At 43.4% G+C, this 72,089-nt stretch overlaps 1 protein-coding gene across 2 annotated transcripts; it reads right to left on the bottom strand.

The window, feature by feature from the left end:
• Positions 1-20,118: 20,118 nt before the first annotated feature.
• CDK5RAP3 (CDK5 regulatory subunit associated protein 3) lies at positions 20,119-62,892 on the bottom strand. 2 transcript variants are annotated; one of them, XM_063458855.1, is made up of 14 exons: positions 62,815-62,892; positions 60,228-60,273; positions 52,331-52,462; positions 48,762-48,862; positions 41,731-41,779; positions 41,466-41,644; positions 40,372-40,508; positions 39,668-39,818; positions 39,487-39,588; positions 23,600-23,684; positions 22,076-22,164; positions 21,194-21,399; positions 20,842-21,013; positions 20,119-20,283 (listed from the first exon to the last, which is right to left on the bottom strand). In XM_063458855.1, the coding sequence occupies exons 1-14, from the start codon at positions 62,818-62,820 to the stop codon at positions 20,218-20,220; spliced, it is 1,521 nt and encodes a 506-aa protein (XP_063314925.1). In that variant the 5' UTR covers positions 62,821-62,892; the 3' UTR covers positions 20,119-20,217. The 2 variants fall into 2 exon arrangements, with proteins under 2 accessions (XP_063314925.1, XP_063314926.1); XM_063458856.1 differs by lacking the exon at positions 62,815-62,892 and adding an exon at positions 62,604-62,742.
• Positions 62,893-72,089: the final 9,197 nt, after the last annotated feature.

The raw sequence follows: 72,089 nt of genomic DNA, 5'->3' as shown, positions 1-72,089 counted from the left end.
CTTGATATTACACAGACCGAACATATACTATTTGAAACCTAATTAATCCACCGCTGTGGAGGTGTAAAGTCGTTTTGGACCCTGGAAGGAATTTTTACATTATCACTAATACCCATATGTATTTACTGTTGGGAATCATTAACTAAGCGCTGACACTCTTTTTTTTTTTTTTTTTTTTAATTCTTTATTTTTGTCGTGCAGGTGATTACAACGCATACATATACGCCACAACAGCGTGCTTGGATGGTTAAACGTAGGATTAGCAGTGGCATGAGAGGTTTGCACATTTTAGTTTTAAAATGAAAAAAGAAACAGGCTGTTTAACAATATTAGGTAAGATTTCAAATGTTGGGCTAGACAAGCTTGGGTTCGTAGCGCAGTACAAGCAAACAATAAAAATAAAAGATTAGAGTAAACAATAATAGAGAAACTGAGCTTAATAAACGTGTCCTGCTGGTGAAATATAACATAGAATACATTGCGCTGGTTATTTAGGCAGGCTAGTGCGGGTGGTTCAGTTAAACTAGACACCGGGGAGATGCAATATAAAAGGCAAGTAAGACACCGTGGAAACTAGTAAGTAATGCTGGGGTACATGCTAGGCAGCCAAATAATATTATGTCTAGGCGCATCACTTCTAGGGGCACAATAACCATAATTTAAAACCGTTAGCTGGAAGCTAAGAACATAGAGAGCAATACAGAGTCCTTTGAGTATGCAGCTGCCGCCTCTCTCTGAGCGAGGCTCGGAATATAGGTGCAGTTCCAGGATCATCCGGTACCTGCCAGCGGCATGAATAATGCAAGTGCATGCACCGTTGGTTGCACAGCTAGACATTCGTTGCATTCAAAAAGGTGTAGCAAAATTATAATGTCAAATCGATATTGTAAAACAAAGTGGGCACAATGTGATGCCAGCTGGTGTCAACTTGGATAACGCAAGATGATGTAGGGGAAGTCCAGGAGCCAAGCACATGTCGCCAGGGAAAGTTTGGCTGTTAAGCCCGTGGGGTGCCCATGAAGGTTCAGCCTATGCCCTTAGAGTGCCGGATACCACCCAGGTACGAATGAGTAAGAAACTGGGTTTCCTCGAAGCAACCCCACCAGGCCCAGTCTCTATCACAGTCCCGCACTTTTCTGGATCCCTCCCCGGCCGGTCGTAGATGAGCTCTTTGCCTTGCCAGTTCCCTGGTCTGTAACCTTGCTGTGTCGCGACGGTCTGATCCGTGCGTTCCCCCATGCAGGTTAGTGCCTTGCCGTTTAACATTTGCTGGGGTTGCCGTGTGGGCGGCAAGTCGCGTGCAGCGGTGCGTCTGGCTCTGAGGCCCAGAAACAGGACTAGTGCTGCCTGGGGAGAATGGCGCCTTTTCCTGTCTTGTATGGCTCAGTTTCGGTCGGGATGCTGCCCCATAGTTGCGGGTGAGATTTTCCCGCAGTCTGCGCCTGGTAGCTGGGCGGATCCATGCCTCCACATCCCTTATTGCCTGTCTGAAGAGTTGTCTCCATGCACTCAGCTTCTTCCAGAGGTAGGTACAGATCTGGTTATAAAATTCCGGGATATGCCTGGGCGGCTTGGTGAGTGCGTGTCTTGTCTGAGTCTGCCGCTGAGCCGCCATTTTGGGTAGGCCCTGACGTTTCTGGGTGCCTGAGGTTTTCGTCGCTTGGGTTCTCTGTGATATGGGGGTATTCGCCCCCGGCGAGGACCGGGATATCCCCCGCCGGTCCATAGAGGGGGATGGTAGGGCTGCCATGCTGTCTCGCTGGTGAGCGTGTCTCGGGTCGTGGGATCGGCCGCTTCCCCCGGACCACAGGTCCCGCTCTGGCTTAGGCCGCATGGCCGGTTTCAGCCTTTCTTCTGCGCTCCAGGGCCGGGTTGGCATCGTTGTGAAGCTTATGTCGTTCCGTGCCCTTTGCTGGTTGCCGTGTGTCGGTAGCGCTGTCGGATCGCTAAGTATCTCCGCTCTTCGATCTAATGTAGCAGGAGCTCTGAGATTATGCGGCCGGCCATCTTGGCTAGCAGGCCCCGCCGACACTCTTTTTTCATTTTGTATTTGTTGTGAAGATTTGGAGAAATATCTTCAACGTGTACAGCAGCTCTGTATCTATTGTTTATATTTGTATTTTTATTTTGGTTGCGCTCTTTTTCCTGTATTTTTATTTGCGGTGTAATGATACTGCACTCATATGAATATGCGCACTCTAATACCATTGTGACAATGATGCATGACATTTTGAATTGGCTGTTTTTACGTTTGCAATTGTAATAGTTATTCAGGGTTACAGGAAAGGAAATCATCTGTTAAACAGATTTATTTTGCATTCATTATTGGGTCTTGGATTAAACAGAATGAGGCCTATAATTCACAGAGGCTTGATGGTGCATCTTCCAATAATAGAAGATTCATCTTCTTGTATTTCGGTTCCTTCTGTACAGAGACTTTGCTTGCTTGTCTAATATGTATTCTATGCATGATATAGGTAGTGACTGCATCCCTAGTGGGGTTATTTACTAACCTGTTAATTGTCAGGAATTCACAGGGGATTAAAAATGTTAGACCAAAACATAACTGACTTGGAGCATTCTTGGAAGAACTCTGCTATTGTGGTCTAAAATGTTAAATTCACTTTAATTCCATTACAATTCACAGTTCAGTGAATAATCATGTGCGGTTTATTCACTAAACACCAAATTGCCAAAGTTAGGCAAAAAGTGCTGATTTGTAAACATTCACCAACTCGCTATGATTACAGTGTGGCTACTTGGGCCTAGACATGGGGGGAGAAAGATACACAAAAAGTGTTGAGGGAGAGATAGATAAACACAAAATACCTTGGGGGTGGGAGGGAAAGACATATAATGGGGTCTGGGGGGAGAACGAGAAACACAAAGGAGCTGTGGGGGACAAAGAGACACAAAAGCATTGGAAGGGAGAAAGAAACACAGAGAAGGACTGGTGAAGTAAGAGATACACAAAGGGGCTGGTGGGAGAAAGAAACACACAAAGGAACTAAGGGGAGAAAGAGACACAAATGGGCTGAGGAAATAATGAACACACGAAAAGACTGGGGTGAGGGGGTGGGGGGGGGGTCAAAAGAGACTCAAGAGGGCTGGGGGCATAAGAGACTCACAAAACAGACTGTGGGGAGAAAGAGTAACAGGTGGAGTAAAATACACAAGAGGTTGGTGGGAAGTAAGAGACACATAAAGGGGATGGTAGGAGTAAGAAACACACAAACGGACAGGAGAGAAGTAAGAGAGACAAAAAGAGCTGGGGTAGAAAGAGACACACAAAGGGACTGGGGGAGTAAGAAACACACAAAGGGGCTGGGGGAAGTAAAAGACACAGAAAGGGGCTGGAGGAGTAAGACACATACAAGGGGGTTGTAAGAAACACAAAAGGGGATAAGAAACTAAAGGGATGTAAAGAGTGTAATATACACTTAAGTAAGACACAAAAGATAGAAAAATACACTAAGGTTTTCAAGATATTCAAATGAGGGGATAAGAAACACAAAAGGGGTAAGAAATTCTAAAGTGGGGTTAAGAGACACACAAGTGAACTACCAAAGTTGTAGTTAAACTACCGAAAGCTGCAGCTGGGGCAGCTCATCAAGTAGCCCACACAATAATGGCCATCTGGTAGACATCTCTGTTCAGGGGACCAGCAGATCTTAAAGGAGTCTGGTCTTGCTGTGAAAGGGCTGCTGTTTGGCAGCAGGTTTAACAGGGGCCACTTCCTCCAAACTTACAGACAGAGAGCCATGTGGGGAGGGAGAGGAGGAGGCAGCAAGTAGAATAGGAAGAGAGCATCGACCAGCCGCAGACTCCCATCTTGGAAACAAGAAGCAGGAAGATGGACAACAATTTGTAAATTATTACTTATTTGAGTGTGTTTGTCAGTGTGTGTATATGTGTGTATCTGTGTGTTTTTGTAACTGTGTGGGCAGGGCCGGTGCAAGGATTTTTGCTGCCGTAGGCAAAAAATAATTTGCCACCCCATTCGCTCCAGACTTGCAGGGACAGGGACACTTTAGTATTGGGAATACATGTTTATATTCCTAACACTATAGTGTTCATTTAAAAGTATTGATTTTTTTAAAAATTAAAATAGTAATTTCTGTCCAAATGCAATCACTGATACATACCTACATACATACACTCATACACACACTCACTTACACTCAATGGTCCACACAATCATAATCAGTGGCCAATGCACACACAAATTCACTGACTCATGCAGACACACACACACACACACAGACTCAAGCAGACACACACTGACCCAAGCACACACACTAACTCAAGCAGACACACGCACACTGACTCAAGCGGACACACACACACTGACCCAAGCAGACACACGCACACTGACCCAAGCAGACACAGGCACATGCACACTGACTCAAGCAGACACAGACACACACATACTGACTCAAGCAGACACACGCACATTTACCCAAGCAGACATACACACACACAATGACCCAAGCACACACACTGATCAAAGCAGACACACACACACTGATTCAAGCAGACACACACATACTGACTGAAGCAGGCTAACACACCCTTTAAAACAAACAAACAAACACACACACACACACTATTAAGTCCCAGGCTTCTGGACTTCGCCTGGCTGGCTTGAGTCTCTCTCAGGCCCACCCCCACTATCCTCCCGCCCTCTTAACCCCGAGTACAGGGAAAGAGGCAGGAACGATCGTAATATGCGCCCGTGTGCTGTCGGCATATTAGGATGGGGTTGCAGGGCAGAGGTTGATGGCATCTGGTGCTAGTCTGCAGCTATGTAAGTGCTCCCGGTGCCATCAACCTGCGGCACGCAATATACATAATTAGTCCCACATAGAGGGGTGGCCCAAACAACAGTAAAGCTGCTGTGTGTGTGTGTCAGTGCGTATGTGTAACTGTGTGTCAGTGTGTATCTGTGTCAGCTTGTGTGTGGCAGTGTATATGTATATGTGCACACATCCCCAATTTCTAATAAAACACACAAACACACCCATGCATTACACCAACGCTGCATACAAACCCACTGCTGCACTAAAATACCAACACTACATGCAAACACACTTCTGCAATCAAAAGCCAACACTACATACAAGCAGGGGTGTATTTACCACGAGGCTGAAAAGGCATTTTCTGTGGGGGGGGGAGGGGCGGCATAAAAAGCGGCGGCACTTTCTGGGTGGGCGGCGAGCGAGCACTGATCCTCCTGTTCAGGTTCCTCGCGCACAGCGCAGGGATGCCGGAGTCAGAATATGACGGCCCAGCAGCCCCACCGGACCCCAGGGAATGCGAGAATTCACCCCAGCACTCCCAAAGGTAGAGAGGCTGGTGGGATTGAATTTTATAAAAAAAATGGAGTGTTTGTGTGTGTGTGTGTGTCTGTTAGTGTGTGTCTGTTTGTGTGTGTGTTATTATGTGTGTGTCTGTTAGTGTGTGTGTCTGTTAGTGAGTGTGTCTGTTAGTGAGTGTGTGTGCCTGTTAATGAATGTGTTAGTATGTGTGTGTCTGTTACTGAGCTTGTTAGTGTGTGTGTGTGTTAGTGAGTGTGTTAGTGTGTATGCATGTCTGTTAGTGAGTGTGTATGCGTGTATGTTAGTGAGAGTGTATGCGTGTCTGTTAGTGAGAGTGCATGCGTGTCTGTTAGTGAGTGTGTGTGTCTGTCAGTGAGTGTATGTGTGTGTGTGTGTGTCTGTTAGTGTGTGTTTGTCTGTTAGTGTGTGTTACTATGTGTCTGTTAGTGCGTGTGTGTGTGTCTGTTAGTGAGTGTGTGTCTGTTAGTGACTGTATATGTCTGTTAGTGAGTGTGTATGTTGTCTATCAGTGAGTGTGTATGTGTTTCTGTCAGTGAGTGTGTATGTCTATTAGCTAATGTATATGTGTCTGTCAGCGAGTGTGTATGTGTATTTAGAAGGTGGGGTGGGAGTTTTGTCATGCCAAGCTGGTAGCTTGTGCTCTGAAATTTAGGGAGACAGGGCTGCGGCCTGCAGAAGGGAGAGCTTGACTCAGAGAGTCGGGAGTGTGTTTGCCAGTGTGTGTATCTGTGTATGCGTGTCAGTGTTTGAGGATGTGTGTGTATCTGTGCATGTGTGTCAGTACTTAGGGATTTGTGTGTGCATGTATGAGGATCTGTGCATGTGTGTCAATCTATGTGCGCATGAGCCATGACGTCATGACCTTAAAGGGACCACGTCATCTAGGCGACCCAATGCTGTTTGGGGTCGCAGAGATGACGTGGACGTCATGTATAAATAGGGGCCTAAATTCTCGAGATTAAAATATAATTTTGCCTCTTTATAAATCGCTGTTAAGACCACACCTTAAATATGCTGTGCAATTTTGGGTACCTGTTCTAAAGAAAGATATCATGGCACTAGAAAAAGTGCAGAGACGAGCTACAAAATTGATAAAAGGAATGGAGCATTTTAGTTATGAAGAAAGGTTACAAAATTTAAATCTCTTTAGTTTGGAAAAACGGCGCCTGAGAGGAGGATGATAACATTATACAAATATATTCGGGGCCAGTACAAACCATTATCTGGAAATCTATTCATAAACAGGGCTATACATAGGACACGAGGTCACACATTAGGCTTGAAGAAAGGAGATTTCATCTAAGGCAAAGAAAAGGTTTTTTTACAGTAAGAGCAAGAAGAATATGGAATTCTCTGCCTGAAGAGGTGGTTTTGTCTATACAGATGTTTAAACTGCAATTAGAAAAATACTCGCAAAAACAAAACATACAGGGATATAATTTCTAATTAGTGGGGTAATAGCCGCTTGATCCAATGAGGCATCTGACTGCTATTTTGGGTCAAGAAGGAATATTTTCCTAGTTTGTTGCAAAATTGGAAGCGCTTCAGACTGGGTTTTCTGCCTTCTTTTGGATCAACAGCAAAAACATATGTGAGGAAGGCTGAACTTGATGGACGCAAGTCTTTTTTCAGCTATGTAACTTTGTAACTATGTACGGTAACTCTTTTGAGCCTATTTAAAGCTTGTTTTAACCTCCATCCATTGCCCTATCATTGTTTCTTTTTAGATCCTCGTTTAGTGCTCCTAGTGACTCCCTTGTGATTTCCTGTGTTTGACCTCGGCTTCGTATTTGACTTCTGGTATCCTGACCCAGGTTTATCTTGACTTTGTGTATTTCTGTATCCCTGACCTTGATTTGTTCTTGACCTTGATTCTCGCTTATTTAATACATTAAGTCTGGCCAGTCTTTCGGATCCTCCTTTTGTGGGTTTCATCTTTCCTGCGTGTTCGAGTACAACTCCTGTGACAATTAAGCGTTTTTTGTGTATAGATCACACCTCTAAAGCTTCACTTCTCAATTATCTGCCATTAAGCAGTTAATTCTGTTTCTGTCCATGCAGCCCTTGTCACACCTCCCATGGCTGTGACTGACACAGATTGCATTAGGAAAAAAAAAATGGTTCAATTTTCAGATTAAGTTTTTATACCCTGCTCTTTGGGTTGAACTTTAATCACAGACAAGAGGCTCCTGCAAGTTCTATCAAGATATTAACAGAACCGGAGATTAGACATTCTAAATTTAACAGGCTGTGCAATAAAGGAAAGTTAAACAATAAAGCTCAATTTACAGGAAGTGCTTAGGAAGGCTGTGCATGTTACTTGCATGGAGGTGTGATAAGGGCTGCATAAACAAAGTGAGTTAACTCCTAAATGGCACAGAAATGAGCAGAAAGACCACAGTGGCATGATCTATACACCAACACTGCTTCATAAAGATAAAGGTGTTTTGGTGACTATAGTGTCTCTTTAAATACATTCCTTGTAGGCATCTTTTATCTTCACATCTCTACAACAACATGCGCAGGGCATGACAAATGAGATTGTGACACCGATACTGACCTGTCTAAATTCCCCCGACAGTAACGTAGAGGCCTGAACCATATAAACTCATCAATAACGAGATGTTAATGGTAGAGTAGTTTAAGGGATATCATCCTGTCTGCCCGCATTTCCCACGCCCCCGCCCCCCCCCCCCCACCCTGTTAGTCTCTACATTGGCTTCCAATGAGATATAGGGCTCAATTTAAGATCCTGGTACTTGCTTACAAATCTCTACACAATGCTGCTCCGACGTACCTATCCTCACTAATACATAAATATGTCCCATCTAGGCCCCTACTCTCTGCTGAAGACCTACGTCTAACCTCTGTTCATACTCTTACCTCTAATTCTCACCTTAAAGACTTCTCTAGGGCTGTACCATTCCTATGAAACATTCTTCCCCTCTCTGTTAGACTTTCACCCAGTCTCCACTCCTTTAAATAAATCTTTGAAAAAGTACTTCTTCAGGAACAGCTTTCCCTCCCCGCACCCTGATTCCTCTCCTGCAACTGTCATCAAAACACTACACCTTCAGTGAATACTATCCTCACAACCTACCTTTCTACCCTACCATTACCTTTTGTGTCACTATACCCTACTCCCTCTAGCATGTAAGCTCATTGAGCAGTGCCCTCAACCCCTCTTTTCCTGTGTGTCCAACTTGTCTGGTTACAAATAAGTTTGTGTTAGTCCACCCATTGTAATTTGTTGGTGCTTTATAAATAATAATAATAATAATAATTATTATTATTATTATTATAAATAGAGAAATGATATGTGGCACAGCCAGTTTCTATTCTTTTATACACTGCCTGGACAAAAAAAAAAAGTTGCCATCTGGATTTAACTAAGCAAATAGGTAAGAGCCTCCTATTGGATAGTTACTGCATGGGCGATTATCTTTCAGCTGGCAACAAGTTATTTAGCCACAACTGATGCAATGAGTAGCTTCTCATTTCTTAAACAACCATGTGGAAAGAGACATCCCATGGTTGGGGAAAAGTTGTTAGTCTGTTTGAGAAGGGTCAAATCATTGGCATGCATCAAGCAGATAAAACATCTAAGGAGATTGTAGAAACTACTAAAATTGGGTTAAGAACTGTCCAACGCATTATTAAAAACTGGAAGGAAAATGGGGAACCATCATCTTCGAGGAAGAAATGTGGTTGTAAAAAATCCTGATTGATCATGATCGGCCATCACGTACACGTTTGGTGAAGTCAAATCGTAGAAAAACTGCAGTAGAACTCAGGCCTATGTTAAATAGTGAAAGCACAATGCGAAGGGAACTCAAGGAACTGGCACTGAACAGCTGTGTAGCCTTAAGAAAACCACTAATCAGTGAGGCTAATCGGAAAAAGTCTTCAATTCAATGCTAGGGAGCATAAAGATTGGACTCTGGAGCAATGGAAGGTCATGTGGTCTGATGAGTCCAGATTTACCCTTTCCAAGAGTGATGGGCGCATCAGGGTAAGAAGAGAGGCAGATGAAGTGATGCACCCATCATGCCTAATGCCTACTGTACAAGCCTGTGGGGGCTGTGCTATGATCTGGGATTGCTGCAGTTCATCAGGTCTAGGTTCAGCAACATTATGTGCCCAAAGAATGGGGTCAGCTGATTACCTGAATATACTGAATGACCAGGTTATTCCATCAATGGATTTTTTCTTCTCTGATGGCACGTGCATATTCCAAGATGACAATGCCAGGATTCATTGGGCTCAAATTGTGAAAGAGTGGTTCAGGGAGCATGAGACATCATTTTCACACATGGATTGGCCACCACAGAGTCAAGACCTTAACCCCATTGAGAATCTTTAGAATGTGCTGGAGAAGGCTTTGCGCAGTGGTCCGACTCTCCCATCATCAATACAAGATCTTGGTGAAAAATTAATGCAACACTGGGCGGAAATAAATCTTGTGACATTGCAGAAGCTTATCGAAACAATGCCACAGCGAATGCGTGCCGTAATCAAAGCTAAAGGCGGTCCAACTAAATATTAGAGTGTGGACCATTTTGGTGGCGACTATTTTTTTGGCCAGGCAGTGTATATGGTGAGGGCAGTTTAGTAACTAGGGCAGAAAGTACCCACTGCCACAGGTATTCATCAAAGTGTCAATAAATAAACAAAACTGAAAGACAAAAGTAATGGCTATCAGAAAATAAGAGGGAACAAGACAGAGTAATACGTGGAAGCTCGAAAACTGGAGGGAGTGGGGTTTCACCAAATCCCAAGGATTAACGTAGAAAAGATACAATTTATCCAGGAGCTTTTACAATAAAAAGAGGAGAATGCCTTATAGTTACACAATAAAATTCTAATTTCTAAAAATGAGGAAATTCTTAAAATGCAAATGTGTGTACTCAGGCAGACAAAGTTATACTCCGTATAAAATCACAGCATTATGTTTCATAGCAGCAAATAGTCCAAGTATAAATATATAAGTCCCAAATTGGATGAATAATATATACCAGTCTTTTAGAGTGTGTATCATAAACCACCTTTGATCTGCTGGATGAAATAGCAAGATCAACTGGGGTATTTATGAATTTATATACTTTCAATACAAGAAAGATCGAGTGCAAAAGTAGAAAATTAGTGATAATTCAAAAAAATAGATCCAAAATGTCAGTAAATAAACCAAAACATAAAAATGTAAATGGAAATAAAATAAGGGCTAATTAGTATTGCTGACTAACAGCCAAAATGCTTAGTCTCTCACCGAAAAAAATCTGGGCTGACAGCCTGAGAGTGATAATTGTGGCTGTAGCAATCAAAGATAAAAAATATATTGTGTTAAAGTCGTGACAGGATCCGTGTATAATCCGTGTAATGCCAATAAAAGATAAAAACTTGTAGGTGAAAAATAGAGTGTTATTTTATTTAATTAAAAAAGGTAAATCATCTAAATATAGGTGAATAAAATATTATAGAACTGCTCCAAAAAAGAAGAAAGCAAAATTGGCTAAATAACCTGACTGATGATACTGGATGGCTGTGGATGATATTCGTCTTCTACCAAGTGGGTGTTGCAGCAACCGGTGATGACGGCGTCCGCAGTCTTGGTTAGTCCACCTCCGACCTCACATCGATAGGTGAGCCATCTCGGTGATGTCAGGCAGAAACAGTAGATAGCCAACAGATGCTTTCTCCAAACAGGCCTTAGTTCTCAAACCTTTCCAATGTGGATTGTAGCCTTACGCGTTTCAAAGGGTATTGCCCAATTTCATCAGAGGCATCAAAGTGTGTATGGTCGGGAATTTAAGGGGAATTTCAAATTGTAGGATAAAATAGCCAAAATTGAAAAATTATCCAAGTCAGCCTTGGTTTCAGTATGCTTAGTTTGGACAAAAAAATTAAATTCCCAACAATTCTCATTTAAATCAATAAAATGTTTTGGTATTGTAATAATTACATTCTGCACTTGCTACAAAGGGCAACATAGTTTGGGGGAACAATGAAAAGGGTAATCAAGCAAAGGAAAATATCTTCCTTTCTTGTTTCTCTAGTAATATAGAGTACTAGCTCCAGAGATGCTATCAGGCCAAAAGTTATAACCTCTACATGTATGAACGTAGTGGGAACTGGATGAATTAAGCCTACCATCACCTACCCATAACCCCCCCAATAAAGACATACATCATCAATGTTGGATGAAACAGGCCACAGCATTTATTAACATATAAATACTGCATAACACATCAAATTTTATTATGAACTCCATAAATATAACAAGCAGATTAATAAATGAACACATGACAAATACATAGTGTCATACAGTATGTAACTTAATTAAAAATTGAGAGCAAAATAATAGGAATAGAGCCAAATGCTAGGTACACTAGAAGGAAGGGGGGTAACCCCAAATATAACGTAAAGGAGCAAAAGTGGTGTACCTAGGTAGTATAGATAGTAAACGCTAAATTCAAAAATACGTGTCTGGGTCTACAAAAGGAATAACTGTCAGACAAAGCATAACACTGAAAAAAAGAAATACATTTTATTATATGTAATTTTATTATAAATAAATATGGTGTCATATTTACTTATAATAAAATGGATTTCTTTTTTTCAGTTTTACGCTTTGTCTGACAGTTATTCCTTTTGTAGACCCAGACACTTATTTTTGAATTTAGAGTTTACTATCTATACTACCTAGGTACACCACTTTTGCTCCATAACTTAATTAAACGTCAATTAAACCGTCCTTGCCAATCTAATTGATCAACTGCGTATACTTACAACCACCCAAAGGCTCTCATCTTCCTCCTCGACCACAAAAAATCTCTTTTAACCTTTTCATGCTCACCACCAGCCGGCTTTTTTAGCGCAGTGGGGCATGTCCACATTGGTTTACCATAAGAGACAGGGGAGGTTGAGACCCGACCATTGTCCACACTATCACTCTTCCTGTCAAACCGTCTCCGAACATGATTGGCAAGGACACGACTCCGCCTGCTGTGAAGAAAAGCAAACCAGGGCGCAGCAAATAGGGCTGGTGGGAGGAAAGTTGTTGCTGGCCCGGATCCTAAGTGGCACTAAGGTTAGCTTAGTCCCCACCCATTCATACCACACGTAAACACTCTCACACACATATTATCCAATCACAGGTTATCCATTCCTACACTTATACATGTGCCCTTGTCTGCCAAGCTGCGCTATCTCCCTTGGGCCTGGTGCGGTGACACTGATATAACATTTTAGCATAACATTTTTCCCTATGAGCACACACAACCACAAGTACAGTATATTCATCTCTAAAATATACAATTAATTTTATGGAATTTGTGATCATCAACATAACTGTCATAACTATTTTTTTGTATTTTTTTTGTTTAATGTTTCAGTCTCTATTTGAATTTTTAGATATGAAACAACAATTACCAAAAGAGGGTAAAAGTGAAGTAATAACTTGGTATTTTAATCATTATACAAGATTTCAAGACAGTTAAAAAATGCAGGTGTATTAATTTGCACAAATTCTTTATAGTACGTATTGCATATTAGCTTAATATATATTTAAGAAAATGTTTTTGGTTTTTTTTTTTTTGTCTCATGCTCCTTTCTGTGTAAAGTTTAAGCTGCTGAAATATTTTATAGGAAAAAATTGAGCACAATTTTCATGTTTTTTCATTAATTTTGTCTCACGTATTCCTGTTCTATTAAACATATGGTCTTCAGAACTGGACACAGTATTTTGAAAGAAATCTCTAAGTGATACCACTGCCTTGCTAAGGTGCCTGTTCACATAAATAATAGTAATTCCTGCAGGAGATGGTGACTGCTAGCAAAGAAACAGGACAAATTCTGTATTCATCGAGATATTTACAAAGTCTGTTGGAGAGTTATAGCCTCCAGCTGTCCACCAATATAGCCACAGCAAGTGCTTGATAAACTCAAAGGCAGAACAATTTAAAACCAAAGTGCAAAAAATCAAGTTAAAGCAGTCTAGCTGTGACTGTAGATGATTTGGAGAGTTTTTCTCAAAGCAGCTATTTTGGCGTAAGTTTTAAAGTTCATTTTTTTACAAGTCAGTTTTTGTAAAGCCACGAGCAGTTCTTCCATTAATTACAGCCATAGCAACTGCTAGGAAAAATAGATCCAGAAATATAGGCAGTCTATATCTGTCCACCAAGACAACCATTGCAAATGTCCGATGGGTTAGGTACAGTAACTGCTTGTCATAGCAGACCTTTAACCAAAACAGCAACATATATATGTAAGTAAACATATATATATATATATATATATATATATCAAAATATAGACCAGCAACTATTTATTTTATTTATTTATTACTGGCATTTATAAAGCACCAATGTATTCCGCAGCGCTGTACAATTAGACAAAAAGCCCGTACAATATAAACAAACCAATACAAAAGGAAGAGGGCCCTGCCCGAGAGTTTACAGCCTAAATTATAGAATCTTCTATCAGGCCCTTCGAGAGTCAGTGGAGATCCGGGTTGTTGAGACAAGGTTCTGAAAGTATGGGCTCAGACAGACCCTGCAACAGCTGACAGAGATGAACAGTTTTACAGAAAGACAACTAGTGGATTTGCCAACATAGGAAGGCTGCTTAACGGACAATACGAACATTAAGAAACAGAAAGCAGACTGCATCTGCAACCAGGAAGAACTCCGCTGCTAGGAGAGTCAGACATAAAACACTGTTAGATATATACACACACAGACAAGAGACAGACAAGTATGGAGCCTGAGTGAATAGGGGGAAGTTGGGAGGGGCAGTGGGCACCACATTCAGTCTGCATCTCCGTTTTGTTCTCTGACATATTTATTGTTCCCTCTATGTCTATGTGACTGACAAGGGCTGACATGCCAACAATCCCCCAATAGGAGAGGTGCCAGCTGTCAGCCTGGGTCAGCAGACACTGGTGACAGCACTGTTACCGCTACAGAGAGTGCCTGGTTTCATAGAGACCACGAATGAACAACGTGAGAACAGCCAGAGAGGGCCCCGAATTTGAGTAAAGATTACCCCAAATATGAACTGAGGGGGCAATGAAACCGTGAAACAGAAGCCAAGCTCTCACTCATGCATCAGGACAGGATAAAGGAATAGCAGAGCTTAGCAATTGCAGGACAGTATCATCCAGGACTGTCTCACCCCTCTCTCCAGCCATGTGTATACTGCCCTTTGTACATCCTTCTCTCTGCTACACTCTGCAATTTATCTTTGTTGTGTGCGTAGTGAGGTGTGTAGAGTGCAGGGATAGCAAAGTGAAAAGTCAGGAGGAAAAAGTAGATTTAACAATGTCAAAGCACAGGATATATGGGATAGAGAGTGTGCAGTGAGGGCTAATAGAGAGTGTGGAGCACAGTGCTAGCAAAGAGAAAGCACAGTGTGCAGTGATAGCAGAGAAAACAAAAAGATAAAATGTGCTGGTTGCAATAATAGATTGCAGGGAGCAGAGTTAGCACTTCTAGAACACAAAGAGATGTGTTCCAGTTTAGACTGTAGGATGCAGAGTTAGCAGAGTGAGAAAACAGGGGGTGTGTGCAGTGTTATTAAAGGGACACTATAGTCACCAGAGCAACTACAGCTTATTGCATTTGTTCTGGTGAGTAGAATCATTCCCTTCAGGATATTTGCTGTAAACACGGTCTTTTCAGAGAAAATGCAGTGTTTACCTTACAGCCTAGTGATAACTCCACTGGCCACTCCTTAGATGGCTGCTAAAGCTGCTTCCTGGGGCAATCCAGCCTAGTGTGCAGCACTGCCATTCAGTGTCTCCACCCTATGCATGCAGACACTGAACTTTCCTTAGAGATGCATTGATTCAATTCATCTCTATGAAGAGATGCTGATTGGTCAGGACTGTGTTTGACTTGTGCTAACTCTGCCCCTGATCTGCCTCCTTGACAGTCTTGGCCAATCCTATGAGTAAGCAATGTGATTGGCTCAGACCACCACTTCTGATGATGTCAGCAGACAGAGGCAGTTCATAGCCAACAGGGGCATAAGTAGCAACTGCAGACTTGAATACAAATAAGATTTTACTATATTTAGGGTGTCAAAAGGGGCCCGGGGAGCTAGTTGGTGGTTTTAACACTATAGGGTCAGGAATATATGTTTGTTTGCTCATGTTTGCTACTTTAAGGTTAGAAGTGTGAGAACACAGGGAGTAGTGTTAGCCGGATTAGAGCAGAAGATGAAGTGTCATTGGAATGATGTTACAAAGGCATTCTTTAAATAAATATGTCTATTGGTGTATAGTGATAGATTGGTATTATAAACTTGGGTCTAGGTTTTGGGAGGTGCAAGATAGCGTGTTAACAGATGTAAAAATAAGCACAATGCAGCATTTTTTGATGGACCGAGAGGTGTTGTGCTGGATGATACAGAGGTGCAGGATGCAGTTTTAGATAATAGAGAGGTGCATGGTGCAGTGCTAGATGATAGAGAGGTGGACAGTGCAGTGCTTGATGATAAAGGTGCAGGGTGCAGTGCTAGATGATAGAGAGGTGCAGGATGCAGTGTTAGATGATAGAGAGGTGCCGGGTTCAGTGCTAGATGATAGAGAGGTGCAGGGTGTGTTAGAACCAGAAAAAAAATCATCCAGAAAGTAGTTGTCACTTGCATATACAATAAAAATAACTTTTATTCGCAAATCAATTTATTTTCACAAATAACCCTGCTCATTAATGTGGTTTCCTTAGCATCAAAAGAAACTGCAAAAACTGGGACTACCCACAGAACGCTTAGCTCTCAGAGACCATCTCGGGACTCATGACACCACGGAACACGCATGGAGCAAGTTTGTCACAGCTGGACCCAGCCAACATTCCGAAATTTACTCCCCATCCATCCCAGTGAGCTAAACCAGCAATAAGTTTTAGTCTCTAAGGCAGTAGTTTCAAAACCAGTCCTCAAGGCACGCCTACCAGTCCAGGATTTAGGGATTACCCAGTTACGTCAAGGTGTTTTTCTTAAAAAAAAACACCACCACCTTAGACACAACTGGGTTTGGAAACCTCTACTTTGAGTTGGGCTTAATTTTCTGTTCTCTGCAGTAACTTTTTCTAGCTAAGTTAAGCCAGTCACTGGAGCCACTCACTTATTTAGACACTTGCAATTCCTATTATACTGGCGTTTCAATGCTTCTCCTTTACCCCCGTCCCCCAACCATTGTCAGTTGTCAACTTTACCTAGTTTACCAAGCATTCTTCTGAGAAGGGGCTGCAACCCTTAGTGGGCATGGTACAACAGTGAATGGACATTGAGTTTTTATTTTGCCCCTGTACCCACTGAGGAAACTCTAGGTACCTATTGAATTAGGCCACACTATTATTTTTCATATAAAAAAACTCATGCTGCCTGCAGTCTTTTATCTGACTATGTGCTCCATTTACAGGGTTTATGCTTTGTTTTTTTTTTCTGTTGATCTCTGATTGCTATGTCTTGTCTAATTTGCATGCAGTATGACAATAATAAAGAATTTTTAAATTTTGTTTTAAAAGAGCCAAACTGGAAAAAAATACCAATACCTTGGAAATAGCTATGTTTCGAATCCAGCTATTTTACCATAACATTGGGATTTAATTTTGAATTGCAGACAAATCACACTTTAGTAAACAACTCTGTATACAGTGTTGCGGCATCCATAAAAACAAGAGGAGACAAACATTTTCTATTCCTTGGGTAGTGTGGGGTATAAAACCAGGTTTTAGTTGGCAAGACTTGTACTGAACTTTTAATGAATAATATTTTCATGAACTGATGTTAATCACTCAAGTTTAGGAGGCCCCATGCCTGAACTAGTTATCAATGCTTGAACAGAACCAGATACCAACAGAACCAAGCAACTCAGGTTTTCTGAGGACACCAGCTTGTTTTTTACTTCCACTCCCTAGAGTAAAGGATAAGAGGGGATTCTCTATTTTTTGTGAGAGTTCGGTGAACCCCACACTCCTATATTTTATTTAGTCCTGTCAGTGCAGTTGGCTAGTTTGGTGCTTTGGTGATCGTGGGATTTATAGAGTTAATTAATGAAGTTGGATAACAAGATAAAGTTCTTTACTGAACCGATACGGCACCCTTTAAATTTTTTTGCAGTTATTGGATGGTTTTCCTGATACAGCAGTTCACAGACAATAAAACTGCATATATTTCCAGAGTAGAGATTTCACTCAGGCGTTAAGGTAGTTTTGCTCTGGCAACAGAATAGCAGAAAAGCCAATAATTAATCACGCTGGCTTTTTTATTGCCATTCTCTAGCAGTGATATGGAACCCAGAGAGAAGAGTAGAATGTCGACTGATAAGATGAAAGGGAAGGGTACCGCACTGTGTAGGAAAGACAAACGTCTGAAAGGTGTGGCATTGAGAATGAAAAACTACACGAAAGTGAAAACTGGTGGAAATTCAAAGTGCGAATACTGTTGCAATTTGCCTATTTTAGTCTGAATTTTGCAACTAGATTTCAGTTCACTACAATTTTGTGTTTAGTGAATAAACCCTTTAGTGAATAACCTTGATAGACTGAGAACTGGCAGAAAAAATATACAAGCAGAGGCGTGCAGGAAAGGGGCTGGATAAATTGTAAATAGCACGAAGAAACAAGCATGTGGTGTTATTGCAATCACAGAGAGGGTGCTGTGTGGTTCTGGCAGAGTGACACATTAACCCAGTACAGACAAATACACAATCCACGCAATACACAAGGCACACGCAGAACACGATGATAAGGGGTCTCTACTGTGTGCCGCAGATCAGCTAATTGAGTGAGGAACTCACCAGACGTTTAATTAAGGGACAGGGGGACCCTGTGTCACACAGGAGCAGATGGACCAAGTCCTAATTGGTAATTATATTGCGTACGCCAGCTGAAAAAGCACTGCATCCTGTGCAGAGGGACACAAGGATTGTCAGACACAACTGACAACCTCCAGGAAACACAACACAGGGGCATGTTGGGTAATAAGAATACAAACTGAAATATGATGGGACTGGAGAAACAATGGACCCATACACAAATATTCGGAACACAGTCTTAAAAGGTGTCTAAATTATGGAAAGGACTCTTGGAGTCCATGGTAACAGAATGAGTTTGTCTAATCCATAATAAAAAAAGGAATGGCTAAAATCAAATATTGTTTAGATCAAGTTGAGCTTATCCAATATCCATAATCAAACATCGGTGGTTTTGCAGGAGCACAGGGGCTGTAACTGGCTTTCACTAATCTGCCATAAATATTCGAAGTGACTTACCAATTTATGTGTACATCTGTCTTCATGGTCTGTGTGCTATTCAGTGATGACATAAATATGTTTAATGTAACTTTGACAAGGGTGGAGGGAAAAAACAGAATAAGAATCAGAATTAGTGCCAGGAAACTGCAGCACTCCCACTGTTGTTGGAGTACAAATCTCATCATCCACAGCCAGAGGATGGTACCAATAATGACTAATGCAGCATCAGACACAATTAAACAAGCTCATTTAAAAGCACATTATGAGGCTATAATTAGGCGTAGTGGTGAGTCTGTCCCTTGGTAAAAGGTAAATTAATATATTAATTTTAATAATTCATCTTCAGCCTTGAATGTTCCACATAAATCAACTATCCACTGCAAGAAACAATGAGTTTTCCTTAGTCCACTGAGTGCCAGAAGTAGAAACATAGAATGTGATGGCAGATAAGAACCATTCGGCCCATCTAGTCTGCCCAATTTTCTAAATACTTTCATTAGTCCCTGGCCTTATGTTAAGTCTAGGATAGCCTTATGCCTATCCCACGCATGCTTAAACTCCTTCACTGTGTTAACGTCTACCACTTCAGCTGGAAAGCTAATCCATGCATCCACTACCCTCTCAGTAAAGTAAAACTTCCGGATATTATTTTTAAACCTTTGTCCCTCTAATTTAAGACTATGTCTAAGTTTTTCTTCTTTTACATATACTCTCCTTTACTGTGTTGATTCCCTTTATGTATTTGAGTGTGATCAATGTGCACCTCAATTAACCCCTTCTATTTCAGGAACCAGTTTACATGTCACTTTCAAATGCAAATTCTATGAAAATCTTTAATTCACTATTCTGCCATTGACCAACAGCACAGCTTGCCAGTAACCAGCATAAGAAACATATTGATCTCTTTTTACTGACAGAGGCAGCAGTTGACACAATTACCTTTTTTTGCACACTGATATAAGGATCACCATATCTCTTTATTTGCCCGTTGCAAGCACTATGGCAGTCCATTAACCCTTTCCTGCTAGGATCTATCAGCACAGAAACACTTAATATTAAAGCCCATAATTTCTTCCCCATTTTCGACACTTTAAACACTTTAAAGTTTTTCCTCTCTGACGGACACACAGAGAGAGTCTCACAAGGCACCCACCCATTGTCAATGCTGCACGCACTACAAAATGGTGGTGTTCACAGGTACGGCTCTGTGGAGATGCTGATTAATAGATGCCATCACTCAGTGTCCGGCTGGAGGGTGCAGCTCCCCCCTAGAGCTGAGATAACGAGCAGCCAGAATAATGAGCAATGACAGGTCACTCGTCATTCTGATGGGATGTAATTAGGGAGCTCGGAAGAGGGGAAAGGCGTGTATCACCCAGTGTGATATGATACGAGGGAAAAGAACAGAGAAGAAAGGCATGTGTCACCCACAGGGTGACCAAGATGAGAGGGGGAGGAAAGAAATTATAGAAAGAGAGAGACAATGAGAAAAAGAGAAAAATGGAAACTGTGACGCATGATGTTAGGTGTCTTTATTATTGGCATAAAAGATTCCTATATACTATCAAAATAATGTTTTAATATCTGATAATCAAACCTCAGTATGAGGTGAGAGAGGAAAGTTCAAAGGCCAGTTCCAATCATTTTCACAGGACGGTTATTATACCTCCGGGATAAGTCTGCTTCAATCTGAAAACAAAATGAAGGAACAGGTGAGAAGATTCTTCCTGGTGTTTATGTAACCCACCTTACAAGTGTTCTCTGCACAACTATAAAGAATAATACAATCATATTCTGGAACAATTTTCCACTCTCTCAGCTGTCATCTGCCATACGACCTCTCAGCTACTCCATTATATCTAAAACGGGGCTCACCACTTATCATACACCTTTTAGAGCACTAGCAGACTAGACTCCACACCCATTTCAAATTTATTTTGTTCTCCCCTGCTGCTCCCTCCCCCCCCCCCCCCCCACTGTTCTTTGGTTCTCCTTTGTCTCTCTGTGTGCCCTCTATTCCTACCCCACTCCTCAAGGTACACTAATGATTTAAGATTTAGGCATTGCTTAATTGTTTTCCTGGTGGGTACAGTGACAAGACTTGAACTGCTGGTGTCCAGTGAGGAAACGGTTGGGACCCACTTGCACTTATGATATAAGTAGACACTCCAGCCCTTGCATGTTGACTCTGTTCCTGGAGAACCTCTCCAGATTATTTTTATTCATTTTCCTTCATTCATTTCTCACCTGCCCTTGTAGCTCCTTGCTTCTTTCTTGTATAAGAAGCAGCTTGGGCTCTAGAGTTAGCCTCTCCTCCTGCGCCGCCTTGCCTCTCTCCACCCATGCTTCACTTTTTCTCTCCAAGAGCTCGGCCTGCCTCAGGCGCTGACGCAGCAGATCTGTCACACGATCCACATACCTAGAACAGATGTTCCATGAGCATTGATAGAAGTCTCATAAATCATAAATGGTGAGTGTCTAATATGTATACAAGAATATATAATATGTATACAATAATATTGTATATATGTATATTGTATGCATACATTTATACAAGAATATATTATAAACCAAAGAGCACAATGTAGGGTGCACTCACCGGGGAGATGCAAGTATAAGAAAAAGGTGTCTTATTCGTACATCTGTGAGTCGGCCAATTAGATCTTGTACAACCGATAACATAGATTCAATTTTTTGCCGAGACTGTCCATGGAGAATGGATGGAGCAGACTGAAATTGTGTAACAGTCACAATGTCTGTGTCACTATCCAGGCCCTGAAGCCACTGGGATAAGAAGACCTCCAACTGTGAGATAAAAAGGACTAGCATTAGAAAAGCATTTAGGGTGTAATCGAGATTATCTAATAACATTAGTATATTCTTGTTCTAGGAAAATACTTTGAAGAAAAATTGCTGCAAATTTAGGAAACATTTGGGACACATCTGTAAACATTTCGGGGGACACTTCAAGTTAGTCTTGCAAACATTCACTTCATTACAACATCAGATCAGTTTTGTTTATTATTGCTACACCAAAGGGGTGAGTCGAGGAGCAGTACAAGGAATCGATGTTAGAACTAGAGGAACTATCTTGGAAACAATACTGGAAGGGTGGAAGACAGATATTAAAGAGCTGAAAGAAATATTGGAAATGCTCTAAGAGATTATAGGGAGTAGAAAGAGGGGACTGAAAGGTTGGAAGAAATAGGTGAAGGAGATAAAAATAGGATGGAAAGGCTGAAAAAAAAAATAAGTGAAAATGTTGAGAGAGGATGGGAAGACTGGAAGGAAGAAATGTAGAAGTTGGGAGAAAAGATGGATAATTGGTGGAAAGAAGGTCTGGTTACTGAGAATAGCATAGAGCCCAAAGTCTAGATTAGAGGATATGTAAATGTGAAAACAAGGTGAGAGAAATTATACATAAAATAATGATTAGAATAATGGCAAAGGAGAAAGTGCACTCAAACAACCAAATAATAACCTCCATTAATTCATCCACAAATTGATTACGAGTCTCTGTATTTTCTAGAACGGTGAGAGCATCTGATCCACGAGCCACACCTATTGGGACTGGGAAAAAGAAAGAGACATCCAATCTTACACAGTGCAAATTGTGTTAATGAGAAGGTTAAGAACGTATTGACCAGTGCCACTAAGGGGAATGGTGGAAGAAATGAAGGAGAATTGAGGCCAAGGTTTAAACAATGTTACCAGGGATAATAAAGACAGAGTGTTGGCCAGGGTCATTAGACAGAATAGAGATGTACAATTAGCCAGTGTAACCAGGGAAAATACAGACACAGAATTAGCAAATGTCACTAGACATAGGACCAGGGAGAAATAATAGAGAAATAAGCAACCAAAGCAATCAGGGAGAACCTGTACAAATGGATCTGGTAAGAATGAAGACAAACAACTGAGACAAAGGACAGATGTAACAAGTGAGAATAGAGACATAGGGACTTTGTAACCGTCAATGTCAGCAGGGAGATTCAATACAGAGCACTAGGCAGTTCTATCATAAAGAAATTAGGCAAAGTATTGGTAGATGTTAAGTGGGAGAAAAGCAATAAAGGGTTAGCCAGGGAGAAATAGTACTGTACAACTGGCTACAAGCAAAGTATTTCATGCCTTATTGACAACAATTATGATGCAGGACGCGGTTACGCCAGATTCTGTTACACTGCATGATGAATCACTACGCCTCCTTAACATTACAACAGGAGGTGTAGTGCAGGTTTGAATCAACAAAAGGCTTCTTGTGAGGGATCTTCTGGTATCTGGTGTCAAACTGCAATAATTCTGAAGCAGCACGCTGGTACACCATGTATTTTAATTTCCCACAACACATGCATTCTATATATTTGTTTGTACTTTACCCGGCTTACTCTCATTTTTTTCTGTTCTCTGAAACTTTTGACTGACTTGGTTTATCAACTCTGAGTATACTGTATATCTTTGACCTCAGTTTGATCCTGACTACTCTTTTGCCATGTTGTCTCTCTTTAGGCACTGCATTCAGTCTAGGAGCTTGTAATAAACAACTAGTTTATTATTATTATCTCCTATTAATTCTGTCTGTTAAGTCACTATGACTCACTGATAGGCAAAGGGTTTGCCAGGGTCACAGGAAGAAATGACACAAAAGGTTTGCCAATGTTATCAAGGAGAAATTGGAGAAGAAATTGCAAATGTCACAAGGGAAAAACGAAGGATCTAAAACAAAGGGTTAGTTAGTATCACCAGGGAGAATTGAGACAAAGGGTTAGCAATTGTCCCCTGGGAGAAAACACAATTGTTCACGCACTGTAACCAGAAGGAGGTGAAGTAATGCATGAGCCAGTAACAACAGAGGAGAAGTATCAGACAGTGTAAGCAGGGAGAACAGGAGCAGCATGCATATGGTAATGTGCATGTCTTCTGATTAAATTAGAATTGAGATACATCGTTTGCAATGACTAAAAAGTGCAGGCATTTTTTCATTCTCCTGCTACCCATCGCCCACCGTCATTTCCTGCTTCGACCACTGTGATTATTTCAGCAGCTGGCACATCTTCGCTGTCCCAGACTATAGTGTCTGCTCCCTCTATCTGCAAATACAGAACCGGACATTAGAATCAACTGCCCCTACCGTATGCCAATTGCTTGTCTAAAGACGTCAATGTGTTTAGCATGCAAGAAATTCTAGCATTAAAAAAGTACACTGTACTAGGTGCAAATGAAAAAACAAGAGACATTTTTAATAAAAACAAACAAAAAACAACTTTCTGCGACAATGTGGAGATTTAAAAATAAATATTGGGTTACAATGTGACTAACGTTGTAACCCAATCCACTTGTTCGTCATGACAAGCTACTTGTCTTGACCCACAAAATAATTTTAATTAGACATCCTACCTCAGTGTGCTGGCAGTGTTTAGGGTGTCTGGTGTGGCGAAAGTAACCTCGCCACTGGTTTTTGGAGGGGCCTGTTTGCCAGCCTCCTGCCCTACGACTATGGCCCTGGGATGTATTGCCCTTTACGAACTACATTTGGGCATAATGGATTTTTGTATGCTGTTCCTGGCCCTTTGGATACTTTGGAGCAGTGTTGCAACTTTTGAACTGGCACTTTGAATGCAGTCGAAGTGCCGAAGTCGTCGAAGTGGCCGCCATTCGACAAACGAACACGTGGCGGCGGCCATTTTAACTTATTCGAACGCGGTCAGCGGTGTGTGCAGCCAAATCTATGGAACTGTTTCCGGCTACCCAATTGCACGAACACCGCTGGAGACTAAGTTCCGTTCGAAGATTCGAACGCTCGTTCGAATGGGACTTAGTCATTTTCTCGTTGTAAAATAGACCGACCGCACAGCCCAAATCCATGGAACTGTTTTGGGCATGAAAATGTGCTTGCGGTCTGTCATAAAGGACTTCTAGCTAACTCTTTAACCCCTGGATGGAATTGGCTGAATTTTGGATATGTGTGTAAGTAAAGTATGCTGATTATTAATGAATTTTTATGTAGATTGAATGTATAGTTTTAAAGTTATAAAAATGTATAAGTTTTAGCATGGAGATAATTGAGTAGATACAGTAAGAAACTCAATTATCTCCCAAGCAGAGGGGAGGGAATATGTGGGATGTAACCGATATTTGATTGGTTAATGCCTAATTGACTGTGGGCATCTCTCTTGCAGGGGAGCACTGCATAAAAGCAGAGTACCTGCCATTAAACATGAGTTCTACTTCACCCTCAATCTCCTGTCTCTTATTGGGGGAATCGCTATATCACTACAAGGGATTGCTATGCTCTGCATATTCTCCTGCTAATCACTTCTAAGCTCTTGTAAGAGCTTGTTCCTGCTTCACTCTCTTGGAGGAGAGGTTCACCCACTGGAACCTGGAGCCTGGTCGTAGGTCCAGGGTGGGTAAGAGACGGCGAGACCCCAACCAAGCTGCGGCGGTTCGTGGGGTCTACAGTGGTTGTGGTGTCTGGCGGAGCGCTTGGAGCCCTCTGTAAGCGCTAGGAGCATCCTTCAACGGAGGTACCCAGTCGGGGTGCCAGGTGATCCATTACATCTGGTGTGTGCTTGCTGTGTTTTGTATGTGAGTGTGTGGTATGCGCTCGCTATGTGTAATATTTGGGGGGTTTGTTGACTGTGTGTAATGTGTGTGGTGTGCACTGGCTGAGTGTAACATGTGTGGGTTTAGGTAGTCTGTGTGTAATGTTGTGTGAGAGGTTAGGGCTGTGTGTTTTGCCCCTCTCCTGCTTTTATTTCCTGCAGGGAGGAGGCCTGCGGTGGTTTAAATTCCCTGGTGGTCCAATGGGGGTTAAAATTCCCTGGTGACACAGCAGGGGTTAATAATCTTTGGTGGTCCAACAGGGATAATATTCCAGGATGAGGACTTTTTTTAAGGGGGAACGGTGGGAGTGAGCACTAGGATCGTGAGTTAAAGCAGGATGCCCAACAGTGAGCAGATCACAAATGCTGCTGCTGAGCCTGATCCCCCAATGCTGACAGGAGGAGGACAGCTCAGGTGGAAGGCACAGCGGCCTGGACACCCTGGTGTGGGAGAATGTGGTTTGCACCTCCATCAATTGCAAACCACAGTAATCGTTCCCTCGTGGTCCGGTGCTCATTAGTGAGTGAAGAACTGTAATGAAGCCAAGGTGCAAAGTACACTCGCCCTGACCCAGCACTGTGCCCCTATATTAGTCCACTGGATTGCGTAGCAGAACTAAAGGGAGTAAAAAAAAAAAACGTTCTGCCCAGCCTTCAGGTGATAGGAATCCCCATCCCTGCTTCAATAATAAAATAAGCGTAAAATATGTAAGACACAACACTGAACAAAAAATAAATAAATCAGAGTGACCTGGTGTCCACCATTTTATTATAAAGTGCCTATTAAATGGTTATTTGTGGCAAAATGTTCTTGAGTTTTGCATTTTGATTATTTTTATGTGTTTGTAGTTAGACTTTGACTTTGATTATTTTTATGTGTTTGTAGTTAGACTGAACCTTACATTAATTTATCTTTCAAATGAACCCCTGACACATCTGCTAGGCAGCCACTACATCCATGATCTAGAAACAACGATAGGCAACCTTTGGCACTCCAGATGTTGTGGACTACATCCCTCATAATGCTCTTACACCCATAATGCTGGCAAAGCATTTTGGGAGGTGTAGTCCAAAACATCTGGAATGCCGAAGGTTGCCTATGCCTGATCTAGAATTTCCTACATTGTCACACCCTCTAACTTTGATAAATCTTTTGTGTTTATTATACATGTTGATATATTTTAAAGTGTTCTTTTGATCAACAGCAGGATCCACAGGCAGCAAAAAGCATCATACATGGTCTTCATACAGAGCCCCTAATTCCCATACCCCCAACACTCGTATGCCTTTGTCAAGTAGTATACATTTCCCATGCTTTCATTTGATATAGCAGTAGAATACAGTAACAATTGTAAAGTTTCCTCTTCCTCTGCTCCTTGGATATGCAGATAGAAATGGCTGACAGTAGTGAAAAATAAGCACCTTTAGTCCTTGTTAAACCAGTAAACAAAATAAGAGGATATAACAATATCTTTGCTATCAGGGCCACAGTATATAATCAGAGCAATTCTCGCCATGGATGCCAACATCGTGGCTTCAGTCTAGGCACATTGTTATCACCGTGTCCGGTACACAACCTACAAGATTGAGAAACGCTTGCTAAAGTAATATCACAGTGACCAGTCACATGAGAACCACCTAGTAGAAAGATTCTCCTGCTTTCCCCTGTCACTCAATACTTTACTTAGAATTGTATGCCACTGATCTAGAAGTCCAACACTGAGGATTAATCTACAGGTGGGGAAGGGACACTATAGGCACACAGCTCAGTGAAGTGGTCTGGATGCAGTGTAACGCTGCAATTTTAATTATTGAAGTTATTCATAAACTACAATAATTACATTGAAATGTTAACACCACCTCTAGTGGCTGTCTACCAGGGGAATTTCAGGTTTTAGGCAACTTTTGGTTGCCTGATGCTGGACGTCCTCACGCTATGCATGAGGACATGCAGCATACCCCAAAATCCCCTATGGGAAAAGTCCTTATGCAAGCATGGCGCTTGCACATTAGGTCTCTCCATTAGCTGACGGCGGCAGAGCCTGAGCCAGCACTGACGGTCGGCACTGCAATCAGGTAAGTGATAGCAGGGGTTAAAAACCCCTTTATGCACCACATGGTAGTGGAGGGACTATAGGGAGCCAGAGCCCTTAGGAAAACAAATTTGTTTTCCTACCACTATAATTTTCCTTTAAAGTGTATTATATTAAAATGTACATAAAAATGTTATGCGTTTTCATTTACAGTTTAGTGGTGTGTGCTGTGACACTATAAACTAAGAAATGGTTGTGACTTGCTGCAATAAGTGTGGATGCAATATGGAAAATGGATATGACTTATGGTAAATGAAATGTTACTTAGCCTTAGTTGCATGATAACATATTAATATAAGTTGAAAGATGACTCAAGATGATTAAGGACTCTAATGTAATGTCATTAAAGGGACACTACAGCTCATTGCAGTGGTCGGGGTGCAGTGTCCCTATCCCCCTTAGACCTGCAATGTAATTTTTTTGAGAAACTGCAGTGGTTAAATTTCAGGACGAAGACTGCCACTTCCTGGTGGTTAGGCAACTTTTGGACGCCTAACAGACACTGAACATCCTCATGCTCTGTGCTCGTGCATTAGTCAGATGACGTCGGAGGAGGCAGAGCGCTGAACCAGCACAAAAGGAAATCAGCACTGGAAATGGATAAGTGTCAAAAGAACCCTTTCCAAGCGAGGGTGGATGTCAGAGGGAAATAAAGTGTAAAAAATACAACGTTGTATTCCTAACATTATAGAATTCCTTTAATAAATATATTTATTTATAATGTTAGAGTGTTCCTCTGCTAGTTTAGATTATTGGCCCCAATTAAAACAAAGAAGTTAAAATCACCTTTTAATAAACGCCATCTCAGTCTCAGTCTAGCCACTGCAGACCCTTAAAGGAACACTATAGTCACCTAAATTACTTTAGCTAAATAAAGCAGTTTTAGTGTATAGATCATTCCCCTGCATTTTCACTGCTCAATTCACTATCCTTTAGGAGTTAAATCACTTTGTTTCTGTTTATGCAGCTCTAGCCACACCTCCCCTGGCTATGATTGACAGAGCCTGCATGAAATAAAATACTGGTTTCACTTTCAAACAGATGTAATTTACCTTAAATAATTGTATCTCAATGTCTAAATTGAACTTTAATCACATACAGGAGGCTCTTGCAGGGTCTAGCAAGCTATTAACATAGCAGGGGATAAGAAAATCTTAATTAAACAGAACTTGCAATAAAGAAAGCCTAAATAGGGCTCTCTTTACATGAAGTGTTTATGGAAGGCTGTGCAAGTCACATGCAGGGAGGTGTGACTAGGGTTCATAAAGAAAGGGATTTAACTCCTAAATGGCAGAGGATTGAGCAGTGAGGCTGCAGGGGCATGTTCTATACACCCAAACTGCTTCATTAACCTAAAGTTGTTTAGGTGACTATAGTGTCCCTTTAACCTATTCTGATATCATACTGATGGATGATCTTGGAACAATCCAGTGCTTATCATAGTGCAGCATTGGTGCTTTATGGCACATGCCCAAGAATTTTATAACATGACAGGAGGCTTCATATTTGCTTAAGTCTCTCTTTACTAGAACTCCACAGCAGCAAAACACCAGAGAGTAAACAACTAATCAGAAAACAGTAAGGAGCTCATATAACTCCCTTCCCAACATTCCATTTCCTCTTTCTTTGCTGCTCCGCATCAGTAACAGGTCAGAGTACCACTGCCTCCTGCTAATATTAGTTGGTGGCTTTGGATTTCATTGTTATTTGATTGGTATTTGTCTATATTGCTTTTATTGCCTTGGGGACTGTTTTTTTCCCTTAGGGGATATACCTATATTTCCAACTTTTCCTACTTGTAAGACCTTGTCCTTCTCCCTTTGGGGGCTCGATCCCTTTTACTGTCCCCTCTGTCTGTCTGTCTTTCCCCGTTCATACTTGGGGTTTTTGTGCTGCTCGGGGGTTTTGAGAGGCTGGCCGTTTGCTGCCTCCTCTGATCCCCCTGAGCCCGCAGGACCGCGGTGTACGTCTCCAGCGGTCCCGGTGTATTTTTCTTTGCCTCCGGTCGCGGGGTGCGCACGTGAGCGTTTTTTCCCGACGACCGGAGCTCCTACATGTGGCCGCCGATCGCGGGTCATTCCGCGGACCGCGTGTGTCCGCCGAGGGGAGGAGGGAGCACTACTCGCACGCTCCCTCTCCTGCTCGTTAGAGTGCCACATAAAGGGGGACGCACTGAGGGGTTCCCTGCCTCAGTCAGACCGCGGTCTGAGACCTGCCTAATCAGGTTTTCTGCCGGTCTGGGAACACCCCTTCCCCCCTACATGAAAGTACCTGTGTTGGCACTTCTTTTTTCTTCTGTGTAACCCTTTCATGTGCAGCATGCTCAGGGTTTCTGTATGCTGGGGTACAAACTAGATTATATGTGCTTGCATTAGCCCCATATAACACACTTATGCCTATTTGACTATCTGGAGCTCCATTCCAAAAAAAGTGACCCCTTTTTCTACACCTTACACTTACTGTGGTGACCTGGCCTGCGCTGTCGGTGCCCTTGTCACTGGCCTGCTTTATGTGTACCCTATCACTGGCCTGCGCTGCATGTGCCCTATCACTGGCCTGCGCTGCTTGTGCTCTGTCACTGACCTGCAGTGCATGGGCCCTATCACTGACCTGCAGTGCATGGGCCCTATCACTGACCTGCTTTCTATGTACCCCTATGCCGACCTGCGCTGTACGTGACCTATGACTGGCCTGCTTTGTCTGTGCCCATAAGATTGGCCTGCTTTGTCTGTGCCCATAAGATTGGCCTGCTTTGTCTGTGCCCATAAGATTGGCCTGCTTTGTCTGTGCCCATAAGATTGGCCTGCTTTGTCTGTGCCCATAAGATTGGCCTGCTTTGTCTGTGCCCATAAGATTGGCCTGCTTTGTCTGTGCCCATAAGATTGGCCCGTGCTGTCTGTGCTCTCTGTCGGGCCTGCTCTGACAGTACCCCTAAGCTATTACACAGGGGAATTTTATTCTGGGGTCCACTATTACATTGTCTTCGTACACTTTGCTGCCGTTATAACTGGGTGACGCATGTCATTTCTACCCCCAGGGTCACACTACGGTCACGATATGGACGCTCCAACCCAAGAGAGCCTGCAGGCCATGATTAACGCGGCTGTGGCCGCTTCGGTGGAGAAAGCGCTTTTGCGCACACTACCTCGGTCGTCCCAAGATAGGGATGTATCAGCGCGCGCTGATAGATTCCGGTTCCGACTCACCGGACAGAGACCAAGCACGCGCTTCCAAGCGCTGCTGGAAGGGTGAAGGCCCTGAGCCGAATACCCGAAAGGGTAAGGCTCCTGCAAAGAGACCCAGGCGGACAAACACTGCATCTCCGACACGTGCACGCTATTTCCCAGAGGAGGATGAAGAGTTCACCCTACCCGCACCCCTATCCGTACTGGATGAATGGCGGGCGGATCAATCCCCCTCAGAGGACGAAGGGGGTTGGGGCGAGGAAGACCCGGAGGGGTCAGGTCATCAACAGGACGCGGGTGGCGATACCTCGTTACACCTGCAATCCTCTGTTGGGGAGGACGTGTTCCTGGACTCAACGGGTGAACCCCTGTTCGACCCGCGCACCATCCGACACCCCAGGTCTCCTGAGTGGTCCCTGCCCGAACATCTGGCCCAGGTTCACTACTGGGTCCGTAGACCCCTCGATGGGGCAGTTCGGAAGATATTGAGAGCTGAGTGCCCTAGGCCCACCTTACCAGATAAGGTCGCTATGACGCCCGAATTCGACACGATGGTCTCCACCTATTTTTTATTTTTTTAATTCTTTATTTTTGTAGTGCTTTGCAAATCTTACAGAGTAACAGAGACATTGCATTTGGTAACAGAAAATATTAACTGGTAGAGTACATTACATGTCTGCTTCACTGCACTTTTTGTTTCAAATTACTTTATAACATCAAGATATTCATGCTTAGGAGACGTATGGTAGGTGATGGTAGGTTGCTAAACACTCGCTAAACATGCTTAGAAAGGTTGGAAAGGTCCTTCAGAGCATTTGCACATTTTGTTTCTAAATGCAAGCTTAGCCTTTCTATTCAACCATGGAGGTGGGATGTCGCTTTAATATTCTCAGGCGCAAAAGGGCGCCCCTAAACTTGTGAACTTGAAACATAATGAGGAGTTATCTGCCTAGTTAGCTGCGAAGAGAGGCTGAAAATACACAACGCAATTTAAATGCTAAGCAATACCTGTCGCTCTACTGGGTGCTGGCGGCCAGTTTTTGAGTTGGAAGTAATTCTATGAGTCTTTACATGTTAACAATGGGAAGCTTATGGGTTATGTGTCTAGCTCGCAGGTAATACACGCATATGGGGCTCGTAGAGAAAAAAAAAACAAAAAACAGAAACAAAACCATAAACGGATTTCCCATCCCCACTGTCGTTTGCAATTTAGGTTATTTTAAAGTACTGTCAGTATGAGACAATGGTTTGCATTAAATGAAGTACGGGGAAAAAGTAACATAAACATCATAAACGAAAACTATACGGTGTCTGCAACGGTCGTGGGAGCCAGTCTCTGAGTGATCTTCTGGTTTCTCAGATTGAAGTTTAGAAGGCGACAAGGAAAGTAGAGGTACAGTAGAGTCAAAACATTTATCTGAGAGCACGATCGCGTCCTCAATAGTAGGGGGTTTCCGACTCTGCCTCAGGGTTGTGTGGATTCATCCGACTCCGACCTTCTGCATGCACCTCTTGTGGTTGGGAGATGTGGCTGTGTCTCTTTGTACCTTCTGGAAGGTCGGTGTTCGATGCTGGGTGTCGTTTAGGTGAGTGCTGTGGTGAGCCATGCTGGTTATTGTGAGCGAGGTATTCCCCTTGCCCCAGGCCTGTTTCAGAGCCTGCACTATGGTGCCACGAACTTGGGTCCTCCTTGAGGCCCAATTCTTCGCAGCCGGGAGATTGTAGAGAGCTTTTCCGCGTTGATCGTGGCATATTGTTCCCTTCTGCAAGTGTGGTTTGTGCTTTGGGGGTGATCCCCGGTTGGCTCTAGGCCCGGGAGGGCGCAAGGTAACGAGTTGTGCCTTTAATGTGGTCGGGTTGCCTTTTGGGGGTCTCTCGCGCCTCTTCCCGCTGAGTGTCTGCGATCTCACCCGTGGCGACGTTGCTGGGGGCGCTCTATACATGCGCTTCATGAGGTCGGTCCAGAATTTTTTAAAAGCTGCGTCCAGTCGCGCTTCAAATTGGGCGATTGGGTCGGTGAGGTCGTCCCGAGGCTGCGTTGCTATTTGAGTTGCAGCCGCATCCGCCATCTTGGACGCCACTGCACCGCATTTTGAGTTTCGTATGGGAAGCTCATAATGATCCGGTAGGACCTCAGTGTGTGTCCCTGCGGGGGCCGGGATAACCCCCACCGGCCCAGAGGGGGGGTAAGCGAGACTCGGGCTGCCTGCGAGTCGAGTGGTGGGTGGGAGACCGGCCGCGTCTCCCGCCCGGTATCTGTTGGTAGGCCGCAAGGTGCCCTCTTCACCACGGGCATGATCCGCAATCTGGTTTTCACGCCTATATGTTGTCTGTTTGCGTTTGAGTCTAGGTATGTCCTTGCTAGGCGATTTTTTGGGGTTAATTGCCCTTTTTGTACCGAAAAAGGCTGTAGGGTTGAGGAGCTCCATCACCCTGCGTCCTGTTCAGCCAGCAGCCAGGCCCCGCCCCCCGGTCTCCACCTATTTGACACATACCGGGCGCGATCCCAAGAAAGGGATCGAACGCAGTCTCCGCCTGGCACAAGATAAGGTGCTTGACATGTTGGGGCCGCTGGCACGGATCCTTTCCTTGGCGGACGAGGCTGTTTCGCAGGGTTCCCCCCTGGACACTGCAGCCATTAGAGAATGGGCGTTGCGCTCCATTTGCCTGCTGGGCAACTCTAACGTGGCATTGTGCACGGAACGGAGGAAGTCGGTCCTTATGCGCATGGACGCCAAGTTATCTGACCTAGGGTCCAAAGAACTGGGACCGTCGGCCAAAGGGCTACTATTTGGAGAGCCCTTCATCAAAGAGCTCCAGAGGCACGTCAACCTCTATGCCACCCTGAATAAGGCACAATCCTCCATGAAGAGGGTGTTCCGCTCTCACACCTCTCGGGTTTTTGGCAGGGCTGGAAGGCAGCGGGGTCGTGCCTCCAGACGCTTCTGGCCATCGAGCCAACGAGGATCCCGGACACCGTCCTTCTTTCCCAGCTACCATCCTGGGTCCTTCAGCTCCCAGAGGTCGTACCGTGGCAGAGGGAACCGGTCACGCGGTAGAGGCAGACTTCCCGCAGGTGAGACATGTTACAACACAGTTTCCTCCCAGTTTTTTGCATGCCGGCAGGTTGCGTTTTTGTCTCGACAGGTGGCGGGACATTTCTTCGGATGGTTGGGTGCTCCAAACGGCCAAAGGTTACGTCATAGACTTCCATTCACCCCCTGTCCAGGAGGTGCCCCCCTCGACTCCAGTGTCGTCCAGAGCAATGCAGACCTTGATAGACGCCGAAATTCAGGCCCTTTTCGACAAAGGGGCAGTTCAGTGGGCGCCAGACGACGGAGGTTTCTACAGCTCGATTTTCCTAGTCAGGAAAAAGACGGGAGATTTACGCCCGATCATAAATCTGAGGAACCTGAACGCCTTCATCTCCTACCAGCACTTCAAGATGGAGTGCATTCATCTTCTACGAGACTTATTGCGCCCAGGGGATTGGTTCACTCGTTTGGACCTGAAAGACGCTTACCTTTCGGTGCCATGGGCAACAGGATGTCAACGTTTCCTCCGCTTCAACTGGAAAGGGAAGCCATGCCAATTCACCTGCCTACCCTTCGGCCTCAGCTCGGCACCTTGGTGTTTCACCAAACTGCTGAAACCTGTAACATGCTCCAGGGGCATTCGGTGCCTGATATACCTGGACGATTTGCTTCTTTTCTGCGAGGACGCCTCCAGGCTGAAATCTCAGACGCTCTACGCGGTCTCCTTGTTCGAATCCCTGGGGTTTGTAGTCAACCAAGAGAAGTCGGCCCTCACACCGACACAAGTGGTTCAATTCTTGGGGTTCGAAATCTATGCGACTCAATGCATCCTACACCTCCCGCAAGCCAAAGTTTCGGCCATTCGGAAAGAGATTCGCCGGATCTTACGTCAAGAGAAGATTCCGCTCAGGGTCCTAGCACGAGTGGTAGGCCTACTGTCCGCTTCGATCCAAGCCATCTACCCAGGTCCCCTTCATTACAGAGCCATGCAACGCCTGAAGGCACGCTTCCTACGCAGGAAGCCCTCATACGACCAACTGATTCCCATCACACAAGAAGTCAATACCGAACTTCGTTGGTGGCTTACATATGTCAGCCTGGAACGGCAAGGCAATTTTCGGTCCGACCCCGGACTTTGTCCTGGAATCGGATGCGAGCCTATGGGGCTGGGGAGCGACCTGCGCGACCGCATCCACGGGAGGCCCCTGGTCGAACGCAGAGGCTGCGTATCACATCAACTGCCTGGAAATGATTGCCGGCTCCTTTGCAATACGGAGCCTTGCGGGTCACATGTCGGATTGCTGCATCCTGCTGAGAATGGACAATGTGTCAGCGGTGCAGTAAATCAACCGCCTGGGAGGAGCACGGTCACGGGTGCTGATGGAGGTGACGAAGGAGATTTACAACTTCTGCCTTCAACGCAATATCACTCTCCAGGCAGAATATCTTCCGGGTGTGTCGAACCTGACGGCGGACTGGTTTTCCAGACACTGGAGGGATGCCAGCGATTGGCGTCTACATCGACCGTTCTTTCTCGAAGTGGCACGTCAGAGGGGCCCTTTCACGGTGGATCTGTTCGCGTCCAGGACGAATTTCCAGATCTCGAATTACTTCAGCTGGCTTCCGGATCCGATGTGCGCAGCAGTGCATGCTTTTTTTCAAGACTGGCCGGCGCACTAGGACCCATTTACAAGACTCTTACAATTTTAAATGGGCTAAGAATAATATCCCATATTTAGGGATAATTTTGACAAAAGATCTTACAGATTTAATGCAGATTAATTTCTTGAGTAAATTTAGAGATATGACAAAAGCCCTAAATAAATGGAAAAAAATAGAAATCTCGTGGTGGGGTAGAATGAACTTAATAAAGGCATATCTTTTTCCTAAATGGGCATATATGTTCCGAATGCTGCCCATAAAGATACCTAGACCATGGCTTGAACTGGTTCAGAATTCGGTTACCAATTTTATTTGGAAAAATAAGAGACCCAGACTAAATAAACTACTTCTGGCACAAAAAATTAAAGCAGGAGGTCTGGGTTTTCCGACCATTAATGACATATATTTGGCAAACGGGTTTTTCCATGTTTATCGAACCCAGTTGGAAAGTGTTAAGAATGAGGGCTGGTATATTCTAGAAAGAGAGATCTGCCAGGTTTGTGATTTAAGTTCTCTGCTATGGTATAGCTCTGCTGATCCTAAAGTACGATCTATAAGAACAACAAATACATGCATAGACTCAATACTAGAAATTTGGTATACTATAAAAAGGAAGTGTAATTTGGAAACTAAAATTCCCATAACTCTTAAAATTGAAATAATACCATATTACGTAACAGACCTGAATTTAAAATGCTGGGTCACGAGTGGTATTGTTCAGACAGACCAGTTGTTCGTAAAGGATAAAATTAAACCTTTTCCACAATTGAAACAGGAATTTAAGCTACCTAACAAAGAACTATTTACGTACCTGAGATTAAAAAATGTTTTAAATCAAAAGATTGATCACAATTTACAAGCTGGGGCTAAGATGATATGTCTCCTATTAAACAACAAAAGAGCAAATAGTGTCTCTGCCTTAGCAATGAAAGCCATTCTAAAGTCTGATGCACCCCCTGTTATTACTTCTGTGCAAAAATGGGAGAAAGAATTAAAAATAAGAATTACTAGGGAAGATTGGTGTACGATTATATTTAAAACAGCCAGAAGTATTCATTGCCTGAATTTACTGGAAACAACATATAAAGTAATAAACAGATGGTATTTTGTTCCCACCAGAGTGGCCAATATGTACAGCTCGACTTCACCATTATGTTGGAGATGTAAACGACAAGTGGGCTCTTACTTACATATTTGGTGGGACTGTGAGATTGTAAGAAACTTTTGGCAGGAAACTTTTGGTATTATGGAAATGTATTTCTAAAACTATACCTAAAGGCCCAGAAAATGCTATTTTACACTTAAATATTGATTCCTTATCTCAGAAAGATTTTACTATCTATATCCATTTTATGATAGCTGTAAAAATCATAATAGCTAGGAATTGGAAAAATTCACTACCCTTTTGTGTAGATAAACTCTTATCTCAAGTTAAGTACCAACTTGAGATGGAATCCCAATTAGATAAGTTTCATGGTAAAGACTTGAAAGCCAAAGACTATAGCACCTTTTGGAAAGAAAAGCTTAAATTGTAGATAATTTGTATAAGATCTCGATGTGACATAGAGGTTCCGTGCTGAAATAGAAGATCTCCCTTTGCTCCTTTGCTCTTTACTCGGCATGCAAGTTGATGTAATGTATGTTTTTGTATTAATTGTACTTTTTTTTGTCGATATATTGAAGACTGTTACATATAATTAAGTACAATTATTGTTTTTGTATGGAAGAAGAATAAGTAATAAAAAGAAAAATTATTTCTAAAAAAAAAAAAAAAAAGACTGGCCGGCGCAGGGAGCCTATGCATTTCCGCATAATATGCATTACCCACAGGGTTACACTATTATTCTGTATATTTCTCTTTTTTTTGAGGTATACCGTTGGAATTGTAAGGCCAAAAGGACTTGAGTACGTATGTCCGTATCATAATAAGGGCGCGGTTTTCTTTTATTGTTGTTCACTATGCATTTCCGCCGTTCACCATGATCTCCAGGACCCTTCTACAGATATCGTTGACACCTCTGTGGCAGGGTCAAGCTTGGTTCCCGGAATTACTGGAACTGTCATATCAGGACCCGCTTCTTCTCCAGGCCCCGCATTTTCTCCTGTCGGATCCTCGGGGCAACCATCACTCCCTCGTACTGGAGGGCCATCTTCACTTGGTGGCTTGGACTCTTTCCGGGGTACCTGGAATGTCGATGAGTTATCGAGCTCAGCTGGAAACCTCCTCTGGGACTCGTGGGCCCCGGGAACGAGGAGATGTTATGTCCGCCTGGAACATTTGGTGTCGTTGGTGCATGGAACGGAGTATCGATCCCTTTACGGCACCTGTATCCAGCGTGCTGAATTTCCTTTCACACCTCTTCGATCAAGGGAGGTCATATCGCTCCGTTAACGTTGCCAGATCGGCCATTTCAGCGGCTCATGTGCCCCTTCAGGGGACGCCAGTTGGACAAGATCCATTGGTTTGTAGACTATTGCGAGGAATCAGACTGGCACGTCCACCGACTCCTAAGTATACATCACTCTGGGGTGTACACCGGGTTTTGGATTTTATTTAAGCATGGCCGGAGAATCAGGAACTTTCTCTACGTCAGTTGTCGGCCAAGTTCACTCTTCTCTTATGCCTGGTATCCTTTCGTAGAGTTTCCGACGTCCGGGCTTTTGATTTTAACGCTTTCACCTTTTCTCCAGAGGGGGTGACCTTTTCGGTGTCGAGACGTACCAAATCCGACTCCTCTGCCGTTTTCTATACCTTTTTTCGAGAAGCTCCTAAACTCTGTGTGGTTTCTGCTTTGTCTCGATATGTGGCGGTTACGGCCCCACTTCGAGTTTCTCAATCTGGACAACTGTTGATATCTTATGTACGGCCACATAAGCCGGTTTCTGCCATTACCTTGGCTCGTTGGATCAGATGGCTTTTGTTGTTGGCCGGCGTGGACTCCTCCTTTGGCGCTCATTCTGTGAGGGGCGCGGCGGCTTCGGGAGCCCTGGTAGCGGGTGCTTCCCTGGCCGATATTCTACGTTCAGCAGACTGGTCTCGAGAAGACATATTTCGACAGTTTTACTTCAGACCTACGGAACATGCAGCTTTTGCCTTGCTGGCTGAGCGTTGAAACTGCAAATATGAAGCCTCCTGTCATGTTATAAAATTGTAGATTATGCTAGCTTTAGTGTACCTATAATCTTAATTTTATTAATGACAGGAGGCGAATATTTCCCACCCTTTGTATTCCCGACCCTTGTGTGTTTATTGTATGATAGTTTTATATTAATAAAGGAATATGTCTCTGGTCAGTGTTCATTGTGGTTATTTTGTTCGATGCGTTTCTCTTGTACTTGGGCGGGATCTGTAGACTTGGTGGTGTTCACTATGATTTTGCACTGGGTGGCTGCATGTTTTTCTGCGTACCTTTCGTTGGCTAATCACAATTTTCGATTCCGTTTATCTCGTTTCAGTATAAAGGTCCCAGACTGAGCTCACGTCCAAGTTTTCGATTCGGTTGAAGATTCCTAAGAGAGTCGTTGTTTCTGTCAGAATCGGACTATTATTGTTTTGTTATGTTTGCTTTTTCTTTTGACTGTGTTCTGTTATCGCAGCTCGAAAGAGGAAATGGAATGTTGGGAAGGGAGTTATATGAGCTCCTTACTGTTTTCTGATTGGTTGTTTACTCTCTGGTGTTTTGCTGCTGTGGAGTTCTAGTAAAGAGAGACTTAAGCAAATATTCGCCTCCTGTCATTAATAAAATTAAGATTCTAGGTACACTAAAGCTAGCATAATCTACAATTGACACGCTCAGCCAAATCGGATGCCTCTACACGAGAAGCAATGAGATGCTGAACATGAAAGCTTTCAGTTATTTAAAGTCTTCACAAGGAAGTGCCTCTAGTGGCTGTCTGACTGACAGCTACTCAAGTAATTCTGACTGACAGGTGTAAACATTGCAATTTCTTGCAAACAGCAATGTTTACATTTATCACATTTACAGGGACAGGTTCTTTGCACTAAAATAACTACATAAAAATGTACTGAGAGTGTTTAACACAGTTCAACAAAATGCTACTTTTAAGGAAATATGGCAAAAGGGAACAATTTAGAATAAATCTTGCTGAAAAATAGGAAATGATGGTAACTTATGACAAATATGGATGACAAAAACAAAAACTGAGGTGCAGTAGCATGGCCGGTGAGCATGAAATATGGAATATAAGGGTGAAATATGGTTAGTGAATGTGGAAATATAATTTACCTCTTTACATTAAATAAAAATCTTTCATCATTAAAGCTCCTTTAGAGACACAATCAGCTCCTTACCTCTGAATCTGCTGTAATACCCCAGTCTATATCGCCACTTCCTGGGTCTTCCAGTACAATACCCGTATCCGCAGTTTGCCCCCCCAAATCACCCCAGTCAATCTGAAAAAAAATGGAGAATGGGCTGTAAACACATTGAGAAAAACGACTTATTTTGTTGTCTGATGGCCTTCGCACTCACTTCTCCATTGTCTGGAGATTGAGAAATCTCTGGTTCCTCAATCTCTGGCCGCTCCACTCTCTCTGGAACTTCTCCAACATGCCACTCATAGACAGTGGTGTCTCCACGTTCTTGCACATGCCGGAGGAGTGGGACAGCCTGATCTGATGAACTGAGAATAGAAATGGAGTGTATTGCATTACCAAGTATTACTTCAAATGACTGGAGAAGCCATTAGCTAGTTCTTCACGTTATTTCTGTTTCCAATCAGATTTTTATTAGTTACCATAATCATCCATATTACTATTTTTCTCCTTTGCTCTACAACTGCTAGTATGACACGTCTATCCAGAAGAAATATTTCTAAAAATCAAAGTGTGTTGTCCTGATTCACCCCCCAGTTCTAGGTGCCAACTAAATGAAGCACAAATGTTATGATAGTATATATGAAATAACAATTTAAGAAATCCATCCAAGTTTTAGTTCCAACACTTTATGCCAATTTGTATATATTTTGTTTTATTACGGTAATATAGTTTTAGAACATTCCTATCTTGATAATTGCCTTTATTGTGGCTGAAATGTTGCTGGAGAGTTCCAAATAAAATTGCTGTTTTGGGAATTTGTGTGTGCCGGATAATTTTGGCATTAAGAAAAAAAAAAGATATGTGCCAAGATAAAAGCATTCCACTTGTTAAATCCCTTGCCATATACCGAAGTCTCACCTTTCGCAAACAAAGCTCACACAGGCCTGGTACAGCTGGATAGCAGGCAAAAGTGCTGCAGCGTCTGCTCCAACTCGTCTCAGGAGAGATGGGACATCACGAACCAAAAACAGAAGCTCCTTGCGTACATCTTCTCCCTGTGGAGAGAGGAATCATCTTTAGAATATGTGCAGCAATTTGGGTTCCTGTTCAGTAAAGAAGAAAGACTAGGTGAAAAAGTATACATAGAAGGTCACAACTCTAGATGAACTCAAATAAATCCTCATTTTAAAAAAGGGAGAAGGAAGGCGTAGAAGTCTTCCCTATCAATAAAAAAAAGTACTAATACTGAAAGCTAGATTTTGATTGATTTAACAATTAATCTATAATGGCAGTAGACTGGTGAGTCTCCCTGGAAGATGTCATATTCAGCTTCCTTATAAACAGGTCAAGCAATTTTCTATAAGGTAGATGATGTGTTTGTCAAAACTGTCCATTCAGTGCAGTAGACTGAGGGGACCGCAAAACTAGGAGAAAATAAATTTATTTTTCTTCTATAAACAATAGCTAGTTTTACTAAAGCATTGTAAATGGATGCATGCAATAACCAACAAACAGGTGCCCCAAGCACCATAACAGCTATAGCTTGTGGTTATGGAGCCATATACCAATAGGCATTTTCAAGTAGTTTTTGTCAGACTGCTCTGGAGTGGTTTGACAATTTCAGACGTTTTCCAAGTACTCACAGCCGACCCATCATCTGATGCACAGAGAAAGAGGAAATTACACTTCTGTATTATCTAAACAACATGATAGTCAGAAAGCACTGGGCTAACCTGCCTCCAGCTCATCCAGCCTATCTCTGTTGTCCGGGTAGGACAGTACTCACTTAATGCAGGAAGTGTACTTTTATTTTCTGTGCACTCTCAGTTACTCACAGGCTATGGGTGTCTGAGACTCTGGTTTTATCAAATAGTTTCAAGAACCAGATATAAATAAATAAATACAAATTGGAGATGTGTCTATAGACTTGCCCTTTATGCCCATTTCCTAGAATCAGGAGAGAAGAAGAACCTTTATTAAATGGAATGGACAGAGTATTTAGAGAGCCTCACATTGATCCCATAGCGCTTGCAGCTGCTGTGATACTGCTCCCGTTGTTCTGCTGCTCCATGCAGGCACTCTTCAGCCCGTCGCTCGCTCTCCACGACCAACTGCTGGCAGCGAGATATCTGCTTCCTTAGAGCAGGGATCTCATAAGTCACACTGCGCACCAAGAGACTGCCACACTCCCCTGGGGAAAATGGACACACAAAGTGCTCAAAATTGCAGTTTATTTTAGGTTAAACTGAGACAGAGCGAGGCACACAACACACTCACCCAAATATGTATTATCAGCCTGGTACAGAGACAGGATTTCTTGCCAATCCTAAAAAGGCCAATAAACATGAGGAATATTGTTAATTATGTGGGAAACAGTGACCAAATGGAAAACAAAACAAAACAAAAAAACTGTTGATGTTTTATAAATTATAGTCCTTGCTACGAACATTAAGTAGATCAGTAGGAAAGAAGTATGAATAGTTTTTTCTCTATAGCAGGCAATTAGAGGGAAGTTACAGTGCTTACTGACCATTTCTGCGCAATGACATTCTGGACTCAATTAAAACTTTTTCTGGTGGCCCCAAAGTACAGCTTGGGGATCACGGGGTGGACTTGAAAAGGTTCAATATATTAATCCCTTTTCTTAGACCATTCCCAAACCAGCCACAAAGCCTAACCTTAACGGGTTACTTGAACCCTTTTTAAATGCATAGTTTTTTGTTTTTTTTAACATAACTATAAAAACAAAAGGTTACTACTTACCTGGAATCCAGAGCTGAACGCTAGAAGCTTCCAATGCTGCTTTCCATGACCCCTCCTGAGTACATGGTAGCGGTGCAATGTCCATACAAAGGGTTCTCATAGAGAAGCATTTGACTGAACCATTTAACAAGCTCAGAGCACACGTGTGCACTCTGAGCCAGCATGAGAGTGGGAGAGAGGGAAGTAGGAAAACCAAAATATACTGCGCTGATTGGGTAGGCAGGAGGGCTGCACACAAGTAGCGAGCAAATGAGGGAGTGGACATACTCCTTGCAAGAGACATTCCCCTTGCAATCCTTTCCTGCAATACGTCCATTTCCACTGTGCTGAAACACTTTACATACTGACTCCTAACACCATGAAAATTCTAAAGGCAGAAGTTGTCATGGTCCTTGCAGTAACCCTTTAAAATATTAAACAATAAGTCTAACCACTTACTCAAACGCCTGAACGCAATCTATAGCACTAACACAAACCCTAACCGTAACTATATAGGACATAACATATCAGGTGATTTTTAGTATCTCATAATACCTTTTTATTGGACTAACATAATTTAGGAAGAAGCATCCAGTTATCAGGTCTAATTCCGTAAAAGTAGATGGAAGTCCAGAAGCAAACCAAATGTTGGTGCTTTTGCATTCAAATCCTCAAAACACGGGGGGCGGAGCCTGACCATGCTGGAAGATGGCAACATAATCTGAACGCCCGGCTCTAACACTGCTAGAATCTACAGCCATCACAAGCATCCGTACCCGTTTTACCCTCCAAGCCCCTGTGAACAACAGTGACACTACCCACCGCTACCACTCACCTAATGGGAGGATGAAAGTCCAGAAAGGCCCCGATCTTTCGCACTAGGCCCAAAAATCCGCAGACACTATCCCCCGACATGAGCAGTGCAGCACAATCTGAAAGCCCAGGTGCCCCACTCACTCGCAGAGACATGAAAGGCTTCATTAACGACCCTTAAATCCTATTTGGCCGAGGAATTACACGCGCACCTTCAACCCATCATGGCGGAAGTGGCGGACCTCGTGGCGCAGGCCCGCAAGGTAGAAGAGAAAATGGAGGAATTAGTGGAGGTACTAAACAACCACGATACAGACCTCCAAGACATAAAAGAAAAACTCCACCTGCAGGAGGAGGCCAACGAGGACCTGAGCAACAGGACCAGCTGCAACACCATCAGGCAGAGGCAGTCTCTGTGAAGATGCTGCAATCAACCCTCACTGTGGTATTTCAAAGCCTTCTATCAGAGGCCTCACCAGCCGACCTCCTTATGGACAGAGCCCACAGAGCACTGAGAGCCCCCAGCATTAATGACAGTACACCCTGTGATGTAATAGTGCAAATGCACTTTTTCCATATAAAGGAAAGGCTGATGCAAATAGCCAGAGACACACCCATCACAATAGAAGGCGCCAACGTCCAAATTTTACAGGATCTGGCACCCAGCACACTAAGGGGAAGAAGGGATATACGCCCACTTATACAACTACCACGCTATGCATGGGGTCACCCATTCAAAATAATTGTTCGCAAGGACAATAAGTTCCACACAATCTCTCAAGCTGAAGAAATCCCAGCCCTACTGGAGAAACTCGGCCTACCAGCGGTGACCCTCCCTCAGCAGCCCAGACTCGAACGGCAAAGACCCCTGGCTCCCTTACGTGACTGAGAAGGCCACACAGGGACAAGAAGCGATCAGAGAGACCGTACACGACCAGAGCTGCTACCGAGTAACAAGCAACAATGGCAGGCCCAGGACTCTAAGACATCTCCGAGGCTATTATATTGACCACACTAGCAAACAGATTGCCCTCGGAGACCTAGCGTATAGACAGCGTCTCCATCACTATCACGATCCTCAACCTCGTTCACCCATGGTCATGGCGACTAAACCCCCTGCTACTCCACGATAAGGCGGTAATGCACCAAATTACAACCGCGATTGCCGAATTTTTCTCAACGCAACGAACCTCATAGACATATGGCGCACCCAACACCCTACCACTCGCGATTATACCTTCTACTCTCACACACATCAATCATACTCCAGAAAAGATGGATTCCTCATTTCCCCAGACACGCAACCCTGGACCATGAACACCACTATAGGGAACATAGCATGGTCTGACTATGCGGACGTCTCCATCACTATCACGATCCTCAACCTCGTTCACCCATGATTATGGCAACTAAACCCTCTGCTACTCCACGATAAGGCGGTAATGCACCAAATTACAACCGCGATTGCCGACTTTTTCACAACGAACATCACCCCAGACATGTCCCCAGCAGTGGTATGAGTCGCCCACAAGACAGTGATCTGCGGTCACTTGATCTCCCTAGCATCTGCCCTCAAAAAACAGCACATACAACAACTTACAGACTCCATGACGGAACTACGGAGTCAAACAACACACAAACAAAACCCCTCGGAATAAACCTTAACCCAACTAACAGCAACCCGCGACCTTCTGAAAACATTAACCATGGCGGACATCTCAAAACCCCCCATGTGGACAAATGTTACGAAAAAGGCAACAAGGCCGATGCACTCCTGGCAAATCGCCTCAAACGGCAGAGCGAAATAAAAAAATCTCACAAATTTGGATCCCCACGGGTGAGACCACGAACGACCCAGGCGCCATTGCATCTACATTGCAAACATACTTTACCTCCTGCAACCTCCTAACCACATGCGAACCACATCAGAACAGGATCCTGCAAGGTAAACTCAGATAGTGAACTTTCTGTTGCCCATAAACCTCCTTGCAATCCTAAATGATGCCAAAGAAGTGCTAGCCGCCATTAAGGCTGAAGAGGTCAAACAAGACTTACAATCGCTCAAACCCCTTAAAAGGCTTGGACCGCATGGGCTCACGGCATTGTACAGACACTCCTCACTTACCGACCGGGATCTGTTCCTACGACCTGGTCGTAGAACGAATTGGTCGGTAAGTGAGGAGTTAAGGGATTCCCTGCTCTGGTGTGTTCGTCTATGTTCGATGAACGCACCAAAGCAGGGAACCCCCTCTAATCTATGCTTGGGGAAATTTCCCCAAACATAGATTTGAGGGATCCCTGCTCTGGTGTGCTTTTCTATGTTCGTCTATGTTTGGGGAAGTTTCCCCGAACGCACGAGAGCAGGGAATCCCTCTAATCTGTGCTCTGGGAAATTTCCCCGAGCACAGATTAGAGGGATTGCCTACTCTGGTGCGTTTGTCTATGTTTGGGGAAGTTTCCCCAAAAATAGACATGCGCACCAGAGCAGGGAATCCCTATGATGGCTCGTACTTACGCCTGGTCGTAAGTGTGAGCGGTCGTAAAATAGGTAGGTCGCTAAATGAGGACCCTCTGTGTTACAAAACATTCGCCGACCAACTTTACCGCACTTCTGCAAACTATTTAACTCACTCCTACAAGGCAACGCGATCCACGTAGACATGCAAACAGCACACATTTGCCTCATCCCCAAACCATGGAAAGACCACCTAGGACACCATCGTCCAATTTTCTTATTAAACGTAGATGTGAAAATCATCACAAAGATTCTTGCAAACAGGCGTAACCTCTTCCTCCCCAAAATCATACACCCGGAGCAAGTCGTATTCATCGGCAGGCGTCAAGCAGTGGATAACATGCGCAGAACATACGACACAATCTGGTATGCCCGTAAACGCCATATTCCCACGGCAATCATTTCCCTATGCGGAAGATATTTCCCTATGCGCAAGATGCGGAAAAGGCGCTTGGTCGCCTCCTCTGGCTCTTTTTATTTCAAGTACTGGCACACATAGGATTTCCCCCCCAATGTCCTCAACATTATTAAATAGCTCTTTGACCACCCACAAGGACATCTCTTACTTCCAAATGTAATAGAACCCTCCTTGCCGATCAGTAACAGCACTCGCCAAGGATTCCCCCTCTCCCCCTCTTCTTCGCCATCTCCCTTGAGCCACTGCTACAAGCTATCCTAATATCACTGGTGTACAAATCAGACAAGATACATACACAATCGCAGCATACGCAGATAACATCCTGCTTACACTGACGAACCCGGTAGACTCGCCACGCTCACACTAATAAATCACTACGCCACCTTAATAGGGTACAAAATTAATCTCTAAAAATCCGAACTGATGCCACCAAGTATAGACAACACAGAACTACGTGTCATCAGAGCCACTTTCCCACTTAGAATCACATAGACCCCTCTCACTTACCTAGGAATTTGCATATCATCCAATCTAAAAGACGCCTACTCCTTAAACTACACACCAGTGATCAACGCAGCCTACACAGACTTACAAAGATGGCAAGCCCTGAACATATCTTGGCTAGGCCGCGTCACGTCGATCAAAATGAATTTGCTCCCACACTTCTTATACGTCTTCCAAAGCTTGCCAATCTCCCAGATTTCAAACTACTCCAAGCCGCCATTAACATTTTTATTTGGAACAACAAGAAACCGAGAATCAGACGCACCTCGATGTATGTACCGACATCACCCTAGGCCTACCCAACTTCGAACAATATTTTCGTGCAGCACAACTGGCGCTCATCACCGGGCGAAAAACGATGGGTAGGTCTGGAGCACAATATCCTAGGATGGAACCTCCCCACACAGTACATGTGGGTCCCCCCAGACTTACAGACCACTCCTACCACCCACTTCACCGGCAATAGCCCACACCGTAACCCTATGGGATGCATTGAAAATTAAATATGACCTCTCCTCCTTACTATACCATTTATCCTTGTTAAAAAACAAAACAAAAAAAAAACAGAAATAAACAATAAAAAAAAAAAAAAAAACAGAAATAAACAATTAAAAAAAAAAATCCTCAAAACACAGGAGAACTAAAGAACTTCTCTTAAAACAGTGCTGCCATTTACTACCAATTCAACATCAAGGCGAGGATCAATTCACCTTTATCCTGGACGAGGAGGACGACGAGGAGGAGGAGGAGGAGGAGAAAGAAAAGAAGAAGAAGACACACAGATGTAGGGATGTGATACAGGGGTGAAGGCAACATCATAGCAAATACCACATAGGTCAGATTAGAGTAAGCTGAGAAAATAAAATCCATGCTTCCAGAAGGTCATAAATACTCTGTATCAGACAATGAGGAGAAAAACAAAAACAAAGTAGGAGATGGCGCACACATTCAAGCAAAAAAAATATGCATGAATGTATACAATGATCAGCCACAAAATTAAACCACTTACAGGTGAAGGGAATAACATTGATTATATCATTACAATGTCACCTGGCAAGGTGTGGGTAGCAATTGAACAGTCAGTTCTCGAATTTTGTGGGTTAAAATCAAAAAAATGGGCACGCAAAAAGATCTGAGTGACTCTGATAAGGGTTAAATAGCAATGGGTAGACAACTGGATCAGGGCATCTGCGTATGGAGCTGCGTAGCCATAACCAGTCAGAGTGCCCTTGATAACTCCTGCCCACCGCCAAAAGTCTTTTCATGTGGAGACGTGAGCATCAGAACTGGACCAGGGTGCAATGAAAATGATGGTTGCCCGGTCTGATGAATCATGTTTTCTTTTAGATAAAGTGGATGGCTGTGTGCGTGTGCGTTGTTTACTTGGGGTAGAGATGGCAGCAGGATGCACTATGAGAAGAAGGCAGGCCAGCAGAGGCAGTATTATGCTTCTGCTGGGAAACCTTGGGTCTTGGCATTCATGTGGCTGTTACTTTGACAACCTACCAAGAGACTGTTGCAAATCACATACAGCCTTCCATGGCAATGGTGTTCCCGATGACAGTGGCCTCTTTCAGCAGGATAATGCATCCTGCCACACTGCAAAAATTGTTCAGGAACAATTTGACGAACATAACAAAGAGTTGTTGACTTGGCCTCCAAATTCCCCAGATGTCAATCCGATTGAGCATCTGTGGGATGTGCTTGAACAACAAATCCATGTGAGGCAACTCGCAGGACTTTCAGAGATCTTGTGGAGTCCATGTCTCGACGCATCTGAGCTATTTTGGCAGCATGACCTACACGATATTAGGCATGTGTTGTTGTGGCTGATCAGTGTATATATAATTACATAATAATCTAGGTTGAAATTGTTGTTTACAGTTTGGCTACTTTGACCTTATATTTGAAACTCACTTTGAATTCTCACTTTAGTGACTAACCCTACTAGAGTGGAGGGGTGGGGCAGGGGATACTCGCTTTGGTGTTAATCCTGAAAATATAGGCGGTATTTAAGTAGATTTTTCTATTTTGTTTTAACTACATCTTACAGCAAAATACCTGGAAAAATAGTATTGACAAAAACAGACAGTGTCTGGGTGGAATTCCTGTAATTTTTTCCCATATATATATTTTTTTATGAAGGCAATATCAATACATTAACCAAGACTAAAGTACAATTAGTATAATTTTCCAGGTTTTTGTTTTTTTCTTTACTTTATAAAAACAATGTAACAATGGGGTAAACAAAGGCCAACTTAGAAAACAAATACAATAATGTGAACAATGGGTGTCTGTATAAGAGTGTTGACATACCTTCATTCTCTGAGAGGAGTATCTACCAAACAGGTTCTTGGTAGCAGCCTCTGTTGCTTTCAGGATTTCCACAATTCTCAGACAGTGGAAGTAATTAATATCTGGAACAAATCATTGTGTATTAGAATAGAGCACCCACACTGTACAATGGCATATTAGACACATTATGAAATCACATTCCTTTCTCACAAAATATCTGTATCACAGTAAATATTAAAGCTCCCTGCTGCCTCCCGGGTCAAATATCCCTGCATCTTACATATCCCTTGACAACTTAGCCTGAATCCTTATATATCCTTCTCCCTCACACGTAACTGAAGCTGAAGTCTTGTTGACACGGAGTTGCAGATTTACTAGGTTTACTTTAGATAGCGTATCAACTACCAAGAGAAACACATCTATATCATAGTGGGAATGTGAAGTGTGGGAAATAATGTTATAGAGGGGTTCTGGTGACATATACAAACATGAATAATAAACTATGAGACTGATGCTTGAGAACTGAATGTCTCCAGAGCCCTGAGATGTCAGTATTTAACCGCAATGCACGCTTCAGAACTATGTATGCTGTATATAATATCATTTCCTAAAAACAGGATTAGGGCTAGAGTACATACAATTCCCAGTCAGCCACCAACTGGTTGGGGTTACACTACCTGGCAGCAGCTCTATTTGTGGCTGCTGCTTTTAATCCAGCCCCTCTCTCATTTCAGATATGTTTGGAGAGGAGCTGGGGAGACAGAGACAGGAGTGTATTGTTCTCCCCAGCCCCTCTCCGGGCACAGCATTTCCAAGAGATGGCAAATAGCATCTTCTACCTAGGAGTGCAATTCCAACTAACCGTGGGCAGCTGTATGTCCAAGTGTTAGCCTCAGAATAGCAGTATTGAGCCATGCTTCATTGTGGGTGGTAAGAGCCCTGGGACACACATCTGACACAGATTACTTGTTTTTATTGTAAATATGTGTGATGATTGTCTGCAATGCATGTAATGATGAAATTAAAGAAATGTAGACATGGTATACATTTTCCTAAATATAAATTTGGGCACACAGTCAAGAGTCCCTGCATTCAACATAGGAAGTTAGACAGGGTGTGCCAACAATCAGAAAATAATTTGACAGGTTAATGACTTATTTGTTAGTAGTTCCATTGTTTTTTTTTTTTTTCATGTACATATTATAACTGGGTATTGTGATATTCATGAGGAGTAATTAAACAAAGGAACAACAAGAAAAAATAGTGACAGATCTGTTATTTTGACGCAAATAGAAAAAAGTTGTAAAATGTGGTTTCAACAGGCTGGGGCTACAAACATAGTCAAACAAATCTCTATACATTAAGCATTCATTGTATGTAATGTCATTGAAACTAGCTCATCAATGAAAAAGTTATTGACTCCTCAAACCCTAATCTGAATTTTGGCCCACCATGGGTATTATATAACCTCCACGGTTTGTCATTTATTGACCTAGATATTCTAGTAATGTGCATACAGAACCCTGCCAAACTAAAGAGAAGGTAGCCAGCCATGTCCAGTGTCAGGAGTCATAGCACTTCTTGACAGCATGGCTCACAGGAATTGGTTCAGGTAACCTTATAATAAGGGAAATTAAATGGTTCAGGTTTGTTCTTTTTCACTAATGAGTTACATAGTTACATAGCTGAAAAGAGACTTGCGTCCATCAAGTTCAGCCTTCCTCACATATGTTTTTTGCTGTTGATCCAAAAGAAGGCAAAAAACCCAGTTTGAAGCACTTCCAATTTTGCAACAAGCTAGGAAAAAAATTCCTTCTTGACCCCAGAATGGCAGTCAGATTTATCCTTGGATCAAGCAGTTATTACCCTGCATTGAAAGATTATATCCTTGAATATTCTGTTTTTGCAAGTATGCATCTAGTAGCTGTTTGAACATCTGTATGGACTCTGATAGAACCACTTCTTCAGGCAGAGAATTCCACATCCTGATTGTTCTTACAGTAAAAAAACCTTTCCTTTGCCTTAGACGAAATCTTCTCTCTTCTAGTCTAAACGCATGACCTTGTGTCCTATGTAAAGTCCGGTTTGTGAATAGATTTCCACACAATGGTTTGTATTGGCCTCGAATATATTTGTATAGTGTTATCATATCCCCTCTCAGGCGACGTTTTTCTAAACTAAATAGGTTTAAATTTGTTAACCTTTCTTCATAGCTGATCTGTTCCATTTCTTTTATTAATTTTGTAGCCCGCCTCTGCACTTTTTCTAGTGCCATAATATCCTTCTTTAGAACAGGTGCCCAAAATTGCACAGCATATTCAATGTGTGGTCTTACCAGTGATTTATAAAGAGGCAAAATGATATTCTCGTCCCGAGAATGAATGCCCTTTTTCATGCATGACAATACCCTACTGGCCTTGGCCACTGCTGATTGACATTGCACATTGTTGCATAGCTTGTTGTCTATAACAATTCCCAAGTCCTTTTCGTGTGTTGTTATCCCTAATTCGCTTCCATTAAGGGTATACGTTGCTTGTGTATTCTTTACGCCGAAGTGCATAACTTTGCATTTTTCAACATTAAATTTCATCTGCCATTTGAGTGCCCAGTCCTCCAGTCTATCTAAATCCCTCTGCAGCAAAGTAATATCTTGCTCACATTGTATTATTTTACAAAGTTTTGTTCTGCTGTTCTTTATAATTCCAATTGACATTGTATTCTGTTTTATTGAGGGCACAGGTTGGGCCTTGAACCTATTGCTGTTTTTTTTTTTTCTGTTTTTGAAATCACATTTTTATCAAAGATTTATGAAAGGTGCAAAATAGAAGGAAACCAGACACAAAATAAGGGGGAATACAAACTGCATTGTTTCTCAACAGAAAACAAGTCTTACACACAGGGTTATTTACCAAAGTGTGAATTGTTGGGAATTCCCAGTGACTTTAAAGGGACACTGTAGGCACTATAACAACTCCATCTTATTGAACTTGTTATAGTGCCTGCAGTCCTGCCCAACGGCCCCTGTCCAAACCCGCCAAATCATTTATTTTACCAATTAGAAGGCTTGGAAGCATGGCTTCAACCCACTACTCTAAGTATGAGAGAAGGGAATCTTACTTCCCATCTCTCATACTGTGATGTCACGCATGCATGCGCAGTGCTGCAACAGTGAGCCGTAAGGAATAAATGAATACAATACTTCTCTATGAAGGAATATTAGGCGCATCACGAGGAGGAGGTTGCGGCTACGTCAAGCGAGACTCTGTGCTGGAGAAAAGGTTAGTATTTCGTTTCATTTACTTATTTCGATTTTACTTTTGTACAGTTGGGGGGGACAATATGATAATGGGCACCAGGACTGGTGAGGACTACAATATGATAAGGGGCACCAGAAAGTATTCCTGATGCTACAGTATTCCATTACATTTTTATGCTAACATATATGAAACATGACATTTTCCAATTTGGGTATTTTGGCCTTAGATTTTACAGTCACTTTCAATTCCCATCAATTCCGTCCTATTAAATGTAATATGCATAGCTAAAAAAAATTATTTATTTAATGCAATATGCAACTTCTATCATCTCACATGTGCCAGATAGCAGACTCCTGATTTCCTCATGCTCCGGCATGTCCTGCAAGGCTTGGTTAATCTTTTCTCTGATCTGCAGTACCTTGTTCTGCCACTTGAGTGTGCAGTGCCTCCGGTCCACCAGCCAGTCTAACAGAGCATACATAATGAAGCAGATTAGGATCAATCAGTAGAGCATAAAATAAATGATATTCCAAATACCTGTACCAGTATGTGCTGACTATAAACTATAATTTAGTATCACAATTTTATCTAAATCTGTAGATCTGTGCAGGTATAAACATGGGGCACACACAGATGTGAACGCATTAAATATATATTTTGTTGAGTAATTTACCAATGTCTCCAGAACCCTAAAATGGCATTCTTTTGGTCTATATAATGTCCCCAACACTTCTGTGTGGAGTATCACTGGATTGGCTGTGATTCTGAAAAGGCTTTCCTATGGGAATTTGGGTGACGCTGGATAGTAATTATTGCAGTTTCTCAATAACTGCAATAATTACTATTGCAGAGTTAAGGGGACTGGGACAATGCACCCAGACCCAAGCAGATTAAAGATAATGGTACTTCCTGCTTTTGTTGGCTCAGTGAAGCTAAACTCAAGAGGTAGACAATTGCTCAGAACACCTGCCTGGACAAGACTTGAGCTACATAGGAAAGTCTGTGATTGGACAGCCACAGAAAGTCTGGGTGGAGTTAGAAGGGGATGGTTTGCAAATGCAGTAGACAAGAGAACTGCAGTTTTTTTCAGTTGCTTTTAATATCTGGAATAAATGATTGTGTATTTTGTTTTTCACTTGGGGTATATCTACTAAACAGTGATTTCTATTTATTTTATATTTAGGCACTTTTCAATTTTCTTATCGTTTGGGACCAGGGACGTTTTTACATTTCTGCGGTGTTTGTGTTTAGCTGTAATTTCCCTCTTACTCATTTACTGTACCCACACAAATTCTATACTGTTTTTCTCGCCATTAAATAGTATTTCTAAAGATACCATTATTTTTAATATCATATAATTTACTATAAAAAAAAAATTATAAAATATGATGAAAACATTTTTAAAAACCACACTTTTTTGAACTTTGGCCCCCAAAATCTGTTACTCATCTACAACCGCCAAAACACACCTGTTCTAAATAGTTTCTAAGTTTTGTCCTGAGTTTAGAAATACACCATGTTAACATGTTCTTAGCTTTTTTTTGGAAAGTTATAGGGCAATAAGTACAAGTAGCACTTTGCTATTTCCAAACCATTTATTTTTTTCAAAATTAACAAAAAGCACTGATATCTGTCAGGAATCCCTGAATAACCCTTCACATGTACATATTTTTTTAAAATAAGACAACCTAAGGTATTAAACTAGGGGTTGGGGTATTTTGACTTTTTTTCTTGCAACCATTTTACCATCAATCTATGCCAAATTTAAAAATTTTTGGACACATAATGCAATTTAAGAATACATGTACTGATAACTTTAAGGGTTACTGCCAAAGAACACCCCAATATGTGTTCAGCAACATCTCCCGAGTACAGTGATACCACCCATGTATAGGTGTGTCAGGTTCTCTGGGGGCTAAAAGACCTTATTTGGAGGGTGTGCATTCCAGTTTTCCAACTTGGAATTTTCACAGCTGGTCATCATGCACCCATTTGGGACATTTTTCAAGCTGGCCAATGTAATTTACCCCCATCAAACCATTTTTTTTTTTAAGTAGATAACCCACGGTACTCAAAATGGGGTATATCCACTCTTTTTTAGTAGCCACTTAGTCACAAACCCTGGCCAAAATTAGTGTTTATATTTGTTGTTTTGCATTTTTTACACATAAACTGCCATTTCACCGATGATATTATCAGTATAATATGTTTTACTGCTCTAAAACACATATTTGTGTAGAGTAATGTCTCACGAGTACAACAGTACTCCACATTTACATATGCCCTTCTCTGCTACACTCCCCCCTTCTCTCATCTCATGCCTTACACTCATTTTTCTACTCTCTCACTCCAACCCACAATCGATCTCATCCTAGACCCCATGCATACAAAACCCATTCACACCTCCTGTCACTTTCTCTCCTCCTACTTCTAGCAGCTGGTGATGTCTCTCCCAATCCAGGGCCCTTCACCTTCTCTACACACACTAAGAAAATCAGAAACCCCACAAACCTCATCACAATACCCTGTCCTTTACCCTCACTTACCAAAATTCATTGTGCACTCTGGAATGCCCGCTCCATCTGCAGAAATTTAAAATCAACAACCATACACAACTTTTTCATCTCAAATTCACTCACACTGCTTGCACTTACAGAGACCTGGCTGCCCCCCTCTGATAGTGCTACTCCTGCCTCTTTATGTTTTGGTGGGCTACAATTCTTTCACACTCTCAGACTCAACTGTAAAGGAGGCGGCGTAGGCATCCTTCTATGCCCTCAATGTACCTTTCAACCAATCATAACTCCCCCTGCCCTATCCTTTTCTTCTTTTGAAGTTCACACTGTCCGCCTATTTAAACCCACTCCTTTAAGAATTGCTATCATCTACAGCCCCCCAGGTTATCCTAGACTATTCATTGAGCACTTTTCTTCCTGGCTTCCCCACTTCCTCTCATCTAGCACTCCTTCCCTTATACTTGGGGATTTCAATATCCCAATCAATAACCCCAATTGCACTGATGCCTCTCGTCTGCTCTCTGTAACCTCCTCCTTTGGCCTTACGCAATCGTCTAATTTAGCAACCCATACAGCAGGAAACACTCTTGATCTTGCCTTCACCAACCTCTGTACTGCCTCTCTCCAATATTCCTTTTCCTCTATCTGACCACCATCTGCTGACTTTTGACATTGGCATAACTAAGACCCAATTGACACCACCGTCTGATAATCACTCTCACAGAAACCTCCAATGTCCTAGACCTAGAGCATTTCTCCACTAATCTCCAAACTCTCCTTTTACCTATCTCAAACCTCACCTGTCCTAGTTCTGCAACCTCCTTCTACAATTCCACCCTCTCCTCTCAACTAGACATCACGGCACCTTCTACATTTAAACGCCGCAGGCCCCCCCAACAACAACCCTGGCACACCAAGCTCACTCGATACCTCCAAAAATGCTCCAGAACTGCTGAACGCTGTTGGAGAAAGTCTCACTGTGCATCTGACTTTCTCCACTATAAATTTATGCTGAGCTCATACAGCTTGGCTCTTTCCTCTGCAAAAGTTAATTACTTCAATACCCTCATAACCACACTCTCTCGCGAACCCAAACGACTATTTCACACATTTAACGCTCTTCTTCGCCCTGCTGTTCCTCCTCCACCTACTAACTTGACCGCCTCAGACTTTGCAACTCACTTCACTGACAATATCTCTACAATCAGAGAAGAGATCTCTCATCTTTCTTCTTCCCCTTACAATACTTCCCCTAACTTCACTACCTCTGCTGTTCTATGTTCATTCGCACCCGCTACATTGGAGGAGGTTTCTGCTCTGCTCCAGTCCTCCCGCCCCACCACCTGCTCCCTAGATCCAATTCCCTCGCATCTCATCCGTACTCTGTCTTCTTCTCTTTCTCCACCTCTCACTAAAATTCTCAATCTCTCTCTCTCCTCTGGTATATTTCCATCGCCCTTCAAACATGCAACTGTAACCCCAATTCTAAAGAAGCCCAATCTTGACCCTATAACTCCCCATCCAACTATCATCCTATCTCGCTACTGCCTTTTGCATCCAAGATCCTTAAAAGAATTGTGTATGCGAGATTGACAGACTTCCTCGAGTCCAACTCTCTGCTAGACCCGCTTCAGTCTGTTTTCCGCGCTAAGCACTCTGTGGAAACGGCACTGACCAAAGTATCCAATGATCTACTCACTGCAAAATCTCGTGGTCACTACTCTATCCTAATTCTCCTTGACCTGTCAGCGGCTTTTGACACTGTTGATCATCCTCCGCATTATCGGTCTACAAGATATTGCTCTCTCCTGGTGCTCCTCCTACCTCTCCCAGCACTCTTTCAGTGTTTCTTTTTCTGGCTCTGCTTCTTCTCCCCAGCTCCTCTCTTCAGTCCTTGGTCCCCTACTGTTCAGTCCTTGGTCCCCTACTGTTCTCCATCTATACTGCCTCCCTTGGTAAACTCATTAGCTCCTTTGGCTTCCAATATAATTTCTATGCAGATGACACTCAAATCTACATGTCCTCTCCTGATCTCTCCCCGTCCCTCTTGACTAGTGTCTATGACTGCCTCTCTGCTGTTTCTGACTGGATGGCTGCCCACTTCCTTAAACTAAACTGAAATTCTGGTCTTTCCTCCCTCAAGTGTTGTTACTCCTATGTCTGTCTCACTCCTAGTCAACGGTGCTACCATCAGCTCCACCACGCAGGCTCGCTGCCTAGGTGTTCTCTTTGACTCCGACCTCTCCTTCAATCCTCATGTTCAATCTATCGCCAAATCCTGTCATTTCCATCTCAAAAACATTGCGCACATCCGCCCCTACTTAACGCCAGATGCGACTAAGGTGTTGGTCCATTCCACTGTCCTTTCTCGCCTTGACTACTGTAATCCGCTTCTCAGTGGTCTTACGTGCTCCCAACTTGCGCCATTACAGTCCATAATGAATGCGGCGGCAAGGTGCATCTTCCTGTCCGGCCGCACCTCCCATGCCTCACCCTTCTGTCAGTCCCTACATTGGCTTCCTATAAAATATAGAGCTCAATTTAAAATTCTGGTTCTTGCTTTCAAATCTCTACATAATGTTGCTCCCACCTATCTATTCTCCCTTATACACAAGTATGTCCCGTCTAGGCCCTTACGATCTGCTGAAGACATGTAAGCTCATTGAGCAGGGCCCTCAACCACTCTGTTCCTGTGTGTCCAACTTGTCTGGTTACAACTACATGTCTGTTCGTCCACCCATTGTAAAGCACTGCAGAATTTGACGGCGCTCTATAAATATCATAATAATAATAATAATAATAATAATAATAATATAATATAGGTTTTATGGTGATTTGGAAATATACAGGGTCAAATATAAGATTTGCCAATTACATAAATTGCTATGTTGCATTTCAGACGGTATGGCAGCCCAGAAATTAAAAATAAACCCCACCATGACATACCATTTGAAAATGTAGACAGCCCGGGTTATTCAAAATGGGGTATATGTCCAGTCTTTTGTAGTAGTCACAAACACTGGCCAAAGATAGCATTTATATTTGTTTGTGTGTGAAAAATGCAAAAAACTAATATGAACGCTAACTTTGGCCAGTGTTTGTGACTAAGTGGTTACTACTAAAAACTGGACATACCCTATTTGCAATACCTTGGGTTGTCTACTTTTGCAAATGGTATGCCATCATGGGGGTAATTCTTATTCCTGGGCTACCATACGGTTTCAAAGGCAACAGAACCAATTTGGAAATTTCAATGAAAAAAATTAAACGAACAAGCGATCACATGGCCCTGGAGAGCCGGAGAGGCCGGAGCTGCAGTAGGAGGATCGCTAGACCGGGATCGCTGGTTCAGGTTTGTACCTGGGTCATTTTAGCCGCGGACGTGCAGGGTACATCTGCGGTAATTTAACTGCCGTTTTTTTGTCAGACGTACCCTGCACGTCTGAGGTCGGGAAGGGGTTAACTAACACCTTTTCCCAGGAATCATACTCAAAACAGATCTGGCCTTTTTTCATATTTCACTATAAAGCCCTGACTGTGAGTGTTTGGTTTGGGGTACTCAGCCCTGCTTTGGCACTCATCCTTAACAATGTATTTAAATGTGCGCATACAGGGATACTCTGAGCAGCGTAACCATTACAGCACTCTGTCTGGCTTAAAGGAACACCATAGAGTCAGGAACACTATCTAGCCCCCCTAAATATAGTCAAATCTTACTTTTATTCCAGTCTGCTGCTGCTGCTGGCTCTGCCCCTGTTCAGCCTCCTTGTCTGAAAGCAACAGAAGTTATAATCTGAGCCATTTACCATTCTTATAGAACAGCATTGAATTGGCTGAGACTGTCAAGAAGGAAGAAAGGGGGTCAGAGCCAGCACAAGCCAAACACAGCCTTGGGCCAATCAATATCTCCTCATAGAGACGCATTGAATAAAAGCATCTCTATGAGGAAAGTTAAGTGTCTCCATGCAGATGGCAGAGACACTGAATATCACACTGTGCAGCACTGCCCCAGCAAGCACCTCTAGTTGCCATATGAGAAGTGGTCAGTGAAGGTATCACTAGGCTGTAATGTAAACTTTCTCAGGGAAACCAGTGTTTACTGCAAAAAGCCTGAAGGGAATGATTATACTAACCAAAACAAACACATTAAGCTGTAGTTGTTCAAGTGACTATAGTGTCCCTTTAAGGTGCAAGTACTAGGGTAATCTGTCACTTACCTGGCACTGCAGGGCATCAACAGTCCTCCCAGTTTACACTGCTAAGCAAACGCAGAGGGTTATACTTCTGCATTAGCATGTCAGCTATGAATATTACTTATTGGCTATTAGCCTCAGCTGATCCTTAATACTCCTTTAAAGCGCTAGCCTCAGCTGATCCATAATACTTCTTTAAAGCGGCACTGTCATGCCGAACTTACCTTTCTTTAATCGATTCCTCTTCTCTCCCTCTGTCGGGATCTGTTCTTCATTTCTTCCTGTCTGCTCTAGTTTTCTTTAAAACATAAGACAAAGTAGGGATTGTCTTATAGAGGTTTCCTACGCTTGACCAGCTTTGACCAGCTGAGAAGCAAAGTGTGCTTCGTTTCCGGTGATCAAAGCAATTTTCTCACAATTCTCACCTTTGATTCGTGATCTTGCGATCCTTCCTGCCAGTATTTCCGAACGTTCTGTCACTTAGACAGAACGGCGGCGAAACTACCGAATTCCGTCCTTACAGAATGAGAACAGTTTTCAATTCAGCACTTTGTTCGGATCGGAATTTCATTTAAATGAACCGTGGGAATTAGAGAGCAATCTGCCAAAAGGCTGAAAGACCTAAATTCTTTCAGTCAAATTTACTAATACTAAGTAAAGATTACTTAGTGTTAGTAAATTCTGCACCTACTCGCTATGCCGTGAGTAGGGGCATGTCTAGTAAACAGTGAGCTCAACCTGTGCCACGCGAGTGGGGGCTATTAAACTGAACGGGGGACCTACTGATCACCCCGGCCCCCACCCATGAGTGATGGATGGGGGCCCTACATAACAATAAGGGGGGGGAAACCTATTTTCCTCCCTGCGGTCTCCACCCCTGAGCAGCGGGTGGGGGCCCTAAATAACAATAAGGCGAGTAGGGGCAGAATTTAATAACATTATGTAATATTTACTTAGTATTAGTAAATTTGTCTGAAAGACCAATTTAGGTCTTTCAGCCTTTTGGTAGGTAGCTCCCTAATACCGTGGGACTTAGGGAGCTATGTACTAAGCGGCTGCAATATGCAGCCGGGGCATGAATAGCATAGGAGTTTAATTTATTCCAATGAAATTCCGATCCTTACAAAGTCCCGAATTGCAGCCTAACACGAATGGAGAAACTGTTCTCATTCTGTTAGAATGAAATTCAGTAGTTCCGCTGGCGTTCTGTCTAAGGGACAGGACGTTCGGAAATACTGACAGGAAACATTGTGAGATCACGGATCAAAAGGAGAGAATTGTGGGAAAATTTCTTTGATTACTGGAAACGAAGCACACTTTGCGCCTCCACTGGTCAAGCGTAGGAAACCTCCCTACTTTGTCTTATGTTTTAAAGAAAACTAGAGCAGGCAGGAAGAAATGAAGAACAGATCCTGACAGAGGGAGAGAAAAAGGGACCGATTAAAGAAAGGTAAGTTCGGCATGACAGTGCCGCTTTAATAAACGACCTGCCTATGAGTTGTCAAACACACACATACTTACCCAGAAGACGGCTGGTCTGGATATCAATGGGCACATTCTGTATGTCCTGTAATAAAATAAATGTTGCTAAATTAAAGAGTTGCGTCACATCACCAAATTCTGCATCTGTTATCTTTCCATCCCTTGTTACATTTAGTAAATGTATTACTACAATAATTGTGCACGTTCCAGAGGTATGCCATCATACTATAATGTTACTGTGGTCAAACGCCACAACAACAAAGGATTTAAAAGTTGATGGTGCTCAGAGAATCCTGCGCAAACTCAGTTCTGAGAGTGGCTTAGAATTGCAGGAGCTCTAAGACAGCCCAAAGAGCTGTCAAGCAGGCAGCAGGATGTAAGTGATTTCTTGGCGACAAGAGATATTTTAGACAGGTTTTATTTACACTAGAATAATTATACTATCTACTCCATTCCTACATTCCTGTTACTCACTATTAATTGCATCCTATCTCTGTATAGCTGCTATTCAGTATTACTGTCATACCATTATATGTATGTATTACTGTTAAGCAGTACTAATTTCAATGTCTAAATTATCCTGTATTAGTGTACATCAGTATGAATTTCACCCTGCCTATTCAATCCCTCTGTAACCATTACTATGTATTTATTTCACCCACCTATTCTATTGCTGATTACTGTTGGTATTAATTTCAGCTTGCCTAATATTGTATTAGTGTTTATCAGCATTAATTGCATTATTTGCACCATATTGTTTGTGTTGTGTTATTTGTACGTGTGGGAACTACTTGTGTGGTTGTGTGCGTGTTGTTTGTTTCATATTGTCTATTCAGTTTACTACGGTTATCCAGTATTCCGCTTTGTCTGTTTGATACATGTTCTATTACTGTTACCCAGCATTGCGCTTTGTCTATTTGATCCATGTTGTATTACTGTTACCCAGTATTCCGCTTGGTCTAGTTCAGGGATAGGCAACCTTCGGCTCTGCAGATGTTTTGGACTACACCTCCCATGATGCTTTGCCAGCATTATGTGTGTAAGAGGATTATGGGGGATGTAGTCCACAACATCTGGAGAGTCGAAGGTTGCCTATCCCTGGTCTAGTTGATCTAGGTCGTATTACTGTTACCCAGTATTTCACATTGTGACACTTTAGCTTCACCTACATACTCTATCCATCTACCTACATACTCTATCTACTGTATCCATGTGTTACTGTTTCCCAGTATTCATTTCACCCTGTCTATTCAATCCATGCATTACCATTACTCAGTATTAAAGGACCACTCTAGTGCCAGGAAAACATACTCGTTTTCCTGGCACTAGAGTGCCCTGAGGGTGCCCCCACCCTCAGGGACCCCCTCCCGCCCGGCTCTGGAAAGGGGTAAAAACGTACCTTTTTCCAGCGGTGGGCGGAGAGCTCTCCTCCTCCGATCCTCCTCTTCTCCTCCCCGTCGGCTGAATGCGCACGCGCGGCAAGAGCTGCGCGCACATTCAGCCGGTCACATAGGAAAGCATTCATAATGCTTTCCTATGGACGCTTGCGTGCTCTCACTGTGATTTTCACAGTGAGAATCACGCAAGCGCCTCTAGCTGCTGTCACTGAGACAGCCACTAGAGGAAATAGGGGAAGGCTTAACCCATTCACAAACATAGCAGTTTCTCTGAAACTGCTATGTTTATGAAAAAATGGGTTAACCCTAGAAGGACCTGGCACCCAGACCACTTAATTAAGCTGAAGTGGTCTGGGTGCCTAAGAGTGGTCCTTTAATTTTACCCTGTGTATACTATCCAAGTGCTATTGTTACTCAGTAGTAATTTCACCCAGCCTATACTATTACTCAGTATGCATTTCACCCTGTATATACTATTACTCAGTATCATTTGCACCATCTATACTGTTATTCAGTATTAATTTCACCCTGTCTATACTATCCATGTATTACTGTTACTCAGCATTGATTTCACCATGTCTATTAAATCCATGTGTTAGTTACATAGTATTCATTTCACCCTGTATATACTATCCATGTATTACTGTTACTCAGTATTCATTTCACCCTGTATATACTATCCATGTGTTACTGTTACTCAGTATTATTTGCACCCTGTATATACTATCCATGTGTTACTCAGTATTATTTGCACCCTGTATATACTACCCATGTGTTACTGTTACTCAGTATTATTTGCACCCTGTATATACTATCCATGTGTTACTCAGTATTATTTGCACCCTGTATATACTACCCATGTGTTACTGTTACTCAGTATTATTTGCACCCTGTATATACTATCCATGTTACTGTTACTCAGTATTATTTGCACCCTGTATATACTATCCATGTTACTGTTACTCAGTATTATTTGCACCCTGTATATACTATCCATGTTACTGTTACTCAGTATTACCCTCAGTCAGTCTGATCCTGTATCCCTGTTACCCAGGATGTGTCTCTCCTCCTCCAGCCTCATATTAACCTGTCACTATCCCTGAATTAATGCAATGCTGTATATGCCGGATTATAGTTGTCCTCCCTCCATCCCACCACCCCCCATTTATCGCCGGGCGCCTTATTGACCGGTAAGATTACCAGTGACGTCACACAACTCCCGGTCCCACCTGCATCACGGCTCCTCCGGTGACTCTAAGGACACGTGTACAGGACACACAGAGCTCCACCAATCACCTCACAAAGCGTCACCGGCATGTCCCGCCTACTGACAAGTAGCCAATCATAGACGAGCACTACCAAGCTAGTCACCCCGAGTGATTTCTGCCAATCAGGCTTGTGCCTTGCACTGTTACCAGGAAGTGATGGCTAGACACTAGCTTTCCTTACCTCCTGTAATTAATTTTATAACTGAAAGCATGGGGTTAGGTTTTATTACTCTCCCCTAATGAATATGTTTTCTTGCCCAGGTTAATGATCTGTTTTAGCTTTTACCCAGGCAAGATACAGTTCATACAAAATGGATCTGTGAATAGAAAAATGGTAATGCAATTCTTGTGTTTTTCCTCAATGGAGCATTCAAACCATGCGGAGGGGGGAACAGTATGCATAGAATGCATAGTTAGAACATAAAAATCGGACAAAGTGAATCTTTTGTTATGTAGTCATTATTCAATATCTTCAGAGAAATGGGGAAATACCATAGAAAAGTATTTATAAAAAATAAAAAAAAACAAAGGCAAAAAATTACTGGCACACTATCCTAAATACCTATGTACATTTAAATAACTAGAGTTTTTTTGTTTTGTTTTTTAGTATCACTACAATAGCTGTTCAAGTTTAAGCTCACCTGACATATCACTAACAATTAACCTTGCTGCTTTCTGTTAAAAGGTAAAATCTCTCATGCGACAGAGAGGGATATTTTTCTAAACCCCTACACACTCATTAAAAATTTTTTAAATATATGATTAATTTGCGAGTGTATGTGTGTATGTCTATGTCTGAATGTGTGTGTCTATGAGTGTATGTGTGTGTCTGGAGTCTGTGTACATAAGTGTATGTGTGTGTCTGTTAGTGCATGTGTGTATCTGTATGGATGTGTGTGTGTATGTCTGTTTGTCTGTATGTGTGTGTGTGTCTACATGTCTTTGTGTGTGTGTGTGTGTATGTATTTGTGTGTCTACATGTGTCTATGTTTGTGTCTGCATGTGTGGAGGGGCGGGGCCAGGGCAATTTTTTTTGTTTACCTTGCCCCTAGGGACACCTCCAAGTGGCCACTCCTCAGATGACCACTGGAGGTGCTTCCTGGGGCAGTGCTGCACGGTACACAGCACTGCAATTCAGCATCTCCACGCTCTGCATGGAAACGCTGATTTATTCTCCTAGAGATGTATTGATTAAATGCATTTCTATGAGGAGGTGCTGATTGGCCAAAACAGTGTTTGGCCACACCCCCATCCGCCTCCTTCCGATTTTAGCCAATCCAATGCTTTCCCTATGGGAAAAGCATTGGATTGGATAAAAATCGGCAATTCCGATAATGTCACCAAGGAGACAGATCGGAGGCGGGGACAGCATTGGCGGACCCGTGGCGCGCTAGAAATAAGGTGGGTTTTTACCTTTTCTAAGGAGGGGCACGCCACCTAAATGGTGGATGAAATACTATAGGGTCATGTTTGTGTTCCTGGCCATATAGCAGTGATGGCGAACATTTTTTAGCCCCAGTGACCAAACCGCAAAACAAACCAACTTTTTTTACTCAAAGTGCCAACAGGGCAATTAAACACAGCAATTATAAAAACTGACACTCACAGATACACAGACACTCAAAGATACACAGACACTCACAGACACACACAGACACACACACACACACTGACACACACATAATCACAGATACACAGACACTCAAAGATACACAGACACTCACAGACACACATACACTAACATATATACACTGACATTCACAGATACACATACACTCACATATATACACTGACACTCACAGACACACTCACGCACACTGACAGACACACACACTCACTGACAGACACACAGTGACTGACAGACACACACACACACTCACTAACAGACACAGAGTGACCGACAGACACACACACACACACTCACGGACACACACACTGACAGACATACACACACATTAACTGACAGACACACACACACTTACTAACAGACATACACAGAGTGACTAACAGACACACACATTATCTGACAGACACACACTCATACACATTTTCCCCAACACTCACAAATTACTATTATTATTTATTTTTTAAATTTTAATTTAACTCCACCCAGCCTCCGTGGGAGAACTGGAGTGGATTCCTCACCTGGGGTCCTGTTGGGCTGCAAGTGCTGTTTGTGCTGCTGGACAGGCAGGCTGAGGGCAAACTAGCAGAGTCGTCGGCGAGGGAGCTCTGATCTTCCTGCTCAGCTCCCTCAAGCGCCGCTTAGTGATGCCTGGAGCCGGTCTGATGTCATATTCCGGCTCTCGGCAGCATTAAGCGGCGCGCGAGGGAGCTGAGCAGTAAGAGCTCTACAGCACTCCCTCATCGCCTGACCGCAAATCAAGCTGCCGCCTGCCTCGGGGGTGCCCAAAGGTGGCCAGCCAGCCAGCTCTTGGGCCCCCCAGGACACGAGGCTAACAAGGCAGTGCCGCCCAAGGCAAATGCCTTGTTAGCCTCGCAGTGAATACACCGCTGTGCACCCTACCAACGACCTATGGCCGCATGCCCACAGAGAGGGCTTGGCGTGCCATAGGTTCGCCATTGCTGCCCTATAGTGTTCCTTTAAGCCCTGCGCTCAAACTCTTACTACTCCTGGGCGGCAGTAATGGCTATAGTACACATCAGCCCCAATACATACAATAAAAAAACCTGAAAGAATTACTTGCGCACTATCCCAAATCCCTATGCACATTTAAATAACTGGAGATTTTTTAGAATCACTCCAATGACTATTTAAAGGAACACTGTAGGGTCAGGAACACAAACATGTATTCCTGACCCTATAGTGTTAAAAACACCATTTAGGTGGCTTGCTTCCCCCCCCCCCTTTCCTTAGCCTCCTTAGAAGGAATTAAAACAAATTTCCAGCTCCGCGTGGGTCTGCTGGCGCTGGCCCCACCCCTGATCCACTTTCTTGGTGACATCATCAGAATTTAAGGTTTTCGGCCAATCCAATCCATAGGGCCAGTCGGTACCTCCTCATAGAGATGCATTGAATCAAATGCCCAAGGGGAATGAGGGGGCTAATGGGGGTGACAAACTGGGGATGGGGGGCTTAATTGGTGTGACACACAGGGGATGTGTGGTTAATGGGGGTGACAGTCACCACCATTAACCCCCATCCCCTGTGTGTCACCCCCATAAACCACCCATCCAATGTGTCTCACCCCTATTAACCCCCCCATCTAGTGGCAGAACTACCGCGGAAGCCGGGGTCACAACTGCGACCGGGTGCGTCACTCCAGGGGGCCCGGCCGTCCTGCGGACCCCTGCGACCGGGGTGCCCGTTGGCCAAGTAATGTGGCCAATAACAGTCGGGGCCGCATTGAAGGGGCTCATCGGATGGCCCATGCTGTTAGGGCCACTCAATGGCAGTGAATATCCAGTGGGTGCGCAAGCGCACGGCGTCTCCGTCAGAATTCTATACCCCGAAGTCTGCTAGCGCGCTAGTGTACCGGAAGTGACGTCGGTATAGAAATCTGACAGATACAGATTTCTGATAGAACACCGGCAGTCTGTTTAGTGCAATCTAAAGAAGCTGAACTTTTTACATTGCTCCTCTCTCCAGCGCTGTGGCTGGAGTGATTTAAATGCTGTATTAGCCAGAGTCTGGGGTCAGATAACACTGACTGTTCCTTCAAGTTCATGCACAGTTTAAAAGGACAATATGGGCACTCAGATTATTTCATTTCATTGAAGTGGTTTGAGTGGAGTGTCCCTGTTCCCCTTAGTCCTGCCATGTAAAACATAGCAGTTTTAGAGAACTAGAGTCGCTTCCTGCACATTCATGAAGTTTGACTCTGTGAAACGTTGACGGATGTCCTCACGCTCTGCACAAGGATGTTCAGCGTCAAAGAAAATCCCATAGTAAAGCATTGAAGCATTAGGTCATCTTATCAGATGATTTTAGAGGAGGCAGTCTTTTATCCATCGCCAAGGGACCTCGGGTAATCGGGTAAGTGAATAAAGGGTTATTTAACCCTCTACATCGCTGGGAGCTGCGCAGGGGATGAGGAGCATGTTGCTTATTTTAACACTATAGTGTCAGGAATACATGTTTGTATGTTCCTATAAGAAAATTAATACTACAAGAGGACACTCTCTATGTTTCCTTTTGTTTTGAAAAATGTGCAGTTATTTTAATTACAAAGAATAAACTAAATTAATAATCTGATCATTAACCTCTTACCGACCAAGAAAGCACAATGGTTACCTCAAAGCTATTTTTTCATATAATTATTCTTTCATCAAGCTTTTTTTTGTTATTTATTTTGTCAATCACCCCACGGAGGTGAGCCAGACACCGATGGCATTTCTGTTCCCGCAAATGGGCAGAAAAACTCGGCGGAGATCGGGGGTCTACCTGGAATACCGCACAGCAAGGCCTGCACCAGACCTACTGGCACTGACAGCTGCCTTGTCAAGCCCGCTTCTGACCAGTGGGGAAACCCCTCACCGGGAACCAAGCAACATGGACCGAAGATCGCAGAAACCTCCATCGGGAGCTAACAGAGACTCCCTAGACATCAGCACCATGCTGCAACGCCCAACGGCCTCCAAAATGGCGACCCCAGCAGACGGTGACAAAAATCTGGAAGACCCAGAGGAGATATCTGAAGAGGTGACAGAACCCCAACAGACACACTACCCCACAGCAGAGAGACGGGAAAACTTAAACCCAGCCACTAAGCAAGATATTGCAGACTTGCTCCAAGAAATGCAGCAGATGCACGCCGCGGATCTGGACCTGATCAAGCGGTGACCGCACGCACAAAGGCCTCGTAGGAAGATATTCAAGATCTTCGGAAAGAGGTACAAGGCCTAAAAGAAACGGTCTAACACTTACAGACCTCCCAATCCACCATAACCACCAGAGTAGATCAGGCAGAGGACCACCACAGGCGTGCCAATATCAAAATCAGGGGGATCCCTGACTCAGTCGACGTGAATGAACTGGTCCACTACCTCAGGTGCCTATTTAGCACACTCTTACCGCCCGTTTAGGCAAAAAAGGTAGCACTCGACGGATTCTTCCGAATTTAAAAAAACCCAGACAGGCACCACCAAATGGCTTCCCAAGACGTTATAATCCGCTGTCAATCCCTGACTGATAAGGCCCGACTTATAGCAGCGGTAAGGGGGAAGACCCCACTCACCTTCGAGGCCTCCCAACTCTCCTTCTACCAAGATCTCACGCGGAATACTCTCCCTGGGCCCAGTGACAAGGAGACTACAAGAAGCAGACATCGAATACAGATGGATACAACCCAGAGTCCTGATGGTGACCAAGGGGGGCATCACCCAAAGACTCTCCTCACTTAACGAGGCAGACTCATTTTTGCAAGCCGTAGGGCTACACCCAAGACCCACGAATGCGGAGACCCCCTCCACCCCCCACTCTTGGGACCCGGACAGAATAACGCCATTCAGCCCCAGGAGACGGAAGGGTAGAGGGGCACTGACCTGAGACAACCAGCTCTCTCTCAAGCCTTATGCTTTGTTCTGATATGTTTACAAAAGTTTATAGTAGACCTCACAATAGTTCCCCCTATTGCCACTGCCACATAACTGATGACAGACCTTGCTAGACCGAGCACCGTAACCCCAGCGGGTCCCTCACCACCCAATGCGGGCCTTACCAGCCGAGAGATAGACTCTCATAAACCCTAGTACCCTCCCCCCCTCGTGTCCCCCTAGGTTAGGGGACAACATATTACGACCACTAACCACACACACACATGTCATGCTAAGCGCCGTTAACCGCCAGCACACGTAACTGGCTCAACTGTACGGAATCCAACCCGACTCACCGACACACACACCGCCCTCACACAGAGGACCACACCACAGACCCCCGAGCACTCACCGACAGGGCAACCTGACAGAGATAAGGGCCTATTCACTCCTTGGTCGGCCTCCCCAGGGATCACACCAAGGGACACGATAGCAACCCAAAACCAAACGCACACCCTTCCTGGGAGATACTCATCTGGGAGACTGCCACAACATCTATGCTAAAAGCAGCTTCACCACCGTAGAAAGAGACGCACACACCCTGACCCAGGTGCCCAGCTGGACCACCGGCATATGTTATACTACCCCCTTGTTGACCCAAACTTGTCTTAAATAAAAAAATGAGGTAGGATGTATAAGAATGTCATATGTCACACCTGCTATTGAACCTATGGTAAAATTTAAACATTCAATGAAATTCTTGTAATAACCTGCTTTAACCTCAATTAAACATAGAATTACAAAAACAAAATGACTGTATGACCTTCAGAGGGAGGAAGGTCCACTATAAAATCAATGGAGAGGTGTGTCCATGGTGTCTTTGGTATAGAGAGGGGCAGAAGAAGACCCTCTGGCTTCTGTGAAGGAGACTTGGACTTGGTACAGACATCACACGCTTGAACATAATCTTTAATCATACGCTTAGAAGAAGGCCAGTAAAACAATCTTTTAATGTTCTCGTATGTCTTTTTTATACCTGGGTGACCAGCCGTTTTAGAATTATGAAATAAAATCATAATCTTTTGCCTGTCTTTCTCTTTTACGTATAATAAACCATTTGCTTTTTCAGGAGGTGCTTGTGCCTGATCTGATCGAGTAGCAAGGAGGACACCACCAGGCAAGTGGCAGCTATAATATTAGCTGAGGGGACAATGTTTTCGGGAACAGTAGGGGTGGTTTCTATTGGTTTTTATGATTTGTAATTACTGAAATGGGGTATTTAGCACTCTCCAATAGATATTGCCATTCTTTGAAAGCTAATTCAATAGCTAAAAGTTCTCTGTTCCCTATGTCGTAGTTCTTTTCAGAGTCAGACAGCTTTTTGGAAAAGAAACAGCATGGGTGAAGGGGTTCATTAGGGGTTTTTCTCTGAGAGAGAACTGCTCCAACCCCCGATTCAGAGGCATCCACCTCAACAACAAAAGGTAGCGAGGGATCAGGATTGACCAAGACAGAGGTTTTTTGAGGTTTTGGGTGGACACGACCCTTAGGCGGCATAGTGCACGGGTAAAATATTTATTACACAGTCATATGGACGATGCAGTGGTAGCTTGTCTGCCTCCCTCTTCTCGAAAACTTGTGCTAAGTCAGCATATTCCGCCGGAACAGAAGTGGATAAAGGAGAGACTGTGGGGACATTTAGCAAACATACAAATAAGCAGTCTGGTGATTTTAGCAAGAGTGGATAGAGTCATAACACCCAAGGCCGACCCCTCATTAGGCTTTAGGTGCTGGAGTTTCCCTGCAGGTTAGGGCACGCCTTCCTAAAATGCCCCTTCTAACCACAATAGAGGCATAAGCCCTCTATACTCTTGTATAATTTCTCAGCCTCTGTAAGTTTGGTGGAGCCCAATTGCATGGGTTCTTGTGGTGGGCAATAGTGATAGCAGCTTTGTATTCCTGGCACTATAGTATCCCCTAACTTATATTGACACGGGTATCTTATCTATCAATACCTCCTCCCCATTGACATGTTCTTCTTCCTTTGTGATTTTTTATCCCTCCCTCACTGTCAGTAAGCTTGTTTGATCAGGGTCTTCTTCACATCTTGTCTCTGTTAATATTCCGTATCCCAGTTTCTTGTTTTTTGCATTCCTATTCTATAATTGTGAAGCGCTGCTGAACATGTTTTTGCTATATAAGTACTAATAATGCAACTCTTATATTGACTGCACTGGAATTTCGTAGATATTCCAGAGCATTAAAAAAATATTAGACGGGGGTGTGGCCTGGAGCTCGATCGGCATGGACGCACGCATGTAAAGCTCCTGCCGTTTTCGGGATAATAGCGAAAATAAACGGACTACCAAGCGACAATTAATTCTCCCCAAGCATCACAATGACTCACAGGCAGAAGCAGAGGACCGCCAAAGCTGAAAGAGAGTCCTTCTTTCTCGCTAGATCCGCCGGTAAGAAACCGCAGGAGGCTGGCAGCCACATCCAAGATGGCGGCGGGAACCGCTCCCGCGAGGGATCCCTCTCACAAGCAGCATCCATAGGCTCCCTGACGGAAGAACAGCCTCTCACAGCAACCTCAATGAGATTGATGCTCTCAGAACTTGCAGAGACCTTCCAGGCAAATATGAAGAAACAACTGCAGGGCCTGACATCAGAGTTGAGGAAGGATATGGCTGACATAGGGCAGCGCACGGCTCAAGTGGAGCAGAAACTCGATGAATGTGCGGACGCTCACAACTGCCTCGCCGACAAGGTACAGGAATATGCAGCAAGCCTACAAACGCTTAAAATTAAAGTAGCGGACCTGGAGGACCAATCCCGAAGAAATAATATCCGGATTAGGGGCATTCCTGAAACGGTGCTACCTACTGGCCTACATGACTACCTACAAGACATGTTCCAGGCGCTCGCCCCGGAGATACACCCAGACCAACTGGTAGTGGACAGGGTGCACTGCCTTAGAAGACCGCGGCACCTCCCGCCAACAGCTGAGAGAGATGTCATAGCGCGCATCCATTTTTTCCATGCAAAGGAAAAGATTGTAAAAGCAAGCAGGACATGCCGGACCCCTACGGGCACATTAAAATCTTTGCCGAACTATCAGCAGATACTTTACAATATAGGAAAAGCTTGGCCCAGATCACCGCCACCCTGAGAGATAAGAACATAGCCTACAGATGGGGATACCCTGCCAAGCTGCTGATCCACCGAGAAGGAAAAATGCATGTGATAACAACCGCAGAACAAGGTACCAACCAACTTAAGGACTGGGGCATACAAATCTCGGATGAGCCGAAAAAACCCCACCCCACAGCCTCCAGGGTTACAAGGGACTGGTCCATCACTTGATCATGGCCGGTCAACCCGCTCCCGGAACGGGGCAAGGCGATGTCACCCTCTACACGGCCTACCAGAGACTCTTGATACCCATGAAACAGGTTATATGTTTACGACGGTTATGTTTCATGTTTTCACGGGGACTTTAAGCATTAACTTACTATGTTAATTCTACTATATGGTCAAGTTCAGGGCCATACAGTTGTTGCCAGGATAGCGGAAGCACAGGCCCAACACATCAAGGGTCCTAAAGCTGCAGCAGCACAGACTTAAACCACCCACGGACATCCACCCATGCGGTATTACAGTGCTAACTCCCACCGCTATGGCCACTAATGAGTCTCCGGAAAGTAGCCGGGCTCATACCCCAACCCCACTCAGTATGT

The sequence above is a fragment of the Pelobates fuscus genome, chromosome 6, assembly GCF_036172605.1.
Source record: "Pelobates fuscus isolate aPelFus1 chromosome 6, aPelFus1.pri, whole genome shotgun sequence".
Classification (NCBI taxonomy): domain Eukaryota; kingdom Metazoa; phylum Chordata; class Amphibia; order Anura; family Pelobatidae; genus Pelobates; species Pelobates fuscus.
This window is presented reverse-complemented; position numbering and strand designations above follow the sequence as displayed.

Coding starts and splice junctions, on each gene's coding strand:
- CDK5RAP3 (XM_063458855.1), bottom strand. Junction 52,463..60,227: donor CCAGACCAGCCGTCTTCTGG/GTAAGTATGTGT, acceptor ATGCTCTGTTAG/ACTGGCTGGTGGACCGGAGG. Junction 40,509..41,465: donor GCAAGCGCTATGGGATCAAT/GTGAGGCTCTCT, acceptor CTCTCTCCACAG/GGAGAAGATGTACGCAAGGA.